The sequence below is a fragment of the Rosa rugosa genome, chromosome 7 (assembly GCF_958449725.1).
Source record: "Rosa rugosa chromosome 7, drRosRugo1.1, whole genome shotgun sequence".
NCBI classification, from domain to species: Eukaryota; Viridiplantae; Streptophyta; class Magnoliopsida; order Rosales; family Rosaceae; genus Rosa; species Rosa rugosa.
In genome coordinates this window covers 13,836,730-13,906,443 of record NC_084826.1, presented here as the reverse complement: position 1 = coordinate 13,906,443, position 69,714 = coordinate 13,836,730, and the positions used below count along the sequence as shown (strand labels likewise).

The 69,714-nt window shown below is 38.2% G+C and overlaps 7 protein-coding genes, 2 long non-coding RNA genes and 1 pseudogene across 13 annotated transcripts in view; 5 read left to right on the top strand and 5 right to left on the bottom strand.

The window, feature by feature from the left end:
- Positions 1–15,808: 15,808 nt before the first annotated feature.
- Positions 15,809–18,981, top strand: LOC133721659 (uncharacterized). 2 transcript variants are annotated; one of them, XM_062148339.1, is made up of 5 exons: positions 15,810–15,991; positions 16,841–17,027; positions 17,613–17,700; positions 18,469–18,535; positions 18,612–18,981. In XM_062148339.1, the coding sequence occupies exons 2-5, from the start codon at positions 16,919–16,921 to the stop codon at positions 18,663–18,665; spliced, it is 318 nt and encodes a 105-aa protein (XP_062004323.1). In that variant the 5' UTR covers positions 15,810–15,991; positions 16,841–16,918; the 3' UTR covers positions 18,666–18,981. The 2 variants fall into 2 exon arrangements, 1 of the variants encoding a protein (XP_062004323.1); XR_009852291.1 differs by lacking the exon at positions 16,841–17,027 and having other exon boundaries at positions 15,809–15,991.
- Positions 18,982–28,691: 9,710 nt separating this feature from the next.
- On the bottom strand, positions 28,692–29,401 carry LOC133720489 (uncharacterized). The gene is made up of 3 exons (XR_009851894.1): positions 29,187–29,401; positions 29,038–29,113; positions 28,692–28,921 (listed from the first exon to the last, which is right to left on the bottom strand). It is a non-coding gene; the product is annotated as an uncharacterized LOC133720489 (long non-coding RNA).
- Positions 29,402–33,995: 4,594 nt separating this feature from the next.
- On the top strand, positions 33,996–35,465 carry LOC133719898 (uncharacterized). Its single transcript, XR_009851533.1, has 3 exons — positions 33,996–34,137; positions 34,281–34,417; positions 35,107–35,465. It is a non-coding gene; the product is annotated as an uncharacterized LOC133719898 (long non-coding RNA).
- A 1,099-nt stretch (positions 35,466–36,564) lies between these two features.
- Positions 36,565–43,417, top strand: LOC133721608 (uncharacterized). 2 transcript variants are annotated; one of them, XM_062148268.1, is made up of 17 exons: positions 36,565–36,778; positions 36,982–37,088; positions 38,506–38,551; positions 38,634–38,791; positions 38,947–39,064; positions 39,172–39,254; positions 39,933–39,992; positions 40,189–40,446; positions 40,713–40,809; positions 40,999–41,049; positions 41,161–41,241; positions 41,455–41,526; positions 41,729–41,791; positions 41,989–42,141; positions 42,664–42,721; positions 42,809–42,861; positions 42,953–43,417. In XM_062148268.1, the coding sequence occupies exons 2-17, from the start codon at positions 36,988–36,990 to the stop codon at positions 43,034–43,036; spliced, it is 1,536 nt and encodes a 511-aa protein (XP_062004252.1). In that variant the 5' UTR covers positions 36,565–36,778; positions 36,982–36,987; the 3' UTR covers positions 43,037–43,417. The 2 variants fall into 2 exon arrangements, with proteins under 2 accessions (XP_062004252.1, XP_062004254.1); XM_062148270.1 differs by having other exon boundaries at positions 36,565–36,859.
- Positions 43,418–44,891: 1,474 nt separating this feature from the next.
- On the top strand, positions 44,892–45,737 carry LOC133721864 (thioredoxin-like 3-3). Its single transcript, XM_062148608.1, has 3 exons — positions 44,892–45,124; positions 45,242–45,267; positions 45,400–45,737. Exons 1-3 carry the CDS (start codon positions 44,960–44,962, stop codon positions 45,617–45,619), a joined length of 411 nt encoding a protein of 136 aa, XP_062004592.1. The 5' UTR covers positions 44,892–44,959; the 3' UTR covers positions 45,620–45,737.
- Positions 45,738–45,786: 49 nt separating this feature from the next.
- On the bottom strand, positions 45,787–48,193 carry LOC133721863 (S-adenosylmethionine synthase 1). Its single transcript, XM_062148607.1, has 2 exons — positions 48,046–48,193; positions 45,787–47,353 (listed from the first exon to the last, which is right to left on the bottom strand). Exon 2 carries the CDS (start codon positions 47,349–47,351, stop codon positions 46,179–46,181), a length of 1,173 nt encoding a protein of 390 aa, XP_062004591.1. The 5' UTR covers positions 47,352–47,353; positions 48,046–48,193; the 3' UTR covers positions 45,787–46,178.
- Positions 48,194–50,300: 2,107 nt separating this feature from the next.
- LOC133723851 (probable L-cysteine desulfhydrase, chloroplastic) lies at positions 50,301–51,344 on the bottom strand (annotated as a pseudogene).
- Positions 51,345–53,514: 2,170 nt separating this feature from the next.
- On the top strand, positions 53,515–55,428 carry LOC133722882 (protein FAR1-RELATED SEQUENCE 5-like). Its single transcript, XM_062149740.1, has 3 exons — positions 53,515–53,752; positions 53,866–54,318; positions 54,470–55,428. The coding sequence occupies exons 1-3, from the start codon at positions 53,515–53,517 to the stop codon at positions 55,426–55,428; spliced, it is 1,650 nt and encodes a 549-aa protein (XP_062005724.1).
- Positions 55,429–62,458: 7,030 nt separating this feature from the next.
- LOC133721898 (uncharacterized) lies at positions 62,459–64,737 on the bottom strand. Its single transcript, XM_062148667.1, has 6 exons — positions 64,235–64,737; positions 63,462–63,559; positions 63,305–63,376; positions 63,099–63,223; positions 62,920–62,992; positions 62,459–62,822 (listed from the first exon to the last, which is right to left on the bottom strand). Exons 1-6 carry the CDS (start codon positions 64,539–64,541, stop codon positions 62,718–62,720), a joined length of 780 nt encoding a protein of 259 aa, XP_062004651.1. The 5' UTR covers positions 64,542–64,737; the 3' UTR covers positions 62,459–62,717.
- A 270-nt stretch (positions 64,738–65,007) lies between these two features.
- Positions 65,008–69,714, bottom strand: part of LOC133722347 (protein PTST homolog 3, chloroplastic) — a 5,470-nt gene continuing 763 nt past the window's right edge. The window contains exons 3-13 of one of the 3 annotated variants that reach the window (XR_009852634.1): positions 69,619–69,714; positions 68,816–69,526; positions 68,279–68,462; positions 67,689–67,749; positions 67,543–67,593; positions 67,378–67,431; positions 66,867–66,986; positions 66,398–66,522; positions 65,935–65,986; positions 65,602–65,827; positions 65,008–65,481 (exon numbers count right to left, since the gene is read on the bottom strand). The exon at positions 69,619–69,714 is cut by the window's right edge and continues 56 nt beyond it. Coding sequence is in view for 2 of the 3 variants with exons in the window: in XM_062149236.1 (XP_062005220.1) it covers positions 65,729–65,827; positions 65,935–65,986; positions 66,398–66,522; positions 66,867–66,986; positions 67,378–67,431; positions 67,543–67,593; positions 67,689–67,749; positions 68,279–68,462; positions 68,816–69,526; positions 69,619–69,714 (1,553 nt within the window). In the remaining variant the exon portion in view is untranslated. The remainder of the gene's footprint in view (positions 65,482–65,601; positions 65,828–65,934; positions 65,987–66,397; positions 66,523–66,866; positions 66,987–67,377; positions 67,432–67,542; positions 67,594–67,688; positions 67,750–68,278; positions 68,463–68,815; positions 69,527–69,618) is intronic. The other 2 variants (XM_062149236.1, XM_062149235.1) reach the window with 2 other exon arrangements.

Genomic DNA, 69,714 nt, shown 5'->3' with positions numbered 1-69,714 from the left:
TATTTCCAATCTCATGGGATCGTTCACCAAACCACTTGTCCTCAAACACCAGAACAAAATGGGGTTTCTGAGAGAAAAAATCGTCATCTTTTGGATATGGGTCGTGCCCTTCTTCTTAGTGCCAATATGCCTAAATATCTCTGGGGGGAGGCGGTGCTATGTGCTTCCCATCTTATTAACCGTCTCCCATCTTCCTCTCTTCAAGGTCGTATTCCATTTGAGGTTTTGTCTAGTCATGTCTCCATTCCATCTCTCAATACCCTTCCTGCCCGTGTCTTTGGTTGTGTAGCTTATGTCCATCTTTATAAGAACCAACGTTCCAAGTTAGATGCTCGGGCCCTTAAGTGTGTCTTTGTCGGGTATGGGTCTCATCAGAAAGGGTACAAGTGTTATCATCCTCCCTCCCAACGGTTTTATGTCACCATGGATGTTACTTTCAGTGAGGACACATGTTATTTCTCGCCTATTGCGGCTCCTAGTCAGGGAGAGAAGAGTGTTTTCTTTGAAGAGCAGTACAAGGAAGTGACTAACACAAGCCTTGAAATCGCAAATTCGTCCGAGGGCCATTCCGTTGAACCACTGCAGCAGTCAATTCCAGAATCTCTTGATGCAGCTCTCGACCAATAGAGAGATTTATCTCAGCTCGTCGACCCTTCGCGTCCAACACCTCCAGTTTCTCCAGAAGCTTTGTTTGATCCGTCAACTGGGTCTGTTCGACATGTCGGAAAAGACTTCGATCCGTCGAAGGGGGAGCATCGACCCGTTGACAATACACTGCCTGAAGACATTAGTTTAAAGAATGTGCATGCTACTTCAGCTACTCCAGTCTCTCCCTCTCCATCAGCGGTCTCTCCTATTCAGTCTTCGCCTGAGGTATGTAGTGGTTCCCCTTTGTCCAATAGTCCTCCTTTGTCTAGCAGTTTGTCTAATAATCTTCCTTTGTCTAGCAGTTTGTCTAATAATCTTCCTTTGTCTAGTAGTTTGTCTAATAATCCTCCTTTGTCTAGTAGTGTTGTTCCTGTAGATGGAACTACACAGGTTCAAATTAAAGTCTTGCCAGATCGATCAACCCGTGGTCAGCCCCCAAAGAAGTATGAACTGAGTTTGAGTGCTAAGGTTAAGTATCCTGTAGCCAATTATGTGTTGACCCATAGGTTGTCTAAACCATATGTAGCCTTTGTGAATCAATTATCTTTTGTGTCTCTTCCTAGTAAAGTGCAGGATGCAATGAAGGATGAGAAGTGGGTAAAGGCGATGGCCGTGGAGATGGATGCACTTGAGAAGAACTGTACGTGGGAGTTAGTACCATTGCCTCCAGGAAAACAGACTGTCGGGTGCAGATGGGTGTATACTGTGAAGCACAATTCAGATGGGTCGGTGGACAGATATAAGGCAAGGTTAGTGGCAAAAGGTTATACTCAGAAGTATGGAGTGGACTATGATGATTGATGAGACTTTCGCGCCAGTGGCAAAGATCAATACAATCCGGGTACTTCTGTCTCTAGCAGCTAATCTTGATTGGCCTTTACAGCAGTTTGATGTGAAGAATGCTTTCTTACATGGAGATTTGAATGAAGAAGTATACATGGACTTGGCTCCGGGATATGGTACTTCCATAGGAGAGAAGATGGTGTGTAGACTAAAGAAGTCGCTATATGGTTTGAAGCAGTCTCCAAGAGCTTGGTTTGGTCGGTTCACAACATTTATGAGGAGAATTGGATATAGGCAGAGTAACTCGGATCACACCTTATTCCTTAAGCATCAGAAGGGTAAGGTTACAGCTTTGATTATTTATGTTGATGACATGGTAGTGACAGGTAATGATTCAGAGGAGATTAAGAAGTTGCAGAGTCAGTTGTCCACAGAATTTGAGATGAAAGACTTGGGAAATTTGAAGTATTTCTTGGGAATTGAAGTTGCTCGAGGGAAGGATTGTATTATGTTGAGTCAGAGAAAGTATGTCCTCGATTTGTTAGTAGAGACTGGCATGCTTGATTGTAAGCCAGCTGATACTCCTATTGAGCAGAATCATCAGTTAGCAGAATATCTGGATCAGGTACCCACAAATAAGGCAAGGTATCAAAGGTTAGTTGAGAGATTGATTTATCTGTCACACACTAGACCAGATTTGGCTTATGCAGTTAGTGTTGTGAGTCAATTTATGCATAATCCTAGTGAAGCTCATATAAATACTGTAATTCGAATCTTGAGCTACTTAAAGTCTGCTCCAGGTAGAGGGTTGGTGTTCTCCAAGCATAGACACTTGGATGTTTGTGGGTATACAGATGTAGACTGGGCAGGTTGTATTACTGATCGAAGGTCTACTTTAGGCTACTTTACGTTTGTGGGTGGTAATTTGGTTACTTGGAAAAGCAATAAGAAGCAAAAGGTGGTAGCCCATTCCAGTGCTGAAGCAGAGTATAAAGGAATGGCTCGTGGAGTTTGTGAGATGTTGTGGTTGAGGAACTTATTGAGAGATTTGGGGCTCAAACAGAAGAAGGCGATGCCTCTATATTGTGATAATAAAGCTGCAGTTGAAATTGCTCATAATCCGATTCAGCATGACAGAATGAAACATGTGGAGGTTGATAGACATTTCATTAAGGAAAAGTTGGATGGTCAAATTATTTCATTTCCTTTTGTACCTACTGAGGAGCAGTTGGCAGACATTCTTACAAAGGCAATATCTAGCAAGGCGTTTTATGACTCACTTGACAAGTTGGGCATCCATGATCTGTATGCTCCAACTTGAGGGGGAGTGTTAGCATGAGTCATGGGATTGGTATCCCATTTATCGTGGTAACTGTGGATTGATTAAGATTGTGTAATTAAGAAGAGAATATTTATGTAATTAGGGAGAGAATATCACGTTGTAATTATTGTAATTAGTTTCCTAGTAGAACTCTGTAACTTCTGTATATATACTCCAATTCGGGAGATGAGAAATATATGAGTATCAGAAAATTCCCAATCTCTTTGTTCTGTTTGACTTTTGGTTGCTCTTCGACCAGCTCAAAGATCCGCGGATCCGCCAGAAATATGCAGCTGTGAAATCATGAGGTGACCGATCAAGATCATCAAGGGTTACAGAGAACAGAAGAACATGGTCCGTAATATATAGATCTACAACCAAACACGCCTCAAAGTCTCAAACTGGCACAAAGACATGTTAAATGAACCAACAGTACTTGGAAGCAACAGTGCATACTGAGGCCATTTGAATGGTTTTGTTTACCATTTGATTACTGTGCCCATTTTACAAAGATTCGCTATAGGTCGGTTCTAATGGTACGTTATAGAACGGACTTTAATGGCGGATCTAGGATTAGAAAATAGGGAGGGCTATATATTTATGTGTCCCTTTGGGTGAAGCCTAAATTTTTTTTTTTAGTACAATTATGCACAGGTGTGCAAATGCAAGAGTGGGGAGATGAGAACCTGAGAGTTCAAGTGTTCAAAGATTGAATTTAGTTCATAATTTAGGCCTTTTTGTGAAGAAGAACAACAAGAAGAATGAGAATTTGTGATGGACAGAGAGAATGGGAGAGCCAGAGAGGAGTTTGACTTCGATAATTTGAGAGTTCAGGTGGGCTTCGTTAAACAAACATATATATAAACAAAAAAATATACATCATATATATAGTTTTTTTTTTTTCAACCCAAAAGTTTGTTCTGAATATAAAGCCATGGATAGGACGAAATAACTAGCAAATAAACCCAAGCCCAATATGCAAAGTTAACTCTATAAACTTGAACTGATTACTCGACATTCGAATGAGGCCAAGCTCTTGGCCGAGATACTAAGATAGCACAACAATTGATAAAATGATAAGTATTGAAATCAATTAAACCCACAACAATTGCACAACAGAAAGAAGACCCACTGATCGACCTTAATAAGTTTTGAAATCAATTAAAGTATACATCTATTTTTTTTTTTAAGCCTAAAAATCTCGGACGGGCTTCAGCCCGCCCAAACCACTACCTAGATCCGCCCATCCAAAAACCTAATATTTATGACGAGTTGAATATCTTATTGTCTAGGCAGTGATGATTAAGCTTGAAGGGAAAGTGAAGCAATATTAGAGATGCCACCGAGGGTATGGTAAAAGACTGCTTTCATTTATGTTTCCTAGACAGAAATGTTGGGAGCTTTTATTGCTGGGTTTTGTCCAATATCAGCTCATGAGCTCAGATCTATTCGATCACCATTAAAGACTCCCAAGAGGTATCGATCCATAGTCGATCTGTACGCACTATTTCCTTGAAGATGCTGACCACCTCCAATATTTTTCTTGTCTTATACAATACATAGGACCTTATACAAGTTTCCCTAAGATTCATACCAAAAGTTTTGATTCCGTGGACCATCTCCAGTATGCATCCACACAAATATTACTGCCTCATCAAAATGTTGTACCAAGTACTAATTAAAACAGCTGGCCTAGTCAATAACTGAACTATCAAGCCACTCCATTAATTAGAAACTTGATCGAAGACCTACATGCATGCATGAACGAAACTTATACTTTCTAAAACTAACGTTTTAATATCGTGTTAGATAATCACTAATTTTTACGATGCACTTTCAACTAATGCACTGAAAACCTATTCAAATTTTGCGATCGGGCGTGTGAACTATTACTGAACATATATCAAGTATCATTTGATATGAACCGTAGTTTTTCAGTTGTGTCAAAACCCTAACAATAGAATCCACCAAACGCGTTTCCCAGATCTTGGTTCTGTGAGACCAACAACAGAAGTCTTTGCCGTACTATGAATTGATGGATGGCCGGCCACTTTTTTCGACCACTAAAAACGGAGAAAGTCCCAGATTTGATATCGTAGATTCTCACTGTTTTGTCGGCGAGAGAAAATGGGGTGGGGCCCAGGGAGCTAGCTTTGGGATTGGGGCTCACTTTGCCGACAGATCGAGAAAACCCTAGTTAGCTCATGAAAGTCGTGCCTACGTATTCATACCATGACGTTCGTTCCTTAAATTACTATGGCTTTAATAATTTTCTACGTACTAAACCTCAATCCACCGGATTCTCGAGGACTCTGATTCTATATCCATGCTGGATCATGTGTTACAATCTCACAATTTTGATGATCGACGGATGAGTATTAACAACTAGAGGCACCAACTATTGTGATTGGTTCTAAGTACTTGATGTCCAAAGTGGACTTATATGTGAGATTTAAAGTATTAACATATCAGTTAAGAAAAATCGGGATAATAGTTGATGACTTGATGCCCTCAGTTGTACAACTCAACTAACCTGAGTTATAATCAACATTGATCGAATTTTTCTTGATTATGTCGATGTTCTAAGTCGTGTATAAGATATTTTTTTTTATCAAATAAATAACTCATAAACAACAACTAGTCTATTGTGAGTCGAACTCACGACATTTCACTTATAAAAGGGAGACTAAGTGTCGTCGGATCTATTTTCCGGTGGTAACATAGGAGGAAAGCTATGCTTGTGGTAATTATGCCACGTTGTAATCTGGATACATATCGAGTTATATTTCTGTTATGTCACCGCAATGTTAAAGTAAATTATGGCGTAGCCAGTAGAGCACTCATTGCTAGTTAGTGCTTGTTATAATACATGTATTCTGTAGAGATTTCTGATACTATTTAGGGAAATACTCTAGATGCTTATTGTAATCAGGGGTTTAGACTCAATGTCTCCCCTATATATGTATTTGACAGTTTCATTAATCAAGGCTTGAGGGTAGCCGCGCCAGCTCTTTATTTCAAAAAAAAAAAAAAACTTATACTACTAAACCAAATAGTACTTATTAGCATAATTATAAGATAATTATTTTTTAGTCTCTACGTTAATATATACATATATTCCATCCTTAAGATATACCTTATATCGCACCCAAATATTATTACCAAATGAAGTTAGAGCCAATATAAGATACTCATGTTCAAGTAAATCAAGAATATGTGTCTGACCCAAACTCTAGGTTACTTGACCTAGTTGTAATAGGGTTAGGAATTAGAGATATTCTTGGAGATATTCATAGATATCCGATTAATTGTACGATTAACTTTCCTTGTACAACTCTGATTCTATGTCTTGTAATCCTCTATATAAAGAGGTCCCTATTATCAACGAAAGGACGATTCAATTCTCTCCCAATTCAGTTATCCTTAAACACGTTATCAACACGAAGCCCTAACCCTGAAACAAATAGCCAAACCCTAATTCAAGAAGCAATAACCCTGAAATCCCAAAAACCAAAACCCAAAAACCCTAGCCACCGTCGACGCCTCTGTTGCCCGTTGCCCGTGCTAGCCTCACCACCACTCGTGCACCCTTGCTGCCCATACGCATCAAGGACTCCTCCTCGGCCCCTCAACCCTTGACAGCAGCTCCGCAAGCAATCTGCTTCTCCATCTGCAGCAACCAAGATTGAAGTAGCTTTTGCAATCCCGTAACCAGGATTGAAGTTCGACTGCACGTAACCAGGCGAAGTTCGACTGTACGTAACCAGGAAGGATTGAAAGCTAGTCTGCAATCCTACAATAAGGATCAAAGGCACACTGCAACCCTAAGAGGTATGTTTTACTAAAAGTTCCCGTTTTTGAGTTTTTTCAATTCCTCTTCTTTTCTCGGGGACTTGCAAACTCCATTCTTCTACCCCCATTTCTTCATCATAGGGGAGACCTAATTAAGCCGAACTGTGGGGGTTCATGCTCACTCCAAGCTTGGAGCTTGTTGAGATCTCCAAACTTAGAGTTTGTAGAGAATTTATGATCGACCACTTACGTCGTTGTTTCGATCTAATCCAATACCTCATGGAATTGAATTTCTTGGAAGCGATTACGCTCAGAAATTCCTAATTTCTTGGAAGCGATTACGCTCAGGAATTTTATATGTTTTCGTGGTAGCTTTTTTGCTCCGAAAGTAACCCTAATTTCTTGTTCTCTTTCAGGATGAGTAACTTGAACAAATTGGACTTTGCTCCATTGGGAACAACTGGCTCTGAATATCACAGGTGGGTTCGTGATGTCCGCCAACATCTCAAGGCCGATGGAATCCTGGATACGATTCTCGAGCCTAGCCAGGACGTGCTAACTGTTGAGCAAGCTCAAGCTTTAGAAGCAAATAGAGCAGCCTTAGAGGCAAATAAAGCAAAAGCCATCATCCTAATGACTCGTCATATAGATGATTCGCTCCAGTACGAGTGTATAAATGAAGAAGACCCCAGAAGGCTGTGGGTCTCACTCGAAGAAAGATTTGGCAACGTCCGTGACTCCCTACTTTCTGACCTAGAAGTGAGATGGCATAGCCTCCGCTTATGTGATTTCAAGTCATTTTTTGACTACAACTCGGAAGCACTTCGCGTTAAATCCTTAATGGAATTCTGTGGTAAAGAGATCACAGATGCGATGTTGATTGAGAAGACTCTCTCTACCTTCCCCGTCTCTGCATTGATGGTTTCTAAGAACTATCAAATCGATGTTACTGCAGGACGGATCACAAGGTTTCATGAGCTTATTGGAGCCATGAATGTCGCTGAAAAACATGACAACATCCTTATGAAGAACTATAATTTGAGATTCGTAGAAACAAAGCTTATTCCGGAATCCAATTATAGTCGCGCCCCTAAGAGAGGGCGCCAAGAGCGAAACCCTAATCTTATGGATACTTCTGGACGTTCTGGTCCATATAATCGCTCTACTTGGGAAGGTAACCGCCAAAATAGGCGAACACAGAACCGAAGAGGTCAACGTGGAAATAGAGAGGGAGGCAACGCCTTTGGCCATGTTAGTGGCTCCACCAACACTAGGAGCCATCTAAATGACGCTTTCAAAGCACCTCAATCAATGGAGTCTGAGCGAAGAGATGTATGTTCTCGATGTGGAGTATCCGGTCATTGGACACACATTTGCAGAGCTCGTGAAGAAATTGTCACCGCCTACAAAGCATATTGTGAAGCAAGAGAAGCTCACTATGTGGAACAAGAAGATCAAGAAGATGATCTAGAGTGAAGGGTTGAAGACTACAAATCTGGCTGGGATCAATAGATCGCCAATTCTGTTTAAGTCTTTATTTTTCCCAGAGATGTAATAGGTAATTACCATATACTTTGTAGTAAATGCCATTGGTTTAGTTTTTCTTCACATAGCCTCATCCAAAATGAGTATGATGTCTAGGAAGGTTTTGAGATAAGTGGTACTTAAGCGAGCTTTGCTCCACAGACATCTCTCTACTCACCTGGTCATATTTATTTTGGAGTTACCGAAAGAACTCAAACGACTACCTTTGTTTTGCATTAGCTAGCATTTGGATTAGATTCTCTTAATAGTTAAGAAACAATGATGTACTCCATTGGCTTATGAATAAAATTTTGAGTTCTTTTCATGACTCCATTTTGATTCTAAGCATATTACTTTGTGACTACGATGGCTGGGCCATCAGTATTAATTCATGGACATGGAATAGCTCAAGTTCCCCTTGCCAAATGGCACCTTCGTTACTGTCACAGAAACTCTCTACGCTCCTAGAGAAAATCACACCTATGAATAGCCAATGGATTCCATGTGAAAACACATGTAGAGAACGGAAATGAGTTCCTTTGCAATACCTCTAACGATTGCGAAAAAAAGCGCATCTTAGAGAAGTTTATGTGTACCTCTAGTGGACTCTATGTCATTATTCGAGCAATTAAATCCAATAAAGTTATGAGAGAAGATCTCTTGGATTTAGACACATATTGGCTTTGTCACGACATGATAGGTCAACCTGATCATGATATGATGATCCGTCTACTAAAGACTTCACACGGATATCCATTCTCTCGAGCGAAATGAGGCATGAATCAAAAGTTGATTTCTGGACTAAGTGTGACCGCCGCCGCTGCCTCTGGCGCAGCCTAAACCACTAGCCTAGAGCTGGCACAATACTTATCCATGACACCATGGATGGCGTCCATCATGGTGATGGCGCCCTAGGTGAGGCTGCAATCACCAACTTTGCTTCAAATAGTGTTTCAAACGCTCATGCCCAACCAAAATCCTCATTGGTTGCTTCTAAAGCCTCTTGCTCATTTTACAAAGCCTGTTCCTTAGGGAAATTAGGACTGAGGCCGTCCTATGCAAAAGATATGAAAATACTCATTCTGTTCTTACATAGAATCCATGGGGATTCTGTGGACTGATTCAACCAGTACTTGCGGACGTTTAAATATTTCATGATGTTGGTTGACACGCAAACACGCTAGTCACGTGTTGTGCCATTGTCCACTTGTAATGCTGCTTATGCTACTCCTAGCACATATCATATGACAACGGGCTCACTCCTTGGATCATCCTATTCAGTCAATTAGATTTGACAATGCTAGAGAGTTCACATCGAAGACTTTCGATGGATATTGCAATGGGATTGATGTTGGACATCATATTCCCATGAACACGCCCAAATGGTCTCGCGGAAACGACTACGATGGTAGTCAGGATATTGGTAATGCGCACCAACCTCCATATATCCGCCTCGGGTGATGCAATATCGCATGCAGCTATGCTAATTCGTCTACGACCTACCGCCACTCAATGTATCTCTGCGTTACAGCTAGTGACTGGGTACAAGTATTTTGTACTTACGCACATTTGAGTGAGCCATTTATGTGCCAATTGCGCCGCCACAGCGCACTATGATAGGTCCTTACAGACGAATGGAAAACTACGTTGGATTTGAGATTCCAACAATCGTCCGCCACTTAATACCCTTGCTACGCGATCTCCTTACCGCTAGATTTGCGGATTGTCACTTTGATGAGACAGTCTTCCCGTCGTTAGGGGGAGATAAGAACACGGATGTTCAACAGGAATGACATGAATTGTCATGGTCTGTCTCTACTATGTCTTATCTCGATCCCTATTAAAGTGACGAGATCACACAAATATGCTGCAAACATGTCTGCAAGGATGGACGTCCCTATGAGAGGATGTAGCGCCACCCTACACGAAGATAGGCATGGCGCCAACGCCAAAGAGAGTGGCACTCTGGCGTTATAGGCCATGACCCCAGCTAGGATGCGTGGGAGGCCCGTGGGTCCGAATGATACTTTGGCACATTCCAATCCTTTGATCATCAAGACTCAAAATCCGTCTCATGAGAATCTTCCTGATTATGGTTATCGTTAGGGGACACATCAACATCAGAACCTATTCCTGAGAATATAGAGCTCTATGAAAATTACACTAGTGTACACTAGACGTGGGATTGAAACTATCATAATTGATGATGTAGTTGCGCATTTCTTTGTGCATGAGTTTATTGAGTCCGATGATATCGAACCACGCTCTGTTGATGAATGAATGCCAACGTAGAGAAATTTGGCCTAAATGGAAAGATGCGATCCAGGTTAAGTTGGATTCTCTAACGAAGAGGAAGGTTTCCGAGCCAGTGATGCCAACACCTCCTAACATAAAACTTATTGACTAATGGGTCTTCGTTAGAAAGCGTGATGAGAAAAAGATATGGCAATCTCGCCTTATGGCTCAAGGCTTCTCACAAAATGCCCTGGAATCGACTACGATGAGACATATTCTCTCGTAATGGATGTCAGTGCACTCCACTACCCTGTCGGTTTGGTAGTTTCTGAATAACTGAACATGCAGCTTACAACTGTTGTCACTACGTATCTCTATGGGGATCTGGATACGGAATATATATGAAGGTTCATGGTGAACTTTATTTACCCAAGTCAAGTGGCTCTAGACCATGGAGCGCGTTTACAATGAGGTTGAAACGCTCACTAAAGTGACTACTTGATTGGGAAGAGATATGCCCACGCGTTTCTATAACAAGTTTCGGATTCTATCGCGGTTCATGTTCGACATGATCTTCATTGGAAGCCCTTAAAGAGTTAAGGAAAACCGCTGAACACTTGAAATTCGAGTTTGAGACGAAGGATTTTGGGAGAACACGATTATGTCTCGGTTTGGAACTTGAGCATCGTGTTGATAGATGCTTAGGCATTTTGACAAAGTCAAGCCTTCAAGCACCCCCATGATCGTCTGTATTCTTGATCCTGAAAAGGATCCTCTTCGTCCGAAGGATGATGACGAAGATGTGCTAGGGGCAGAAATGTCCTACTTAAGTACAATAGGCGCATTATTGTACTTAGCTCAATGCACAAGATTAGACATCTCATTTGCAGTAAACTTGTTAGCTAAGATATAGCTCTGCGCCAACGTGACGCCATTGGATTGGTGTAAAAGATATTTTTCGGTACTTGAGATGTACGATTGATATGGGCTTGTTCTATTCCTACAGAGAGATGATGGATTCGGACCCATCACACACCAGGAACGCCGCCAACACTGGCCTGCGTCTACTATCCCCATCCCAAAACAGTATGTGTTTTGGAAGGTTTTGCTGATATTTGGTATCTCTCTGACTAATACAAAGGTCCTTCACAAACTGGTTAAGTGTTCACCATGGGTAAAGACCGTGATATCTTGAAGGTCTACAGAATAGCTAGTTGCTATATCTTCGAACAATGCAGAGATTATTGCTCTTCAAGATGTGGTTCGTGAATGTATATGGATTGGATCCATAATTACGCATGTTTGAACAATTGTGGTTTGAAGTCTACCACAGATGAGCCTACGAGCATTTAGGATAATGCTGCTTGTTTTGAACAAATGAAGCAAGGCTACATCAAAAGCGACAACACCAAGGATAATCAGCAACAACATACTTTCCTCAAGATCAAAGTGAACTAGGCTCGATCTGAGGACAGTGTGACAGACTTGCTCACTAAGTCATTGCCTAAATTCCACTTTCGAGAAACATGTTGGTAGCATCATTTGCGGAAGTTATCCGAACTCCCATGACCGTAGTCATCAGGGGGAGATGGGGGAGATGTCTACATGTATGGTCTCGAAACGTGAAGGGTGTGTTGTGCTCTTTTTCCCCTTCGACCGAGGTTATTTTTTTCCCATAGGGTTTTTGTTACTCGACAAGGTTTTTAATGAGGCAACGAGAGGAGCACCACGTTTGGGCGACACAAGGGGGAGTGTTCAAGTAAATCCAGAATATGTGTCTGGCCCAAACTGTAGGTTACTTGACCTAATTTTAATATGGTTAGGAATTAGAGATATTCTCGGAGATATTCATAGATATCCGATTAATTGTACGATTAACTTTCCTTGTACAATTCTGATTCTATGTCTTATAATCCTCTATATAACAAGGTCCCTATTATCAATGAAAGGACGATTCAATTCTCTCCCAATTCAGTTTTCCTTAAACAACTCAATATTTATCAACAGTCAACCCCACCCTCCATAATTAATAATGAGAAGCATGCTTTATTATTGTTGTTGGTGTAAAGTCGTTAGCGATCAATGTATCCTATATTGGACCAAACATTTCTTCACCAAGAATCGATCACTATAAGAAAAGAGTGGTCTATTCTTCTAAGCTGACGCTGGATAAGTAGATGATGAAGCTCAAAGTCTCAAACCAAGAACAAATTGTGTGGCACTGAAATTGAAACGTTATTAATTAAGTAAAAATGATGGAACACTCAATAAATTAATTATTGATTAGGACACACTTTTGATCGATGCCAAAGTTTGAATATAATACGTCACTAGATGCTCAATACATTATGTAAACGACAAAGGATGGAGTGAAAGAACCTTTGCTAAAAGCCTAAAGCTTTGGAATAACCACCGCCCTCTCCCCCCCCCCGGGACGAACATGAATTGCTTACCCTACCGACACTTCGATGGGTCTTCAGACCTGCCAAAAATATATAAGGAGAAGACATATAATTGGGTCTACCAGACTACCATGTCCAAAATGATCGATCGAATCTATTTTTTGCATACTTCGACCACTTTCAATAATTGTTCATTTCTTTAGAGGGAACATTTTAAAAGTGTTTGAGAAATTCATAATCGAGTAATACTTTATAATTTTGTCTTTTTTTTTTCTTTTTCAAATAAATACTTCTCATAGGATAAAGTCTAACAATACAACAAAAACGACAACAAATCTGTAAATGTGTCAAACTCAATAAGACAGTAAAAATAGTAATCATGATAGAGGAAAACTAAGGCGCATAAACTTTGCTCTAACAATAATCTACATCCAAAGCAATAACATCCATATAAACAGCTATTTCCAATTAAGAGGATGCCCATCCCCACTCCCATATACCTGAATCCCTAGCTGTCATAGATGCATTACAATTATCCTCATAGAGGACAACTTGTATAAAGCCAAGAGTCTCATTTAAAGACTGATCAATAGAATGATCTAAATAAGCAAAGTGAGCTAACTTATGAGTTTATTTGTTTCACGAAAAATATGTTGAATTCTAACAAAGTCAAAAGTTTGCAAATACTCCTTACAATCATCAAGAATCCGACTAACATCAGATAGAGTTGTTCTCAACCTGTTGATTCAACACAACTTCCAAGATAGAGGAGTCACTCTCAATCTCTTTCCAACCTTGATGAATGGCCAAGAGCAACCCAACTCTACATGTTTCAGCCTCACTATGTAGCGCCGAGCCATCCAAAGAAGAAAGTGAACAAAGCCTTCATTTAGCCATCTAAAGAAGATCGATCTATTTCATTCTTTCTAGATTTAAGGAGTAAGGACTAACCACTGTACTAAGCTCCTACAAAATCGAGTCTTTGTACATTATATTATGTTAGTTTCAATTCATTTATATTTATTTCGATTCATCAGTTTGAATTAGCAAATATGAACTTCTCCACATTGACCTATCCCTTACAAGAATTCGAATCCGTGTCTTAGACATGAAATAAAGACAAATAGAAAGCAAAAGAGAAAGGGAAATGGTGGAGATAAAGCCATAAAGGTTAGAGATTAAGAGATTCAAGGAACAGGCTTGGAAGAACAAAAGCCTAACATGGAGTTAAAGCGAACAAATCGGGCAATGGCTTGATGCGAATCTCGCGATCGATTTTTATTTTTTCATCTCCAACTCCCCCTAAAAAAAAAAATTCATCTTTGATGTGAGTGAGATTTGAATCCATAATCTCCATAATGTTAATTAGCACCCATCTAATTAACAGACCACGACTCACCGACAACTTCGCTATTAATTCTTAAAATCGCAAATCTAATATCGACAGAGTAAACCTCGATCTGATTTGAGAGAAGAGCGAGAATGAAGGTTTGTTTCATTCTTTTGGTCTTCTCTCTAGGAATGATACACCGATACATTTTATAATTTTTTTTATGAAAATAGCAGAGGCACCAATCTAGCTATGTGCCTCGTTCATATTATTAATAGGGAAAGAGTACAACAGGGGGGGGGGGACATATTGCCTGAATCCCTAGAACCATTACACATATCCTCATAGAGAACGTCCCGAATAATAACAGACGTCTCTTCTACCCAAAATTCATCAATACTATTCCAACTAGCAAGGTGTGCTAACCTATTGGCCACCCCATTTGCTTCACGAAAGACATGCCGAAATTGAAAGGACTTAAAAGAACTAGCGTATCTTTTACAATCCTCTACAATCCGGCCTATCTCTGACAAGTCCTCCTCCTCCCCATCAAGGGCATTTACTAGCATAGCACAATCTGACTCTACCTCAATCTCATCCCAACCTTGATGTATAGCTACCAGTAAGCAGGCGCGGAGTGACTCCACCTCAGCATGCAACGGAGACTGTATATAAAGCAACGCAGACTGTATATAAAGGAGAGTACAGTCTCCGTTGCATGCCGATACATTTTATAATTAAGTGTAAAGAGTACATTTTTGATGCAAATAGATTATTCGACAAAAATCCTAAATAAAAACAATTCCATATGAATAATAGCCAAGTCAATCTTTTCACCATAACATTTGAATGAAATCCGGTCTCGACTCTACAAGTTTTCTTCTTCCTTTTTGTTCTTTTGGGTCAAATCTCTCAAAATAGTAACGCATGGTAGTCATCTCAAACATGTACACGCAACGCATGTGGATCTTGGGCCAAACTTATCTTCTACGCGCGCCTTTATTTTTGTGTGTATCAGGTTTCAACTTCAGGTGTTTAGACTTTAGACCAGCTTATCCAAGCCCAACGTTGAGAGAAGCATCGATGTTTACTTAAATGTGCATAAAAAAGAAAAGGTGCTGCTTGAATCAATCAGTTTCTCATTTACGAGCACAAGGGAAATTCGAATGCCGTTAATTGGATATCACATAAAAATAAGTGAACTTTCCTTCTCCATCATGGCTTTACGATAATCATATCATCATACTTTAAAGTATATGCGGTGCATTCGTTCCTCATTTAAGGTTAGTAAGCATGATGTATATTCTTCACTTAATGGACGACAACATTTGAGCAAAAATACAACAATCATGTGTCATTCATCACCTAGTAGTCGAACATTGTCGACCACCCTATCGATACCATATAACTTATGACTCAAGCTAATTTGATATACACTATATTATCAATAGTAGTGACTCACAAAATAAATACGATTAAGTTTCATCAATATTCTACAAAAGTAAGTAGATTCCGATAAAATTCATTGGAAAAGAAAAGATAATACCTAGCTATCACGAATTTGGGAAAAAGCAAACGTATTTTTCCCTGGATTAGAGATAGGGACCCAGAGAGTGGGAGGCTACCAAATCAGTTTGAACCACGTGTGCAAAATAAAGCGGGCTTTCGGTTACGGATTTGGATCATGAAATGGATGGTCCAACTCCAATTCCAAGTCCAAAGTCCAAAGTCCAAATCCACCAACTTACTTCCTTATCCAAACAAAATCCAAGAAAGAAAGAAAATGAAAAAGTTTGACACTCCAACTCCCAAGTCTCCACCTTGATTTTATCGTTGGGAAAACAAAGTTGAAGTCTTTTTTATCCAACTAACCAAATTCTTTGAATCTTCATAAACCCTCTGCTTTGTTTCTACACCCCCCACGAAACCGGTTCCCTCTGCACTCAAGAAACCCAGGTATTCTTTTTCTTTTCCACCCACCTTATTATTTTTTTTTTTTTCATATTACTTTGGTTGTTATCAAAGTTTCTTTCTTGAAATCTTAAAGAGAGCATTTGAATCAATGGAAGAGTAATGATGGGTGTCTTTGCTTGAACTTGGTTTGGTGAAATTTCTAGTTTATGTCTTGTTGGAATATGAATTAACAAACTGATAATGTATACTGTGCTTTGTTGAGTTGATTGGAGTTCTTTCTAAGAATTGAATGCAATCTTAGATAATGGGGTTACTGTGGATTATGCTAAAAGTCCAATGTTTTGATATTGTAAATGGAATGGGGGTTGTTAGGATGAGATAACAGTAGTGGAAGGTGCAATCTGGAATCTTGTGGGTAGTGCACTAATTATAGGATTTTAGATATTGGATTAGCTGTGGAGTTAAAGATGCAAGAAGAGAGTCACCTTCTTGGTTCATCAATTACTGCCATGACCAGCAAAGAACTGAAATTGCTGTAATTAGAACCCGTATGCAGAACCCAGTTATTGGTGTGATTCCGAAGTAAGGAAAATTTCTTTTCTTTAACCAAAAATGAAGCATAGTCAGCAAACACATTTGAGGGAAATAAGGGTTTGATGTCTTGTGTCGGTGCCTGCATGTATCCAGACTCGAAGAATTCATGTAGTGGCTCTGAATTCTGGATGTTTTGTTGTGTTAGCAAATGTTTGCATTTAATTATTTGGGGAAAAGTTATTTTGATTTCAGGGGTTGCTTTCTTTTTTTTCTCTTACCTTTGGTTTTTCTTTCTTCTCACTGATACATAAGATTTATTTCTTGTAAAGCTGATGATGTTTCTTGCATGGAGATCAGTTCTCCATCGTTGCTATTTTTTTTTTTTTTTTTTTTAAGCAGTGGTTTAGAAGGGGATGATTGTTCGGTCTGGGGAGAATGGAAACTAATGGTAGCATTTCTAATTCCCATGAAAGTCAACCTTCAGATGCTTCAGATAGTACTAATAAAGAGAAGCCTACTGAGAAAGTAGTCTTTATCAACCATGGTATGTCTCTTCCCAGATTCAGTCCTACCCAAGAAAAACGAAAAGAAAGAAAATGAGCTGTCTTTTTGTTACAAACCCCTTGTTTTCCTTCCTGTCACAACAATGAGTCTACTGTTTTCTCCAACACTTGTACTCATTCATTCACAAATCACAAGTCTCTGAGTTGTGTTGTGAACTGTGGTGGTTGTTGGAAAATTGGTGTTGGTAGTGTGGTACATGGTTTGATACATGTTAGAAGCATACTAGATGAGGACTTTCCTCCAACACTTGAAGAAGTCAATTATCTTGATGAGTTAAAGCTTTCTTCATTAAATTATTAATCTCACTTTTATACATTGTTGGAAAATTGGTGTTGGTAGTGTGGTACATGGTTTGATACATTTTAGAAGCATACTATATGAGGACTTTCCTCCAACACTTGAAGAAGTCAATTATCTTGATGAGTTAAAGCTTTCTTCATTAAATTATTAATCTCACTTTCATACATTGTCTGCTGCTGAAATCTATCTAACACAATGTTAAGTAATTTTTTGACTTTTATTTCAATCTTATTCTTTCAATAACATGAATGGCTTTACAATGCAGCTGAGATAGCTTGGCAGGAGAGAAGAAGAGAATGGGTTGGTGATCAGTCTCAAAAACCACGAAGAGCACCAAGAGAACCAATAATGAGGTAAATGCTTCTATTAAAGTTTTTTTTTTCCCGAACTTATTACATTAATGATTTACATACTAATAGATTGCATCAGTTCTTTGGTCACGCCTGATATTCTCTATAGATTTCTTGTCTACCAAAAAAGTACTCATTATTTATTTAGAGTTTTCCTTGGCGGAGTAACAGACCTTAATTTGCCAATGATCTAGAAGGAAAAAGTGAAGGATTCATCAATATTTGTGTCATTGTTTGTTGAACTTGGAACCTTTATTACTATTATTTTTTTGTCTGAGGGTATCCGTTGTTTAAAGAAAACTTGACACTAGCATGATTTTAAAGTGTCTAACATACCATTTGAACCATATGGTCTCTTCTGAAGCCTTTATTGTCCTACCCTCCACCTTTCAGGGAATTACTTCATGTTAGAGCTTCTTGAAATTTTTTATGTAAAGGGTGATGCTTGAGGAAAAGAAACTGGCCTCTCTTTTGAAAATATTCTTGCTTGTGAAAAAGAAAAAAGATTAAGGCAAAAAAAAAAAAAAAAAAAAATTTCACCTTATCTGCAAAGTGATGAATGACAACCTAAGTGAAAGAATCATATGCTCCCAAAGTTGCAGTTGATGAATGATGCTACTATGATTTTTTTGGCTACGCGTGTCATATACTTGTTCAATGGATGCACAGCCTTTTTAGTTACCTCTTCAGCACGAAAGTACTCTCTCTTTTTTTTTTTCTTTTTTTTCTTGTCTTAAAGATGAAAGTACTTAAGGAATCTTCTTTTTTCAGCTGGACCACAACGTATGAGGATCTTCTTTTAACTACTGAACCTTTCCAGGAGCCCATACCTTTAGCTGTAAGTTTCTGTTTGCTTTCCTTTCTTTCCTACTCTGGGTGATGTTGATATGGATCTCAATATTGGTGTTCTGCAGGAAATGGTGGATTTTTTAGTTGATATATGGCTCGAAGAAGGCCTATATGACTAGATGATTGGAGCACAGTAAGAATTTCACCCAGTTTTTTGTGTGGATACTGATGCTGAAGCAAACCTATACCTGACATTATTAACTGATGTTAGATTTGGAATTTTGTTCATGATTACTTAAACTGGAGTGATTGCATTGGAAAATTCATTACATGTAAAGATCCATTCATCTTAGCATATTGCTTCAGGATAGCTAAGCATTTGTGTAATCAACTAATCAGATTCTCTAGTTTGCCTACGATATTGGCCTTTTAATTTTGTACTTTTTGACAACTCAACATTTTGCGATAATAACCGAAGAGGTTCATGTTTCTTGATTTGCTGTCAACTTGTCTATCAACTACTGTACTTGCATTTTACTCTGGTTATAATCCAGAGAATTCTGAATCTTTGAGCAAGGTTTATTTCGTGTTAATGTTATCATAGGAGAAGTTTAGTGCTTATGCGTTCATGGTTGATGGAATAGGTACCTGATTCCAGTTTACAAGGTGTACAGTAGCTCGCATTTTCAATGTGGGATATGTGAGACATCAAATCTGCCTCAGAGAGGGAACTTGAACTTGAAGTTCGTAGATTTTTTTTTTTGGTCTGAAAAATAGTAGAGTTTGGGAAATGGATATACAGCTAGTTACTCTAAACCTGGGTGGTACATTCGAGCATTGTGTAAAAGTACAATTTGGTGCAGTCCGGTCTAGTCTACAGTGGCCAAATATAAAGGAAAACTCTACTATGTTCCGGAGTAGGGTGTTTCAGCTGTTGTATTTACAGTTGAAAAGACCTGAATCATGCTCCCGAGCATGTAAACGAGATAACTTAGGATCAGCATGACTGTCCGACTAATTTGCAAGCCATTGTGTCGGTTGAGTCCAGATTTTCTTTTGCTGAGGTTGGATAACATCAAGCTTATGTGGACACCTTTGGCTATTGCCTTTGCCACCTCTGAACCCCTTAACTGTCTCAAAGAATAACGTGTGGTGATAGCAACTCATGGATGATAAGGGGGGTTATGACCGTATTTTCTGCTTCTCATTTGGTGCTCCACCAAGTCTTGTTCAAGTCAGGAGATCTTGAATGGCAGTCAGTCAAGTTAACACCTTTTGGTTAACACTAATGTACCACTGATATAGTGGAGCTGATTGGGAGGGACCCATCAAGAGTTCAAGACAAGTATCCAAATATTCATATTGAATTGATTCTTCCCTAGTTGCTCAATTCAGCAATTTCAACCGTTTCTCCGTATTTTGAATTTTCTATATTTTAGGGAAAAATGAGCCTCTTTTGCTCCAACAGATTTCTTATAACTATTCATATTTTAGGGATAGTGAGGAAAGAGAATAAAATTCTCTAAATTACAGCATTCTCTAAATTTTTTTAAAAAAATTATGGAGATTGTTGTAAAATAGGAAATCTGTTAGAGTTGGAGAAGAAAAATTGCTTAAAGCTTTGATTTTTGCTTCCCTATAAAACAAAAGGGTCTTTCTAAATGTACCCAGCAAAATATTTTTTTTTTAATTACCTTTAATTTATGTTAAATTTAACCAACTGATTTCCCAAAATGCCCTAGAATACAATGTACCCAGCAAAACAAAACATTCTACCCAGATCTTTATGCTCGTTCATCCCCATTATACCCCACCCAGCTGAGATTAGGAGATTTATTTGTTTTGTGCTTCTGAGCACTATGAAAACCATGATCGGACAATGCTTGCAGCAACAAAACTTACATATATATAGAACAATAAGAGATCTCATTCATTACTATCAAACTAGTTCATACATTAATAATTGATTAATTAAAAGGAAAAAAAAAAGAACGGATTTTTGCATTGATATAATAACAACACCATATAATTAAGAGCACGTATTGAGCCTTAGAATTAAAAAAAAATATCAATTATCGATCAGGTAAGCCTACGGTAGGTTCTTCGATGTGGATATGAAGTTGGATTTTGAAAGATCTCATAGTGTTGGAGTGTGGGACAATTATTGGAGTATAGAATCTGACAAAGATGAGAAATATAGCAAATAATGATCAAATATCTTCTGATTGATGTGGAGGGACTTCAAGTTGGGCACACAAGCAGTTCTTGGGAATGCACGTATTAATTCGGTTATAATTTTGGCATAAACAAGTGTTTTGCAATTGAATAAAGATTCAAAATGTAGTGGCCTATTCCTTTTTACTACATGAATTGTTGTTCACCGTTGAGCCTGTGCAGAAATCTGGGTAGGGCATGATGGGGATGAAAAGCATAAAGATGGGTAGAGACGTGTAGAGTCATAGAGTATGTTTGGTTTTGCTGGGTACATTGTTTTTCAGGGCATTTTAGGCAAATCAGTTGATTAAATTTAACATAAATTAAAGGTAATAAAAAGAAAATATTTTACTGGGTATACTTAGAACTTTGCTGGGTACATTTAGAAATACCCAAAACAAAATGAGGAATGCTAGCAACCTTCCCCATCTACCTTCCCCATCTACCTTTCCCACTCATTAATTGACACCTATTCTCTTATTTCACTCAAAACTATAAGCTGACTTTTGTATTTTCCGAATGTACCCCTAATTATTGCACAATTAATTCTTATTTTCAATTTTTTTTTTTTGAAAGGAAATTGCATATTATCAAGCAACTTAGATACATGCATAAGCAATTTGTACATCGGAGAGCCATTGTGGCCCATCCTCTACCCAAACACGAAATGCAGGAAACAAAAGCGCTTTTCTGGCTAATATATGCGGCTGCCTGATTACATTTCCTAGGGCAATATGTACAAACAACTGAATTGAAAATGTGAAACAAAGTCTTCACCTCTTCCACTAAACAACTTTCAACAGACAAATCAAACTCATCATTGTTAAGATCATTAATCACAGACAGTGCATCTGATTCAAGGATAATGTTAGAAGATTGAAATCTTGCTTGAGAGATGACTTGGAGTCCCAATGCTGCCGCATACAACTCAGTAGCTTTTACACTAAAACGACCCACCATTCCCATAGAGATTACCAACAAAAGTTCACCATTTTCATCTCTTATAAGAGCACCTAATCCTCTCTTTCCAGCAGCAACATGTACACTTCTATCCACATTCAATTTAAGAAAATAAAAATGTGGTTTTGACCAACTATCACGTCTAGGCACTGAAGGAACTAAACATGGTTGACCAACAGTAACAGAGATGAAATCAACAAGGAAAGAAAGAACCTGGGATAGCAGAGTGTGAGCAGATACAAACTTATGTTGGAAAATCTCTTCATTTCTTGCCTGCCAAATGCGTCGACATAAACACACCATAAGGGCTAGTTCTGATGTTGTTAAAGCAGAAACCGGATAATGAACTAGGTCCTTGAAGGTGCCCTGCTTCCAACTGCCAACTAAATTCCTAAAAGGGGAGAGCTTCCAAACCTCCTTAGCCTTCGAATAAGACCATAAAGCATGAGTTGTTGTCTATGGAAATAAGAAGCAGCGAGAGCAGATTGGGGTTGAAAGCAGATGTCGCTTGTGTAGGTTGACTGCACAAGGCAAAATTTCATTTACAGCTCGCCAAAAGAAAATTCTAGCTGCAGCTGGGGTTTTAAGTCTCCAAATACATCCCCAAATGTTATACTGTGAGATAGAATTGCCCTCACCATCACTCTGCCAATCTCTCTTCTTCAAGATTAGTTTGTAGCCACTCTTTACCGTATACAAGCCATTCTTGGTATAATGCCAACATAGCACATCTGAAGCCGGGGAAAAAGGTAAAGGAATGGATAATATTGCTTCAGCCTTCGACGCCCAAAAGGTATGTATGATCATATCTTAATTCCAACAACCATTAGCACCAAAGAGACTAGAAACAGAAGAATTGAATAAAATACCAGATAGAGATTGTATACGAAAAGAGTGAGGTATCGGTATCCAAGCATCTCTGTAGATTGAGATTGATCTTCCATCCCTAACTTTCCATCTTAGACCAGAAACAAGAAGTTCCCTTCCCCATAAAATGGACCTCCAAATGAAAGACGGTGATCTGCCAACTTGGGCTTTGAGGAAAGAAGTGTGTGGGTAGTAGCGGCTTTTGTAAATCCGAGCCACTAGGGAATCTGGGTATGAAAGTAATCTCCATGTTTAGCCAGAAGAGCTTGATTAAAATCGACAAATTCTCTAAAATCCAGGCCTCCTTGCAACTTGTTCCTACAAAGTCTACTCCATGCTAACCAGTGAATACCCTTCATGCCCTTTCTTCTGCCCCACCAAAACCTGGTTGAAAGTCCAGACAAATTATGACAAAAGTACAAAGGCATCCGAAAAACACTCATTGAGTAAGAGGGGATAGCCTGAACAACAGACTTCAGAAGAATCTCCTTTCCTGCCTGAGATAATAATTTTTCCTTCCAACCAAACACTTTATGCCAAACTCTATCCCGCACAAACTTAAACAGAGATCTTTTATTTCTCCCCGCCATGGTTGGCAATCCTAAGTATTTTTCATGGCAATCAACCATTGGGATTCCCAAAAAGGAACTGATAAAGTCAATATAATCATGTGCAATATTAGGACTGAAAGAGAGAGCAGACTTTTGAAAATTGATTTTCTGGCCAGACACTTCTTCATAAAAGGTGAAAACATTGCGAAGAACCTGGGGGGGGTATCTTGATCAACCACAAGGAACAAGAGGCTATCATCAGTATGAAAGAGATGAGAAATTGGAGGAGCAGACTCGGAGAGCCTTACACCAAATCTGAAACTTCAGCAAATCTAAGCAAACTTGAGAAGCCCTCAGCTACAAATAGGAAAAGATAGGGAGATAAAGGGCAGTCCTGCCGAATTCCTCTAGTAGGGACAAAGTGACTGAGAGGTTTTCCATTCTAGAAGACTTAAAATGAGACTGTTGTGACACAATCCATAATCCGACGAACCCATTCTGGATGAAAACCCAGTTTTAGCATCATTGCTTCCAAGAAACACCACTCAACTCTGTCATAAGCCTTTGCCATAGGGCTGGGAAAAAAAACCGATAAACCGAAGAACCGGGCCGAACCGACCCGATTTTAGCCTGTTCAGTTCGGTTTTGTCTCTTAATTCATTATTTATTTTCGGTTCGGTTCTAATATAGTATATTTCGGTTCGGTTTCGGTTCCTCAATTTTATTTGTTGTTTTACCCGAACCGAGAGAGTGTAGGATATATTTACACTTTTCTCTACTTTTTATACTATTTTTTCTCTAATAAAATACATACCCTACTGACCTACTCCCATTTCTCTCTCTCTGTCGGCCCACTACCTCCCTTTCTCTATTCTCTTTTTGACTTTTTCTCTATTCCCTCTCTCTATTATGTTACTTACCTATCAGCACGTGATGTTCACTGACTTCACTCCAATTCCCTAGGTTTCTCCAATAGAAAATGGCCAAGAAAATAAAAAAGTCTCATTAATCTACTCCCCACTAATTTTTTTTTTCTTATTAGTCATACCTACCCCATCTCTTCCCTCTCATAGCCGCAGCAGCCATATTCTTCTTCTTCTCCTCCTCTTCTCCTCCTCCTCCAGTTCTGGTGTGTTCTCTAATGGAGAAACTGAGAAAATTGCAGAACAAAATGTGGCTGGGAAGCTGAGAAACTGGATAGGTTTACATGTGTACAGGAACCGGTTACAAGCCGTAACCGAACCGTTCCAAGTCGGTTCCGGTTTCAAGTCGGTTCCGGCAAAAAAACGCAGCAACACCGAACCGGAAAAACATCATCGGTTCCGGTTCCGGTTCCGGCAAAAAAATCGAAAAACAGAACCGATCCCAGCCCTACTTTGCCATATCCAACTTTAAAACAATAGCTCCCAAGTCATCATCTCTTAATCTCTTGACAAAGTGTGTTGCTTCGAAACCAACCATAACATTATCCAGAATGTTTTGCTTTAGAAGAAAAGCAGTTTGTGAAGGATAAATAACCGATGCCAATATCTTTTTTTGTTGGAGAGGAAAGATCCCACATTGGAAAAGTGACAAATAAAATATAACTTATAAGTGGGTGGATCTCACCCAATTGTACCGAGACCTTTTGTAATTAAAACCCAACACCTAACAGGTGGTTAAGTTGGGACAATATCGGTACAATGGTGGACCATGGGCCACGCTTGTCGCTGTTTAACATGGTATCAAAGCGGGTCTCTCTCCAATTGCGTCTCCAATTGTCATGGGCCCGAATTTGGGTTCCATATATTGCCATCAAAATATTCTGATTGGATTGTTACCAAGTGTCTGATGTGGGTCTTGGATTGTTATATTGGCCAAGTCTCCGATATGAGATTTGTGTCCCAATTTCCAATGTGGGAATTGGATTGTTAATTAATTTCACGTGCAGATCTAGAGCTAGGTTGCACGTGAGGGGGCGTGTTGGAGAGGAAAGATCCCACATTGAAAAAGTGACAAATAAAATATAACTTATGGGTGGATCTCACCCAATTGTACCGAGGCCTTTTGTAATTAAAACCCAACACCTAACAGGTGGTTAAGTTGGGACAATATTGGTACAATGGTGGACCATGGGCCACGCTTGTCGCTGTTTAACATTTTTAACCGATTTGCAAAAGTTTTAGCAATCAGCTTGTATACTACATTGCACAGGCTGATTGGTCTAAAGTTTGCCACTGTCAATGGTGTTGCTACTTTTGGGATCAAAGTAAGAAGAGTATGATTGAAATCTTGAGTACTAGCAACTCCTTTCAGTACCTGAAAACACAACGTGCTGATTTCATCCCCAACAATGTGCCAGTGCCGCTGGTAAAATATTGCTAACATACCATCAATCCCTGATGATTTTGAAGGTGCCATTTTAAACAGAGTGGACTCCAATTGAGCTCTCTCAAATGGCTGTAACAACATATTTTCATTTAAATCTCTCTCTCTCTCTCTCTGCGAACATGTCATCCTTCTAACCTTCTCCTCTTAGTCTTCCTCTTCCTGTTCATATTCCTATTCCTCCTCCTCTTCCTTTTTCTTTGTATCATTCATCTTTGTTCAATACCAATTCTTACTTCAATACTCATCTTCTGGGAACAATTGTATAGCCCAGATTAGAAAAATTCTTCATCTTCCTCCTCCTTTTACTTTTTCTTTGGTTCAATACCAATTCTTCTTTGGTTCAATTACTAATTTTTCTTTGGTTCAATACCCACCTTCTGAAACAATTGCATAACCAGATCAATTAAAACTTTCTACACCCAAAAAAAAAAAAGTTTCCCACATTCAGATAAAAAAAAATTCTGCGCACAATACCAAAGACCAACTTTGTGGGTTCAATTCTGTAGCATAGATCAAAAGAAAAATTCCCCTGCCCACAACATAGGAAAAAAATTGAAATAATGATCGAAACTACCCATAAACTTTCATTGTTGTCTCATCATTCTTTGTACTCAAATCATGTAGTTTGTATTAGATTCTAGGTTTTAAACAAAATTGAATTAGAGATGAATAATAGGTCATTAATCTCCTTCAATCATAGTGATTTATTAGTAGATATGATCGTCTGAATTTAGAGTAGGGATGGCAATGGGGAGGGTAGGGTAAGGGGATTAAATTACCATCCCCATACCCGACTTCATTCCTCATCCCCTTACCCGCCCCAATCCCCGTAATAAAATACTGGGGATTCCCCGTCCCCGTCCCCGTCCCCATTGGGGATTAGGTCTCTGTACCCGCCCCAATCCCCGTTAACAATATTACTAATTTACTATATAAAAATTCATAGAAATAATTTTGGATTGTAAAATATGAAGTTAAAATCAAATATCAAAATAAAATAAATTTTTTATTTCAATCAAGGAAAATTGACATGTTGATAAAAATATTTTATTAAAAGAATCTTCCTTTTTTTTAACATATTTATTAACAGAATTTAAATATTGACAAAAATATGAAGTTTACATAACTATTTACTAGCCCCTGAACATGTGCTCCGTACATGTCAATTGGCTTTTATTTATTTATTTATTTTTTAAATTAAAAAAGTTACTGCAATTTCTCTCCTAATTTTGGGGAACCTTGTCATTTTTTTATGGGAGGTATTGCAATTTCTTCAAATATGATATAGTTTATTGATTATCTTATCCTCATATAGAAATAATTTATTTATTAATATTTATAGTATGTGAGGGCATATATGGTACTTTAAAAATTTAACTATTCCCTTAAGAATTGGTTTAATTATATAAGATTTATAAATAATATCAAAACTATATATAATAAATAATATATATATATATATATATATTTCAGATAATTCTTATTGGGTGGGTATGGGGATGGGGATTAAAATACCATCCCCACCCCGTACCCGATTTCAAAATTCGAATACTGGGGATTCCCATCCTCGTTACCCGATTTCCCCCGAATTTCTACCCGTTAGGGTCGAATACCCAATGGATACCCTACCCGATGGGGATTTTTGTCATCCCTAATTTAGAGTTTGTATTGAACGATGAGAATGGGTAAGAATTTATTGCCGGAGAGAAAGAGAGAGGAGAAAAGAATTTAAATAGAATGAAAGATCACAAAATAATAAATTTATTGATATGCAATAATAAGGGGTATATTCGGAAAATATAAAAGTCAGTTTGATAAATAAAAATATTATAGTTTTGAGTGAAATAAGAGGACAAGTGTCAATTAATGAATGAGAAATGTAGAAAGGGAAGATAAATGAGGACAGTTTGAATTCTGTACTATTCATTGATCTGACAGCTTCCGTCTCCAACCCAAATGACTAAATTATAGCCCTAAAATATATTTTAACATTTTGGATATGTTATATATATATATATATATATATATATATATATATGTTCTTATTTTTTAAAGTCAATTGAGTTAGAGTAATTTCAATAATTTTTTATCATAAAATTAATTTTTTTTGCTGTATTTTTTTTTTTAAAGAAATTAAAAAATATCTTTAGCTAATTTTGAAATGGAATAAAACTGGAATCATATTTGTAATATTTATTTTATTCATGACAAAAGCATTTAAAAAGGAACACAACAAAGTAAGAAAATGCAAACACTTGTCAACGGCTCAAGGTTTTAAATATCGGTATCTTCATATCTATCGGTATTTTGAAAAAGGGAGATATTGGAAATATTGGGGATACAGCGTACGAAAATATCGTTTTTGAAAAAAGTCAATTTATTAGAAATTTAGAACTACATATAAATACATATGAATGTCAACTTCATCTACATCCAAAAAGAGACTCTAGGAGGTTGAAAAGCCGCTCGCTGGTCTACGAAAATGTAATAATCATACCAAGACATATGACCCATATAGTGCGAATTGTAGTGATGAACATGATAGTTATAGATCTCTTTAGAGCTGCCGACTGTTTCCCCTATAAGGGGATAATAAGGATGAACCCAACTGGATGACTGATCATACACTTCTCCATATTGATTATATCCATAAGCATCATAACCAAATTGATTGTTGCCTTCATGAGATTCATTTGAGATCCCACTGCGCTCTGTGCCTAAACTGATAGAGTCAAAACTTAAGGCAATTGAAGAAACATCAGATGGGGTACTTTGATCATCAGTTGCACCTCTAGTCCTCCTCCCATATCGGGTCTTCTCTTGAGCACCATGACCAGCTGTTCTCACTCCGTGGTCTTCATCTTGGGTGGCATGATCAAAATTACCTTCACAGGTAAATTGGAATCCTCCATCCACAGAAGATTGTCCATATTCATATCTTTCACCTCCACCACCTGTTCCGCTTCCACCCTCTCCACCATCATCAGAACTATCTGGAGTTGCTGTACCACCCCACGCATCATCACTATCTGAATTATCTTCTGGGTTTTTAACAACTTCTTCAGATAAGGCTCTCTCTACGTTGATTCTAGCATTAGTTGCAGTTTCTACAACTTGTGGAAGATGTCTTCCAGCTTCATCATCTAGGTGTGCAGGCATAATCGAATCATGAAGTGGATCAATGCCATTATCAAGCGGCTCACTTGCAACATGAAGTAGATCTATATAGTTGTTTTCATTGACCACATTATTCTTTGCCTGTTTATCTCGCAGCCGCAGCTTCATGTTGTAGTAGTAGTATACAAGCTTTTCCAACTTCTGATATGCCAAACGGTTCCTTTGCTTGGTATGAATAATAGCAAATGTACTCCAATTTCTCTCACACGCAGAAGAAGAAGCTGTTTGTGCAAAAATACGCATTGCAATTTTCTGCATGTTTGGTGCAGAATACCCACATTGTGTCCACCAATCAGCTGTAAAGCTACTACAATGAGTTACTGCTATAATAGATCAACATTTTCTATTAAAGAAATTATATGTGTGTGTATGTGTGTGTTTTAATGTATACATATACGAATATACCACAAACCTGTATTTCTGGTTTCTCTTGTTTTTCTTGCTATGGTTGACCCAAATGATTCCTTTGCATCTCTAAAGCATACAATCTGCATTAACAATTTGAAAATTAGTCATTTCTAATCCCAAAATTTTTTAAGGTTGTCAACAATAAGAAGTTACCTCATCCACAAATGTATCCGCAATTTCTCCATTTATGTTAAATTGTTCGACAACTGTTGCCAGAGAGTTTGTGAAACGTGGGCTATAACCAACATCATGTCGATAATGAAAATTTGGGTTTAAGAAATGTGCTACAAACAAGAAACCAAAAAGTTATATAATATAGATCTAACTAAGTAATTATCAAGATACAAACGTATTTCGAGATAGAGAAATAATACCTGCGGCATGCAATGGTTGACTTAATGTCTTATCCCATCGATCATTGATGATTTTAAGCACCCATTTCTTTCCTCTCATCTGTGATATTTGTTGTTTCACTCTTTCAAACATATCATATAGGATTAAATTATGTTTAGTCCTTGTACTATGACTTTTTTTTCGTTTCAGTCCCTGACATTCTCAATTAATCTGAAAAGTCCCTAACGTCAAAATTTCCGTCTGATTGATCCCTCCCGCGTCAAATTAGGAGTTGGTCTTAGGTGAAATGTCCAATATACCCCTCTGTTATTTCTTTTTCCTTTTTAATTTCTTTTTCTCCTTTTTTTTCCATTTTAATTTCTTTTTTTCTTTTTCCTTTTTAATTTCTTTTTTGCCTTTTCTTTTTTTTTTTTTGTTCCTTTTAAATTTTTTTTCCTTTTTAATTGCTTTTTTGTATTTTTCTTGTTCCTTTTTAATTTCTTTTTTTCATTTTTTTTCTTTTCGTTTTGCCTACTTTCTCCTTCTTCAACCTACCAATCTCATTCCGATCAAACTCCACAACCCATCTGTTTCTCTCCCCAAATTGAAACCAAACCCAGCAAAGACCTAGCTTGGCGGTGCAGAGATGGACATCGAGCAAAAGCAAGAGGCTAGGAGCTGATCGATCACTTCTTCACCTTCTCTGAAGCCATCTCCCTCTGTTGGGATCCGCCCTCGCCTCCATCGTCGCCGACGCCATCTCCCAAACACAAGCAGATCCCAATCAGCTCAGAAATTCGCCTCTAAACCACTCATCTCTTGTTTTCACAGCCTACTTCTCTCTCTCCCACTTAAATCTCACTTTCTCTCTCCACATCAAGCCACAATTTGGAAACTTTTCATTGAAAACTACCATTTTTTCAGACCCTAAGGTTTTTGGGTCTTGCTCAAAATGGTGATTTGGATTTTGGGTCTGGTTGAAATGATGGTTTTTGATGGCCAAGTTTACCAAAACCAGAAGTGAAGAAGAAGAACAGTGATGGAAAAGAAAAATGGCCGCCGGCGTGGAGAACAATAATTGGGGTTTCGGGTCGATCTGGATTGGTTCGCTGACGTGGCGCTACCGATGCAGCAGGATATGATGGTCATTAAAAAGGAAAAAGAAAAAAGAAAAAAGAAAAGAAAAAGAAAAAAAAAGAAATTAAAAAGGAAAAAAGAAAAAAAAAGGAAAAGGAAAAAAGAAATTAAAAAGGAAAAAAAAAAGGGTCGCCGGCGTGGAGAACAAGAATTGGGGTTTCGGGTCGATCTGGATTGGTTCGCCGACGTGGCGCTATCGATGCAGCACGATACGATGGTCATTAAAAAGGGAAAAAAAAAAAGAAATTAAAAAGGAAAAATAAAAAATAAAAAAGCAAAAAAAAAATTAAAAAGGAAAAATAAAAAAGAACAAAAGAAATTAAAAAGGAAAAAAAAGAAATTAAAAAGGAATAAAAAAAAAAGAGAAAAAGAAATTAAAAAGGAAAAAGAAATAACAGAGGGGTATATTGGACATTTCACCTAAAGCCAATTCCTAATTTGACGCAGGAGGGACCAATAAAACGGAAATTTTGACGTTAGAGACTTTTCAGATTAATTGAGAATGTCAGGGACTGAAACGAAAAAAAGGTCATAGTACAGGGACTAAACATAATTTAATCCTATCATATAATATGGGCATGGTTGGCTGAATTTCTGTGTCAACAATTCGAAGAATCTCATACAATGGCTTATAAATTTTATGGACTGCTTCCATGCCATCCCAAAATGTCCCATTGAGGACTCTTTTTTCTATCCTTTTGCCATCTCTGGTCCTGCTCGCTGCATTCTCATTCCATGCGCTACTTGTAAACAATTTTCTCAAATCAGATTTCTTCTTCAAAATACTGTCGATGGCAATGTGATTTGTCGCAAATCGAGTTTTACCCGGTCGAATCAAATCTCCCTTCGTGATGCTCCTCATTTCAGCCAGTACCCAACCATGATTGTAGATGTAGTTAGTTACACTTTAAGCCCATTTGACGACAGTGGAAACAGTCTCTTGCTTCCCGATATCTTCAAATATTAAATCGATGCAGTGGGCAGCACACGGGATCCAGAATAGCGGATATTTTTTCTGTAGTTCCCTTCCGGCCTTTTTAAATGCTGATGCATTGTCAGTGACAATCTAGACAACATTTTCTGGTCCAACATCTTGGATAATCTCATCTAACAATAGTTCTATGTACTGAGCATTTTTTTTTTCATATGTGAAGCATCTACAGACTTCAAAAACACAGTTGAACCTTTTGAATACACCATGAAATTTAGAATAGACATTTTGGTTGGGCCAGTCCATCCATCACACATGATAGTGCATCCATATATTTTCCAGGTTTCTCTGTGAGTATCCACATACCTTTTCATTTCTGTGTACTCATTCTCTAAGTAACGAGTCTGAATTTCATAGGAGGTAGGAAGCTTTACACCAGGACCTAAACAAGAAAATGATTTATTTTATAGGAATGTTCATTATATAAATTCTACTTAACATAATTGTCCATGAAGAAATATGTAAACACAATATAATTTACCTAGATTTCCAGCTGTAGTCAACATGTTTTGGAAATGTGGAGAATCAGCTTTGTTAAAAGGGACAGCATCATATATGTGGTATTTGGACACCATTGTTGCCAATAGTTCTCTACCACCTTTTAGTAATGATTTAATTGTGCTTTGTTTTGATCGACTATCTTTTGATGGCATTGCTACTGGAGGCTCAGGAAATGAGTACCGATAGGTTTTTGATCGATCAACTTGTTGCGGTTGTTGACTGCTACTACCGCCTCTCGATTGTTTTGGAATTGTCGGTTGCAGTTTGTTATATATATATTATATGTTTGATTTTTTTTTAGAAGTACTATAACGTAGTCTATATATATAATAATTTTTTTTTCTCAAGATGTTGAGGTGTGCTGCAGCCCCCTCTCCGTTCGTGCCTGAGTAGCCTGCTCTGAGTCTCTTTATGCATGTTATTCACCTATTCCATTTGATAGTTACTTTAGCATTTGAACTTTTAGCTTCTTTATACTATTCAACTACAGACTATACACTCACAGTTTGAGTAATAATAATGCCTCTCAGGTGGAGGAACTCGCCAACTAACAATAGAGGACAAACTAAGCATCATCACCAACCAAGAAAGAGTAACTTGACGACCAAATTATTATTCAAGTCTCCCACCAATAATTTCTATGAGAAATTGGTAGGAAATTTCCTTCCCTAATCAATTTGGGGCCCTTTGTATAGTTTTATAAACATTGCACTTAATAAAATAAAATCAATAAAAACGATGAATTACATTTAACTATTTAACCGTCTGTAGTTTGCTTAATATCATATATCACTTTCTATTTTTAATTATGTTGATCCACTAAAACAAGAGACAACTTCCAAAAAAAAATTTCAGGTTTAAGACACAGACTACACAGTAGCTTCTTTATTCCTCACTTTTTCAAGATGCATAGCCAAAATTTAATACTCCGTACTCTGCACTCTCTTCTCATCATGTCATCCATATATGGTTCCTTGACTTCCTTCTGCAATGTCATTTGGCCTCATTTGAATAATTGAACCTTTATGGCTTTATCTTCTTTCTATTATTCAACTACAGAGTTACAAACTACATACAGAGTTACAGAAATAGTCACAGACTACACAGTACCAAATCTCTCCTCACACAGATTTGCATTTAGACTTTTAGAGAATTACTTCTCACCCAAAATCGCCTTGAGGGTATTTATCCAATTCTCCTCACCTAGATTCGCCTTGAGGGGATTTTCTACTCACCTAGATTCACCTTGAGGGGATTTCTCCTCACTCAAATTTGCCTTTAGAAAATCTCTCTTCACACAGATTTTCATTTAGAGAATTACTGAGTTTTTTTTTTATTTTTACCTCAAATTTTACAGATATTTCTTCACTTTATCGGGATATATCGCAAATATCTAATATATCGGGGATATTTGACGATGTCGGAGAAATTTCGCAGAAACGGTGAAAGATAAGATATTTACCCCCTAGATATATCGGTCCGTCGAAAAAAGGAGATATCAGGGGATATATCGGAAATATCGCAGAGATTTAGAACCTTGCAACGGCTACATATAATAATAACCAATGGCTACTTATAATAAAAATAAAAAATAAAAACCAACGGCTACTTATAATAAAAATAAAAATAAAATAAAAAAAACCCAACGGCTAGCTGACGTTAGCAACGGCTGACGTCATGCTCCCGTCAGCATCCACTACAGCCCGTGGGCCACCATCAATCTGATCCATTTTTTTAAAGGGACAAAGTGCTACTCAAAGTGCTATATTTGGCCCTTTAAGACCATCTCCAACAGATGGGTCTTTTGCCAGATGGACAGCTAACGTTTATTTTTGACCAACCAAATTATGTTCCATCCCATCTGTCTATTACACGTGTATTTGACATAAGAGCATCCTCTGTCAAATTTGACAGATTCTCCCCTTTCGGTCTTTTATTTTTTTATTGTTTCTTTCTCTCGCTCTCGCTCTCGCTCTCTCTCGATCTCTTTCCCTCGTCTTTCTTCCTCATGGATGAGCGCATAGGGTGAAAAAGGTAAGAGAGACAGTGCGCATTATTAGCCAAGCCCAAGTAAGTCCCCAACCCACCATAGTCGGAGAAGGGAGCTTTGCTAGGTCTGTGTGTGAGAACCGCTCATTCAAGGTAAATAGAAGCAAATTTTGGCCACCCAAATTCTCTCTTTCCTTGATCTGGTATTTCCCGCTGTTTGATTTTTCCTGCAATCTCATTCTTCTATATTCCAGTTTTGATATGGCTTTTTTCGCCTTTGATTTGGTTATGTGCAGAGAGAAAGGTTCGATTTTGAGTTTACAAACGTGTTAGTCTCCATTGATTAGGTGAAACCCAGAAATGGCTGCTCCACCAGCAAGGGCTAGAGCCGATTACGATTACCTCATAAAGCTTCTTTTGATCGGTGACAGCGGTGTGTGATTCTGCTCGCTTTTGTTTTGTTTCTGAATTTTTGTTTCAGATCAGTGGAATGCTTGGAGAGTTGGATCATTTTGGGATTGAAAATACGAGTTTGGTGATTTAGGGTTCGTAAATTTGTGGGGAAAAATGAGATTTTGGGTGTTGTTTAGGTTGGATCTGGCTTGATTGGTTGCTTTTGAGCCTGATTTGTTGAAATGGCTGTTTGAGATTTTGAATCAGATATTGTTGGTTGAAGAAAATTGGCCATTTTGCTTGGTTTAGTTGTGTATAGGGTTGCTTTCATTGCCTGTCTATTGGGTCCGTAGGCATTTTCAAAAATGAGCAATTTGGATGGTTGGTTTATTTGTCTAAGGTTGCTAAACATAATGCTGTCTTGATAAATTGAATGCTCAAGTTGAGTGTTATGTGCCGATAAATTAGGAAGACTAGCCCATTCATGTATAATAATGGTAGTGAAGACACTAGAATATATTGCATATATGTGCATATATTGCAGAACTGATATATGTGCATATATTGCAAGACACTAGAATGAAGAAATGCTATGTTGACTGTTGAGAGCCAGTTTTTGTGACTGTTTGAAGTATTGAACAACTGAATATGATTTTGGGGACTGAATCTTATTAGAAAGATTGCAACTTTATAGCCTTATGCTTGTGTTTTTTGTTTTTGTTTTTACAGGCCTGTAACAGCCATACCATTACATATGTTCCACATTGTAACAGCCATGCCATTCTATGGATACATCTACTATGAATCCTGAGCAGAGGGCATATTATTCCAAACTTCAGATGAAAATTCTCCAAGGTGATATGAAGTGTGAGGTTGTTGGTTTCCATTTTAGTTTGTATCAGTTTGAGGTTTTGTCCAGTGATCGTGTATTTGACTGCTTGCAAACCCTTTAAGAATGACTATGTTTCCTGCTATTTGACTGCTAGAACTGTGCAGTTTCTGTTTCTGTTTTCAATCCATTTCAGTTTGTATCAGTTTGTTGGTTTCCAGTGATGTTGTATTTGACTGCTATCAAATTCAAGCTGATTCTGTTTCCTGCTATCTTGACTGCTAGTTTTCAAGCAGTTTCTGTTTCTGTTTCAGGTGAGCAAATTCTCATAATCTCAATTGCATCTCTTTAAATGGAACCATTCATTGTATGATCTTTGATTACAAGAAAAAAAAAAAAGAAGGAAAAACAACATAAATAGAATTTTATATATTAAAGTAATATTCAAATTTGACATCTTCATTGGAGCTAAAAATAGTCAAAATGTTGCTACATCAAATTTGCCATGTCATATGTCAAATTCAAATTTGACCAAAGCCAAATAACAAACCCATTGGAGATGCTCTAATCCCACATTTGGCCCTCCAATTTGGCCTTTTGGCCCTTAGGAAGAGGGGTTGGAGTCCAAAAGGGCTTTATTTTGGCCCTTTAGCACTTTAGGAAGAGGGGTTGGAGAAGGCCTAACATTCCTCATACAAAAAATACAGATAAGCCAACTGAGTTGCTCTAGTGAAACCATGTTGCAGAATCAAAGAGAGATATAAAAATGTGCCCGAGAGATTTGAATAAGAAATTTTATTACTTTCCATTGAAAATACAAAATAATTGAATTATTATTATGTAACCCTAATTTTTGGCAACAGTTACAATAAATGGTCAACTAGTTAATCAGTTATCGAAAAGGAAAAACAAATTCATATTGGAGATTGTAGACAAGTGAATAATGATCTTGACTTGTTGACTTTTCTTGAGTCATCTCAAGCAGGCTACTATTCTTCCCGTTCATTTCGGAACCAAAACTAATGCATATATGAAAACTACGATTATGGAATTTCCATTTCTAAAGAATTCCTTCCTTTCTTTGAATACCTCCATTTTAAGTCACTCCATCCAATCCACAGTTGCACTTTCCAAAATAACATTTTCAACCACTTTCACAAAAAAAAATAAAAAATAAAAAAATTTCACCATGAAAATTCCATTTTAGAATTTCTAGTGTAAATACCAAAAGAGGGAATAATGCAAAGAATACTATTTATTACAGTAGCGTCCCGACCCGGTTCACCAATTTCGGTTTTGCAACTTTTCAACAGCCCCTCATTTGGCTTTGCGCGTAGAGTTTATATTATAAAAGTTGCAATATAATTCAGACCAAAACGGCCAAAACCCACTTTCATATTTTGCGAGATAAACAATCTGTGGCATCCATCACACACGTAAATACTCCCAAAACCCAGAATTGTTTGGATTCAAAATTCAATACAATAGTGTGTGTCATGGAGTTTGAGCGTTATAACTAGCTCAACCTCACCCTCCAAGATTTCCCATTTCTTTCCAGACTACTATTCTCAGGTACAATTCCTTGATTGCTAAGCAAAAAAGGAGCCAAATTTGCTGGATTTCCTAAAACCCTTTTGCTAAATTTAGCTAAAGGTGCTGTCTTTTTGTTATTTATGAATACCCATTAGCTTGCAGAATGGAACCAAGTTTGTTGAATCTGTGAAATCCCATTTGGGGTTTTTTGTGAAGAGTTTGATTGGTTTTTTGGGTTTCAGGGGAAGATGGAGATTGACAAAGCAATCAGGGAGTGTGATGATCGAAGGCTTAAGACCAAGTACAACAACGCTATCTATGTTATCCAGAGAGCTCTTGCGCTCTACTCGTAAGTGCTTCTTGTATTTGTTGTCAACTATGTGCTGTTTTACATAAGCCATGGCTTTAATTCTCGTTTGGTTATTATGATATTGTTGGGATTAGAGGAAGGGTCTATGGAGTTGTGAAATTGTAACCAGTTGAGGGTTGGTTTTGTTTACTCAAGATTTATTGTTTGTACTACATTTGCTCAGAAGTGAAATGGATAGGATAAAACCGCTGTTGAAAATCCCATGTGGCAAATTATATCTGCTCCTCTTCATGAGTTGTGACAGCTGTAGTCGGTTTACTTCCTCCTAGGTAGCTTGGATAAGGAGTTGCCTTGGTGGTGTGTATGATGTTTTGGACAGGTTTAGTCTTGTATCACGTAGTGTTCTTGCTGTGAGGTGCTTTAAACCGTTTAAATATGAATTTGGAACTATCTTGTCGAATACTAATGCAAATCTAAGTCACGGATTTGAATATTAGGAAATGTGCTGTGCTTTTGCTTGTCAGAACTTGTTAAGATTGTCGCTATCCTTTGAAATTCTTTAAATGTATACACCACGTGTTACTGGCGATTTGGCCAATGTGATTTAGAGTAAACTACAAAACTTGTGTGGATTCTAAAAATCTGACAACTTTTCGGGAATGGAAGAGCTGATCATGCCAAATGGACAATCATTCAAGGCGTTATTAGGAGGTTAATGGGTGGCAAAAACAAGTCACTAATAACGTACCATGCATTTAAACCCTCTTTTATCACCCTCATCTTGAACATTTAGTGTTGTGATTGCCACTTCGCGATGTTCATGGAGATGACAAAAACAAGTTTGTTATTGATATCTGGTATTAATTTTAGAACTCCCTATCGTCATGCTAGTCTGGAATATAGAGTGGTGATATCAAACTTTTAGTTCATATTGTATACTCTGGAGATGAGTATTGGGGCAAAGAAGGATGATGAGGGCACTTGAGGACTTGGGAGCGGCTTTATTAATAATCTTATCAATTGAGATTTGATGATGCGAGTTCACACTGCTCCAGTATGTGCCTTTTTTCCTTAGTAGGGGGCTTGCTTTTGCCGAATTGTGATTACATAAAGGCTTTTGATTCTTTGAGCGCAAGAACAGTTTGGATCTGGGGAGTTGCATCATTTTAGTCATTAATGGCACAATGGGGGAGACTAAACTAAAATTTGTTAACTTATACAACCTTGAAATTGTTTGTGCCAAAAACTGTCCACACAAAATGGCGACCATTCAATTTAAAGCTCATAGTATGTTTGCTGATGCTTTATATGATAATGTAACCAGTATTGGAAAATAATAATCGCTTGAGGTGCTCCTGACACCTTTAAGTTAGAGTTCAACAGTTTAGCTTCAGTTTTAGAAAATATGAGGATCAGCCATGATTTATACGCAATTACTAAATGTTTTTCTCAACAGAATTGAAGAGGTCGCGTTCAGCTTCAATGGGGGAAAGGATTCAACTGTAAGTTTTCAAGGGAATTTGCTTGCTTGATCTATCCATTGTCTTATGTCTCATTGATAGTAGTAGTAAATTGTTTGTGTAGGTTTTGCTGCATCTACTTAGGGCTGGCTACTTTTTGCATAAAGGGGAACAGAGCTGTATAAATGGGGGTGTAAAAGATTTTCCAATGCGAACAATATATTTCGAGTGCCCATCTGCTTTCCCTGAAATCAACTCGTTTACTTATGATGCAGCCAATACGTGAGAGATCCTCTTTTCTCTTTTTTTCTTTCTTTTTGTTTGTCTTTGCTTCCCTGAATTGTTAGCAAGATTATAAAATGTCATTTTACATTTATATGTTAATTCTATTAACAAGTGAAGAATCTATCCTTCAATTGATATAATCTTTTAAGCAGGTATGGTTTGCAACTGGATATCATACGCTCAGATTTCAAGTCTGGTTTGGAGGCTTTACTAAAGGCCAAACCAATCAGAGCAATTTTTCTCGGTGTCCGAATGGGTGATCCTACTGCGGTACTTTGATTTTCTATATTAGCAAAGGCACAACCATATTGTAGACTTGTCTCTGCTGTCAGATTATGTTCAAAATTTTCTGATAAAAATATCTTTCAATCTTGCAGGTAGGGCAAGAACAGTTCTCTCCTAGTTCACCTGGATGGCCACCTTTCATGAGGGTAAACCCTATCTTGGATTGGTCATACAGGTGTGTTGATGTGCCATATGCTCTCTGTTCGAATTAATTTCTTTTTGGTATTTGGAAAGAGCTGTTACAGAGCAAAGTTGTCTTTACTTCTAGGAAGAAAGCAAATTAGAAGTTCTTATACATGTTTCTTTAAATACAATTTCTCTTATTGTGCAACAATAAGCACTGGAAAATTGTTCTAGGACTTGGTAATGGCTAACTACTGTTTTGATTCTATTGGAGGGTATTCAAACTGATATGAAGGCTTGAGGCAAAAGAAAAGGCCTCTACCACATTTTGACACTGGTACCCGGTTTTATTTAGATTTATGAAATGTGCTGAAATCATGGAATCCAGGAATGGTGAATCTGTCTAAGGCCAACTTTGTTTCTTCTCTAAATGGCATTTACATTTTAAATGTGGCTAGAGGAATCATCATCTCATTGTGGCAATCATAGTGGGGTTTCACAAAATGTTTATAGTGTTCCCCTTTTTCAATTCAGTATTTTCAATCTCTAGTTACGTTTAATACTATAATTTTGCTCTTATGCTGTGCTATGATTGATGCTCAACTTTGGCTTTAGAGTTTAGACTAATGTGCTTATTATATGTATCTCTGTGAATGGTAATGGTGAATCTAACAAATAGGACATGTTTTTTATTTTATTTATGGTTTAACTTCCATCTGTTTCATTGCAGAGATGTGTGGGCCTTTCTCTTAACTTCCAAGGTTCAGTACTGCAGTCTTTATGACCAAGGGTAATACTTTCTCTATGTTGCTTGAAATTTTGCTTTTAATGCTTTGCTTTTCTCAGTGCGGAGTGTACTTTTGAGTTTCCAAGTTTGTTCTTCATGTAGATATTATAATATGTCATTTGATTCAGTTCTACTATTACACTCATCTACTAACATTTGGCTAATTGGTTATACTTTTGGTATTTTTGTCATTTCACAGTTATACTTCAATTGGAAGCATATACGACACAGTTCCAAATTCATTATTGAGCATGAACAATTCCTCCAGCAGCAAAGAAGTATTTAGACCCGCTTATTTGCTCTCTGATGGAAGGTTAGAGAGAGCGGGGAGAGTTAAAAAACTTCCTCCTTCAGTTGGTGTAAAGAAGCCTGTTGTTGCCAATGGCCTTAACAGCATGGACTTACCCAAGAGTAGCTTACTCATGGCGTCAGCCATAGCTGCAGGGGATGAGATTCTGTAAGTCATTTGTTGGTAATGTTTATGATCAATTCTTTTTTTCTTTAATCAACACTATACAAAAAAAAAAAAAAAAAGGAAACAGTTTGTAGTGTTGGAGGACAAGCACAGTTTCAAGTAACTTAAAAACAATACACAAACCATGATGTAATGAAAAAAAGAAAAAAAGAAAAAAAAAAGATGCTTCAAATTTGGTGCAACTCTATTCTCAGCCCAATCTTTCACTGAAGTTTCTTTTTCTTCTTTATATCTGTTTGATAGCTCAGGCTTGGCACTGCTGAGGATCAATTAGGGCATTCACTGTGTAGAAAGCTCCATTCCATTGGTTGGTCAGTATCACAAACAACCGTTGTACGAAATGATGTAAGTTACTAGTCGCGTAGTATATTTTAATAAATTTTAGTTTGGCCCACTTACTATTTTTTTCATTGTCCATCTGTATCATTGTATGTCACTACAATGATCAGTGTTCAGTTACATATGAAACTCGAAACAGGCATTTATACGCATTACCTTATATGTTCATCTTCTATTCATTCTTTTTTATAACAGATAGATTCTGTGGCTGAAGAAGTTGAGCGACGACAATCAACTAATGATATGGTAAAGCATTACAATTTCTCTGGCAATTCTTTAGGTTGCTTCTTAATGATGAATAAATGAAGGTTTTGCCTTGTTGGTTCTGATTCTGCATACAATTATTCCTTTACGTAGGTATTTATATATGGAGGGGTAGGCCCACTCCATTCAGATGTTACTTTGGCAGGTGTTGCAAAGGCTTTTGGGGTTCGTCTGGTACGTTGTGTGTTCTGAGAACTTTAGAAAACACCCACTGATATTTCATCGAATTTATTTCTTTTTCATTCTTGGGAAAATTAACCTCTTAAACCCTGCAAACCTTGTGGACTAGTAAAATGGTAGTTAATATCATTGAGGCTTTCTTACTTTGTGGAAGTTTTGTAATTGCCAACTAACCATGCTTAGGTTGGTCAATTTTCATTTATTTAGGCTCCTGATGAAGAATTTGAAGAATATCTGAGGCATCTTATAGGTGATCAATGCACTGGTGACCGGAATGAGGTACTTTGCTGTCAACCATGCCTTATTCTTGAATTATGCAATTTATGATAGAATGATTTTTTTTTTCCTTTTCCTTTTTCTTTTCTAATCTTCTGGTGGTTAGCTTTTGTGCACTATTTACCAACAGTAATTATTTTCAATGTACGCAGCGGTGGAATCTTCAAAGTTTGAATTAATCTTATCCTTGTTTTTTCATTCTCAGATGGCTCTGTTGCCCGAGGGTATTACTGAATTGTTGCATCATGAAAAGTTGATTGTCCCTTTGGTATGTGCTTGGAAGGTCACTTATAAAGTTATAATATTGTTGTTTTTGGTCTTATGGTCAGCTTGAGTTTAGGACATTGTATTAAGATTCCACTAGCAAAAAGATTGCCTTCTCTTGACTGAGTGGTGTGTGTGTGTATATGTTTTGGTTGATTAAGTACTAATTATATTATATTATCAACTCATTGTCTCTTGTAGATCAAGTGTAAAAATGTAATAATTCTTACAGCAACAAACGTCCTGGAGCTAGACGATGAGTGGAACTGTCTAATTGAACTAATGAGGTCCAGTGGCGAGTTAGTAATGACACAACCATTTGTATCCAAGTGCTTGACAACAACTCTTGCAGATGTACGTATTTGATGTTCTATGATGTTTCAATAATTTAACGTCTTGGGTTTTGGTGCATATAGATTTTACATGTGTTCACACCTAAAATTTTATGTCCTGGTACTGCCACTAAAGTATAAGCATCTCAATTATAATCATAACCCTCTTAGGGTGAACAACTTTTATGTGGGTGAGTTCGGATAATGTCCTCTGTGCCTATTTGACCATATTATTACACCTATGAACTATTCATTTGTACCAAAAGAATTTGGATTGAATATGGTCTCTGTAGTAGGAAATATAGTTAGATGACATAATTATAACCTACAGGAGGGAGAGCTAGTGTGTCTTTGCTTTTTGGACTATTGTATACAACTTTTTGAATGTTATATGGAAGTCCTGAGTTGGGAAATTTGAGAAGGCCAAATGTTCCTCTAAATTTTGGAATATTTTAGTCTTGAACATGATAGTGGTATTAGCATGTGTGTTTATGAACAGATTTATTATTGTTTGTATAACCTCCTTTTTGGTTAAAAATGGCAGTTAGAAGTTGCTCAACCTGTTTCAAAACTTTGCCTTGAATTTCCTGACATCTACATTGGTAAGAGCCTTTTAAGAACTGTAGATTTTTATGATAATATAATATCATGCATCTGATTCTAATCGTGATCTTCCATGACATGTTAAGGATGCTATCGAAAATCAAGACGCGAGCCTCTTAGAATTTACTTGGAGGGCAAGGTACAAGATTTCCCAAGGTTTCAAGTATGAAGTTTAATTTTTCTTTTTTATAAATTTTATAATAAAATAACTCTTATTAATTTGTTTGCAGGACCAAGATCGAATTGAATCAGCCAAAGAAGCATTGTGCAAGAAGTTCCATCCAGGGGCATTCTCTGAAATCAATTTGAGTTGATGGTGGTGATTCTTCAAGTATTGTCGTCTGATGCTTCTGAATGCCCGAGTTACTGGCCTGTTTATATGCCGATGATTGACGGAACAAGAAGAATCCTCTCCGTGTATTTGGGTGGAACAAGGAGATCATTGCAATTGGAAGGGAAGAGAAAGATCAAGAGAAAAACACAGTACAAGACTATGGACGCTGATAACTGGGCAAAAGCCCCTATAAATTGAGGAAAATGTTGACAATCTTGTTATTGTGAACAAAATAGTCCTTTAGAAACTGACTTTCTATTAGTCGAAATCTCGGTGTTCTCTGAAACTACAATGCTACTGAAGGTGAACAACTGGATGCTTTTTTCTACTCTTGATAAATTTGTCATCTCTATCTATTCAATATTTTTTGGGAAAAACTTTAGGCAGGGAATACATAGATTGAGAGTTGACGTGAATCCAATACTTACCTAAAAATGACTTTTATCCATCACTGTGACATGCAAAACTAAGGATTTTGGATTGATTTTTAGAAAATGAAATTTATACTTTTTTTTTCTCTCTCTCTTTTAGGTTGAACTTGTAAAAAGACAAAATCTAAGTCATTAAAGATAAAATTCAAATTACCAATGCAAAAAAGAAAATATAGATTTCGGATTGTAAAATAAAGAGTGTGAATTTCATTTTCCCTTCTTTTTTAGTTTTCCTACAAAGAATCAATCTAGTGGTAAGTGCATTCCATTTTACAACTCTATTTTTTGTTTTGAGAAGATATAAAATCCATTAATAACTGAAAAGATTACAACCCATTGGAATGACCGGTTGTGGTGCTACACCACGACACACATTCCTACAAAGATCCGTTGTTACGGGTAGCAACATCCATGAGCCAAAAGAGCCCAATTCCTAATCAAATTTTACGCCCGAAACCACGAGCTACAATGAAAGATACCAAATCCCGAGAGTAACGATACAACCCCTCCACCAACATTAAACAGAGCCAATTTACCCTCTTCAACACCGTGTCCAAGTACCGCCAGACCACGTGTAAAGGCAATCCACCCTCATGTTGACAACCAGAAAGCACCAAAATTAAGACCCATAATTTCCAGGAGTAACGCCACAATAATGGCACACCAACCAGAACTCCCAAACCCTAACTCGAAGGAGTAGGGACTTATTGAACCTAACCAAAAAACCTACCAAGATAAAGAAAAACCTAAAACTAACCAAAATGGTGTTGCCAGATTCTACATACTTGTCCCAAACAGCTGCCACGGGATAGTCGATAACCATCATTGGCGAACATAAAACGGCACCATCTTCCCCTCCAAAAGATCTGGACCACCAATGGGACACCAAGCAAACCTACATACTTCACCGCCATAGCGACCCATCCCCAAGCATGTTTCCTTGCCCATCTGCAAATCCAATCCCAGGTATGCCGTGAGATTCCATCTCCGATGAATCAAACCCTTCGCTGTCTTAACTCAACGTGAGTTAATTTTTAAAATTGGATAAGTAGGGTGACATAGTCTCAATTATTGTAACATATGATAAACCAACAGTTGTTTATTTATGTATTTTTATCAAATAAACAACTCATATACAACAACTAGTGTATTGTGAATAAAACTCACTACCTCTCACTTATAAGACTCATGTCACTACACCAAATTGTACCGGGCAAACAACTCTTGTTTTAGGCTTTTAGCCATATAAAATAAATAAATATTTTTTTTTTTATCAAAAAAAATAAATAAAATGTTGAGAAATATGCATTCTCAAAAAAAAAAAAAAAAGGTGTTGAGAAAATAATGCGTAGGCAAGTTACTGATTATGAAATTTATGTGGGTCTTTGGAGTAATAAGGAGATTTTTTGTTTGAAATATAATAAGGAGATTTATCTAGGAGCAAATTTTGGACTCGAGTCTGGTAAAAGGAAATGGAGGGAGGAACTGGGTCGACCGGCGACGACGCCAACACCAACAACGGCTTCGACGGCACAACCTTCATTTTGCCGGCGAATCGCCATGGGAACCTAAAGACTGCCTCTAGTGATCAAAGCCTCAGCGACATTCTTCTCCAAATCAAGTCCTCCAAAACCCCTGTAAGCAAACCAAAACCCACCTCATATTTCCTCTGCAATCCCCTTAATTGCTTAATGGGTCGTCTTATTTTGCGTCTAATCGTTCTGGGTTTGATTTCTCTTTTGAAATCCTCGCAGGCAGTTATCAATTACGGCGCAACCTGGTAATTCAACGGCTTGATTGGCTTAAACTATATGCACATGCATTGTGCACGCCAGGTGTTCGATGCATTGCCTGAATGAAAAATAGTAACTCAATTGCGTTATGATGAAGTTGGTTTGTTCTCTATTTTCAGGTGTCGAGTGTGCAGCCAGATTCTTCCTGCATTCTGCAAGCTGAGTAATAGTTTCCCAAAGCTGTCGTTCGTCTATGCAGATATTGATGAATGCCCTGAAACAACTCAGCACATTCGGTATACGCCGACGTTCCATTTCTACAGAGATGGTGAGAGGGTGGATGAGATGTTTGGTGCCGGCGAAGAGCGGCTTCATGATCGCTTGTGGTTGCACTCTTGAGGATGATGACTGTTTGAAACAACCATTTTTATGTCTAGGTATTGTGCTCTGTATTCGCTGTGGCTGTACACAATTATTATTGAGGTTATGATATCCATTTCTATTGTGTGTTTTAGACTGTTTGCAGCTATGAAATTTGAATTTCGTATCAAAAAAAAAAAAAACTATGAAATTTGAATTGTTTACAGTTTACAAATCATACAAATATTAGGAATTGATAATGTCGTAATAATTTTCAACCACGAGAAAAAAAAAAATCGGATAAATTTGAAAATTGATCTATCAATCACATTCCAGAATCCTCAACAATCAAGAGGCTGAGTAATGCGAAAGAATGCAAGTACAAAAATTGACAAAGCGAAAAAACACGATGGAACAAATAATACAGGGTTCCTAGTTTGCTATTACCTCAACTTTGGAGCACACATCTCGTAGGTCCAACTCTAACTTGAGCGATGATATGTAGATCAGATGTATGCTATGAAGCTTCTTTATTCTTCTCTAACAAAACTTAATAATGGCTACGATAATAACCGGCTGCCAAAAGTAGCTCCCTGTTTTAAGCATTTGGCTTGAGGTGCTTTACGGTTTCCCAAGTGAAATCTGGGTCATCGCGGCCAAAGTGTCCATAAGCAGCAGTCTTCAGATACCTGAAGTTGCCTCCCCTTTTCATATCAAGGTTGAGTGCAATCATTCCTGGCCTGAAGTCAAAATTCTCCTTAATAAGAGCCAGTATGTCCTTGTCTGGGATTTTGCCTGTTTTGTAGGTATCCACAAACACTGATAGTGGATCAGGGACACCGATTGCGTAAGAAACCTGAACAATGCATCGGCGAGCAAGGCCAGACGCCACCACACTCTTTGCTGCCTGCCTTACAATGTATGCTCCACTTCGGTCCACCTTGGTAGGATCCTTACCCGAGAAAGCACCACCACCATGTGCACCCCAACCACCATAGGTATCTATAATGATCTTTCGACCAGTAAGGCCAGCATCTCCATGGGGTCCTCCGATGACAAAACGTCCCGAAGGGTTGAGGTGATAAATGGTTTTGTCATCAATGTACTGGGCTGGGACAACAGGTTTGATCACATGTTCCTTCAAATCAGCAGCAATCTGCTCATTTGTGACAGTCTCATCATGTTGGGTTGAGATAAGGATAGTGTGCACCCGAAGAGGGACCATGGCTCCGTTATCATTTCTGTACTCAACAGTCACTTGGGTCTTACCATCAGGCCTCAACCACGGGACGGTTTTGTTCTTCCTGACCTCAGTGAGCTTGGCACCAAGCTTAGTAGAAAGGACATGAGTTAAAGGCATGAGCTCAGGTGTTTCATCTGTGGCATAACCAAACATGTGGCCTTGGTCACCAGCTCCGATTTCCTCAGGCTTCTTGGTGAAATGGCCATGAACCCCTTGCGCAATTTCGGGGCTTTGTTCCTCAATGTTGACAAGGACCTTGCACTTGTCAGCATCAAGGCCTACATCAGCTGATACAAACCCAATTCCTCTGCATGTGTCTCGAACAATCTTCTCGTAGTCTACCTTAGCCTTGGTTGTGATTTCACCAAACACCATGACCATATTGGTTTTCGTACAGGTCTCACATGCCACTTTGCTCTCTGGGTCCTGTTCCAAGCAGGCATCGAGAATAGCATCCGAGACTTGATCGCAGAGCTTGTCGGGGTGACCCTCATTGACAGATTCGGATGTAAAGAGGAAGGTCTCCATTTCTAGACGGGGAAAAACAACATATACATCAAATTTCCATTTAAAAAGACTACATGAACCATACAAATCTAAATGGTAATGCCAAAAGATACATCGGTGGAGCTCATGTGCCTACTGAGATTTTAATTCAAAAAAAGTCGGATCAGCAACACCATAATGATCCTGCTAGCTGACCAATCTCATCCTCATCCCTTCTGGAAATCAAATCTACATCTTATGACTTACCACTCGTTCTTATCCTCGGAACAATTATTCATCCACGATTCTCTTAATGTCGTTCTTGCAGATCAGAACTAATAAACAAACAAACATAGCACTAGATTTTTTTTTTCGAAATTATGGAAATGTGACATTAGAGCATACATGCATTACCTCATCGATAAGATGAAAACCCGAAATCTAGAGAATGTTAAATTATCACTACTCACAGCTATTGACAAGATCAACCATAACATCAAAACCACAAATCTAGATCATATCAAGCGCCGCAATTCTTGATGAGATTCAACAATCATATACAGATATTCGGCATGAACAATCCAATCGACGTAACGAAACAGCTTAATCTCCAATAGTACATGAAAAATTCAGATCAGACGTGCATCACACTCATCAGATTGAGATCTATTACAACACATTGAAAATAAAAAAAAAACAAGCTAGAACAAGAAAAGGAGAAGAATGAGGAACTAACCTTGTTGATGTGTTTGAGGGAGGAATGATGAGAGGGTTGAAGGAAATGAAAGAAGAGGGGAGCGCGAGTTGCGTGTGTTTATATAAAGATGTTGAGAATAGACGGAGCGAGAAGCGGGAGTTGCGTCTGACTCTCTGTGCGTCTGACATCTGGCGCTGCTGCCTTTGGATTGGCTAATAATTACCCGCCGGGTTGGTGGTGCTCGACTGCTGCTGCTTCCGAACGTTGCTATTTTTGCGAATAGTTTGGCATTGGATTTTTAGCTACACATGTTCAATCTCACCAACTTGGGATGTAGGTTGTGACCTATCGCATGTATTAGAGATGACATTATTGAACTAGTTAAGTCTCGGTTTAATGTTTTTTCGATTGAACATATTTTCATTCTTTTTACATACTTGTTTGCAAAGGGTAGACAATGATGTAGGGCAAATAGTTTCGTTATTAAATGATTAAGCACCATAACTCTAACGTCTTTGCTTCTATTTCTCTTTTTCAAACAACGCTATTTTCACATCAATCTCACTCTCACAAATGTACTTTTGCACTTGGTTGCTGTTGCAACGCCACTTCCCTTTTTGTCTAGCATATATTTGACACTACGGTTCCTACGTAGATAAATCTTATTGTAAATTTACAATTACAAACAAATCTGCTTTCTAGTAGGTTAATTTGGTTTCGATTTCGGTAACTGGTGGATGAAATGACATAGTTTGACATAATTTTGGATTGGATACAAAACCAATCCAACCCAAAATGGCACTCTCATACATACATACATACATACATACATATATATATATATATATATATAGGAAGGATCTAAAACGGACGTCCACACTTCGCTAAAGTGCGGACGTTGATGCAGCAGCCCTGCTCAGGCCGCGACGGCAGCGCAAATTGGGCAGGACGGAGGCCGGAGACATCCGCACTTTAGCGAAAGTGCGGAGCGGGGCTGTAGCGTCGACGTCCGCACTTTAGCGAAAGTGCGGACGTTCTATTTGGAACGGCTTCGTATATATATACACACACGGAGGCGTTCTAAAGAGGACGTCCGCACTGTCGCTAAAGTACGGACGTCCAGGATTTCTCCTCGTTCAAGCGCCGACGGCGTTGCGCCTCTTACCAGATGGAGGCCAGGGGCATCCCGGACCAGTCTGCAGTCGGGTGGAGTCGCTGGCTACCAGTTTGTAGTCGCTGCCTAGAACCTTCGACCTCGATCGCTGCCCAGAAGCGATCTGGGATGCCTCTGGCCTCCGTTCAGCATGATTAGCGCCGTCGCCGCCTCTTGATTGCTGCAGAAGCATCGACGTTCGTACTTTAGCGACAGTGCGGTCCACCCCAGAACGGGCCTGTATATATAGTTTCAGCCAAATTGATGATCTTTAAGGTATCTAACTCACTTAAACCAATGGACGAACTGAATATGTCCACCCTGAACCGTACTAGCTTTAAGGCAGTTATCAATGCCTTAACGACCATCAATTTGGCTGAAACTTTGCAGAGATGATCTATACATTAGTACCTAAAAACTGAATAGTTGAGATGTGGATATGAGACCGAAAAGTGACCATAAACTCCAACCTCACACGTTAATTTCAGAGTGAGGCCTCACTCTGGATTAGAGGTGGCAAACGGCCAGCTAAGCATGAGCACGGCACGGGCCCGACACGCTTAAAAGAGGCTCGGCATGGCCCAAACCCGTTAGTGACCCGGCACGACCCGAGCACGTTAGAATAACTGGTTGAGTTGGGCCTAGGAATATTGACCCATTGGCCCGACCAGGCCCGACACGGCCCGAGCACGACTTATTGTGGGCCGGCCCATTACAAACACAAAATTTCATTTTGTTTTTAAAAATATTAAAAAACCACAATGATGAGATTTGAATATTAGACCTCTTTATTTAAAATCTCATGACAATTCCACCAATGCTATTTCTTTTATGTTGTCAAAATAGTCAAATAAAACATTGGATTAAATACTTGTTACTCCCTATACTTTTCACTGAAAAACAGTTCAGTCCCTCACCTTTTAAATTAAACAATTTAGTCTTTATTCTCTCTAATTCTCACATAACAGGTCCCAAAATGACCATTATACCCCTCACTTTCTTTTTTTATATTATTTATTTATTTTTCTCTCTTTTTTATTTTTATTTTTTCTGCTTCTCTCTCTCTCTCTCTCTCCAAATTCGTCTCTGACCTCGAGTTCATCCACATTGACAATTCGACGACTCCAAGCTCGGAGTCAAAGGCCTCGTCGACTCAAGTCTCTCCTCCATCCCCCGATCTTTATCCACCCACCCATAATATCACACCAATTCCAACCCACGACCCAACCCGATGCCGAATCAATCCCCACCATCAACCTCTCCGACCTCCACTCTGATCATCGCTCCGCCAACATCTACCCCATCTCAACAACAGTCTCATGATTTCTCTTCTTGATCCCCTCAATTCCGCCTTCAAACCTATTGACAAAGTCCAAAACCGCCGGAACAACCAACTGAGGGCTGTAATCCCTAGTCCCAATCCAAGCACTTTCAATAGCCAATCCATTCCCATAGCTAACCCTCCTACCATTAGCCTTCCCCTTCTCCAAAGCTTTCTTAAACTCGGTTACAATCTCATCGTTGGAATTCAAAGGAAACGGCAAGGGTACCTTAATGACGTGCCCGCCGGCGCGAGTGACGTAGGCCTCAATCGACTTCTTGACGGCGCCGTAGGCGTAATGGAGCATGACGACGGCGTCGCCCTGATCGAATTTGCTCTCAGAGAAGCCTCAGGCGGCCTGCTGGAGGACGATGGCGGCGGCGGTGGTGGCGTTGTCGACGATGGAGACCTCGTCGACGTGGTTGGTGTTGATGAGGTCCTTGATGAGGGTGCGGGAGTGGAGGATGCCGGTTTGGAGGTGGTTGGAGTAGAAGTGATCGGGCTGGGAGAGGTACTTGAGCTGCCAGCGGCGCTGGGCCTGGAGGACGGAGTCGGGGTAGGACCCGAAGCTGCCGTTTTTGATTCGGGCGACGGTGGGGTCGTGGTGGGAGAATTCGGCGGCGATTTCGGAGGGGGTGATGAATGAGAGTTTGGGCTTTTTGGAGGCGTGGGTGTTGGAATCGCCGTTCAGGGTGTGGTTGTGGTTGTGGTCGGGGGAGGAGGCCATTGCTGGGGGAGGAGAAGATTTTAGGGTTAGGGTTTGAAAGGGGGTGATGAGATTGAAGAAGAAGAAGAAGAGAGCATCAAATTGAGAGAGGAGAGTGTTCAGTGTGATTGGGTTCGGGGGTTTGGAGAGAGAGAGAGAGAGAGAGAGAGAGAGAGAGAGAGAGAGAGAGAGAGAGAGAGAGAGAGAGAGAGAGAGAGAGAGAGAGAGAGAGAGAGAGAGAGAGAGAGAGAGAAGCAGGAAAAATAAAAATAAAAAAGAGAGAAAAATAAATAAAAAACATAAAAAAAGAAAGTGAGGGGTATAATGGTCATTTTGGGACCTGTTGTGTGAGAATTAGAGAGAATAATGACTAAATTGTTTAATTTAAAAGGTGAGGGACTGAACTGTTTTTCGGTGAAAAGTACAGGGAGTAACAAGTATTTAATCCTAAAACATTATATCCATGTTTTGACATAAAGTATTTTTTCTAAATATTAAATATATGTTTATTAATAAAGACTAGTCTCATAATAATACAACTATAGAATGAAGGAAAGAATAATATGATACTAAATCTTCATTATATTAATAAAGATTAATCTCACAATAATATACTAAAAGCAATATATTTTGAGTTATTTTTTTCTTTCTTTCTTTCTTGTAGTGGAATATAAAAAATTATTTGAAAACTAATCTTAAAATGCTAAGATTAAGAAAAAATTGTAGAACTTAATTTATTTTAATTTTCTAAATAGTTAAATAAAAATAAATTTTATTTATTCAAATTAAGATTTTAAAATCGTGCTTTATAATGGGTAAGCACGAGCACGGCCCGGCACGATATGGGCTCGGGCCATGGGCAGGATCGGGCTTAATGTTTAAGTAAATGGGCCGGCACAAGCCCGACACGATAATAAATGGGTCGGCCCAAGCACGGCACGAAGCACGACTAGGCCCGCTTAAAATGGGTCGGGCCGGCCCGTTTGCCACCTCTACTCTGGATAGGATCTGTATATATATATATATATATATATATATATATATATATATATATATATATATATACTATCCAGAGTGAGGCCTCTCTCTGAAAGTAAAGTGTGCTTTTAGAGTTTATGGTCAATTTTCGATCGCATATCCACATCTCGACCTTTCAGTTTTTAGGTACTAATGTATAGATCATCTTCGCAAAATTTCAGCCAAATTGATGGTCGTTAAGGCATTGATAACTGCCTTAAAGCTAGTACGGTTCAGGTTGGACAGATTTAGTTCGTCCATTAGTTTAAGCGAGTTAGATACCTTAAAGATCATCAATTTGGCTGAAATTTTGCGAAGATGATCTATACATTATTACCTAAAAACTGAACGGTCGAGATGTTGATATGCGACCGAAAAGTGACCCTAAACTCTAAAAACGCACTTTACTTTCAGAGCGAGACCTCACTCTGGATAGGATCTAATATATATATATATATATATACAGCCCCCTTCCAATGAGGGATACCTATTTTTGGCCAACTTGAGGGATAGGCTACCAGCCCTTGCATCAGGTTTAATGAGCTTAGACGGCTGAGATCGTAAACAGTGATAAACAGTTATTTAACCCTTATCTAACCCCAATTCCTGAACTCGGGCGCGAAAAGGGATCTTCAATTCTTTAGATTTGGCTCTCAGAGAAGATCGGGAAGCGGAGTGAGAGAACGATCAAACAGTCCGCTCAAGAGAGAGATAGAGAGCGTCGAAGAAACAAAGGCTTGTGGTATCCTGATGTTTACTTTCTAAGACAAATCTGGTATGGCTCTTCTTCTGCTATGGTATTTCTTTTGAATTATGTACAAGGACCTCTGTTCTGATGCTTGTTTGATGCTCAATTTTATGGGTTTATCCACATTTGTTATTTTGTTGTTCTAATTTTTGTCATCAATTCACTCTTTATCTTTGATTGTCTATTTGAAAAGAATTAAACTTTTTGAGTTTATATGGGAATTTGATTTGATTAATATGGAGGACCTGAAACTCTTTGGCTTTTGTATGTTTTAATCGCTGAAGTTCTGTGGTATGAGCTTATGCTCGAAACAAGTTATGTGCTAGAAATTTTTAGTCCTGCTGCATGTGTTTAGTTTCATGACTTTCTATGAAAAAAAAAAGTTTCATGACTTTGCATTCATCAATTTGAAAACGGCTTTGCATTCATTTGAAAATGGCTTTGCATTCATTCATTTAAAATTGGCTTTGCATTCATTAGTTTAACGAAAACTTTTAGTTTTGCTATATGTGTTGTGGCATTCTGTAATTGATAGAAGAGCTGAAGATATGACAGATAATAAGATGGTTGTACCTGCAGAAATGAAGACTAATGGGATTATTGTACCTGCGGAAATGGAAACTGAACCTATTCAAGATATCCCTCCGTCAGAAGAAAATGTCTCTACTTCAGCTTTCTATCCTCAAGTAAGGAATGAGCTTAAACCCTTCAAGGGTCAGCAATTTAAAACATGGGAAGAGGCACATGTTTTTTATACCAAATATGCATTTGCAGCTGGGTTTATTGTACGAATTGGTTCCAGTAAAAGGAGCAGAGCAACTAATGAGTTTATAAAGAAAGAGTTTTTTTTTGCAATAGACAAGGAAATAGTCCAATTGAATTGACTGGTGATGAGAAAAGGATTCGTGGTGTAGTAAGGGAGGACTGTAAGGCGAGAATGATAGTTGTGAGAGACAAGTCTGGTGGATTTGTAGTCAATATATTTGATGAAGCTCACACTCATCCTATGACAAGTCCAAAAAGACTCCACTTGCTGAAGTCCAATCGTCGACTTACTAAAGCTCAGAGATCATTATGGGAACAACTATCCATGGTAAACATACCCACACACCAGCAATTTGACATTCTTGGAGTGCAAGCAGGAGGATTTCAGTACATTGGTTGTACACAACAAGATTTGTACAATCTTGAAAGGGATAAGCGTAAAGAGACAAAAGGGCATGATGGAGAAATGTTGCATGACTACTTTCTGCTAGAGCAAGAAAAAAATTCTGGGTTCTTTTTCACAATAAAGGCAGATGTTGAAAATAGGATTACTCATTGTTTTTGGGCTGATGCAATTTCGAGACAGTCGTATAAGTTTTATGGTGATGTGATTATCTTTGACACAACATACCAAACCATTGATGGGGATAAATAACCATGGTCAGACAATTGTGTTTGGAGCTGCATTCTTAAGTGACGAGACTACAGCTTCGTTTGTGTGGTTGTTGAAAGAATTTTTGAATGCTATGCCAGGGGGTCCTCCTAAAATGATCATTACTGATCAAGATCCAGCCATGGAAAAAGCTATTTTTGAAGTCCTCCTAGACACATTTCACAGATATTGTAGCTGGCATATCTTGAGAAAGTTTTCTGAGAAGCTTGATGCAATCAAATTCAGAGATCACTATGATGAATTCAAAAATTGCATTTACTCATCTGAGAATGCAGAGGAGTTTGACTTCAAATGGAAATCAGTTCTTGCAAAAAGTGGATTAAGTGGACATAAGTGGCTGCAATCAATTTATGAAATTCGGTTTAGATGGGTGTCGGCTTATATGAACCACATTTTCTCAGCTGGCATGTCAAGTAGTCAACGAGCAGAAAGTACGCATTCTTTTTTTAAGGATTATGTTTCTCATAAAAATTCTCTAGTGGACTTCATGGTTCAGTTTAGTCGGGGTCTTTTACACAAACGGCATGAGGAGTTGATTTCAGATCACATTGACATCAATGAGAAGCCAAGATTTAAGTGCCCCAGTAAGATGGAAAAGCAAATGGTTGTTATTTATACACGGAAGTACTATTACATATTTCAAGATCAGTTGTGGGAGAGCTACAGTTACAATCTTGAGGTCACAAAGGAGGATGAAACTAATTGTATACTTAAGGTTATGCGTCAGGATCGTGAGGATGGAAGAGCCCGAGTCATTAGGTATGACAAATCAAAAGATTTTGCCTCATGTAGCTGCAAATTGTTTGAGAGTGCAGGAGTCCCATGTAGACATGTTCTAGCACACTTACACAAGTTACATCAAGTTCATAAATTGCCATATCAATACATTTTGAAGAGATGGACAAAATCTGCAAGATCTGAGGTTGTGATGGACAAGATTGACATGGAGATAACTGTTAGGAAGTCCTTACTTGAAAAACATGGTCTACTGTTCCAACAATATTCACATGTAATTGATAGCGTTGTCTTAAGTGAATAAGCAAGTCAATTGTTTTGTGAAACAATGGATTCTTTGATTGAGAAGATTAGGCCACTACTTGCCAATAATAGCAGTGAAGGTTTGGAGCCTTGTGCAAAAACAAGTTCAACTCATCAGTTTGATTTTCGAGAACCAGATGAAGTTAAGACAAAAGGAAGGGCTAAAAGAATTAAGAGAGGAAAAGAGAAGGAAAATGGAAAACGCAACAGTTCCGGTAGACATTGTCATGGATGTGGCAGAGATGGGCAGACCCATGACAAACGCAATTGTCCACTGCTCAATCAGTAAGAATACATATTTTACATATTTCATGTTTTGTTGTTAATGTTTGGTGACTGTTGTCACTAAATATATACCTTCGTTTGCCCTTTTAGATCTGCTGATGTTGATACAAATGAAAATTTTAGTGAAGATGACATTGATACTGATAGTTATTCATCACAGGTAATATTAATACCTCTCTATACAATCTGAAATTTTTTTCTGAAAGAATTAATACCTTCCTTTTTCCCACGTACATGGTGTGGTCAGGATGATTAGCTGTTGCTGTGCTTGATGAAGAAGTGTTTTATTTTCAGTAGTAATTTTGGAGAGACAGAGGAGACATGCTGTGCTTGCTTAGCTGCTGCTAACGTTTGCTTTTTGGTTCTTGATACGCCCAAAATAGGCGCGCAATTTAACCCTGCAAGATGTAGTCGTTAGCAATATAGAGTAAGCAGGGATCGTTCAAGCCAGGGATTGAGGGTAACTTTATAATTCACACAAAAGAAAACTAAACTAAACTAAACTAACACATAAAAAAAAGAATAACAAAAATCTGAACTAAACTAAAGAAAACGTCAAACACTAGAAAAGAAGAAAAAAAGATGGAGGGTCAGAAGGGGATAGAAAGGGGCTCTGCAATCCTAAGCAAGAACAATATTTTGGGGTTTTTGGTTTTTAACGAAAATAAAAGAGAAAACAAAAGGAAAACGAATTTGATTTTTGATTTTGAGAAAATAAGATGGAGAACATGTTAGAGACTTGGAAATCCACCACCAATTACTTTCGAACAATGTTAAGTTAACCTAGTTTCAATTACTAAGGTGTGAAACAGAAACCAACCAAGAAACAAGTCGGAGCAGATCATGTCCCTTATTAATGTTTCCCTAATTACTTAGTCTACGTGAACGCACAATAGCTAAGCCTATCAAACATGCAATCAAGGTATAGAACGCTATCCTATCAACAACACATATAGTGTCAACACATTTGAAGCATTAAGATCTCATGGAAACGATTGATTATAGAGTTGCAGTCTAGTGTGGAACGCCTACCTAGCATGCTCTTCTAGTTGTTTAAAACATCAGCTTTTGTTCAAAGCCTTGCATACTTGTGGATTAGAAAACAAGACGATTAGGTGAATTATTTTCTAAACCTAGCTCCAATTACATGCATAAATCCTATGTTGGCCACCATAAAACAAACACATGCAAAAGTCTTCAATCAATCAGAGATAAACAACAAGACCACACCAAAGATCATGAAACTAAATTTAAACAAACATATGTTCTACATAATTGGGGCTTCAAACCTCGCCCCTAACAAAAAGTAACTAGCCACACATCGTCTTAAATTCAACAAATAAAATCATGAGTATTAGATTACAAGATGATAAAAAACGTAAAAGGGAGAGTATGAGAGCCACGAATTCACTTTTAGGCAGCCTTGGACGCAGGCACTTCTTCAAGATAGGTCACGGCAGAAGCTTGATGGAAGGTGGAAGATGGATTGCACGGTTTTTCTTCTTGAAGACTTGGGAATTTTAGACTTTGTGTGCTAGGGTTTGGGAGCAGAAGATGGTGCTGTAGGGTGGTGCTTTTCAACGTGTTAAGAGCCTCTATATATGTGGAATACACAGCCCAAGTTTCCTTTTCCAATTCTGCTTTGAAAGTCTCCCCTAGTTGCTTGAGGATTACTCTGATTGGTGCACAATTAAATAATTTTCAAGGCTTAATAATCTTCCCAAATTCTTGATGAATCATTCTAGGACTCTCCTTGTAATTTTCAGCATCAATAAACTTCCAAAAATGCACCCAAAATTCGTCCATAGAAGATTTCTGCCAAACAGTCCTGTTTTGACTAGGATTCGATTTCTGACTTTGAAGCTTCCTTCTTGGACAAGAAACGACTTAGTCTTGACAGGTTTCTGGATGGTTCTTGACTCCCACGTGTTCTATGACATCATATATTCTATATTGATCAACAACCTTCTGGAAAAACTCTATGTAAATCGCCGGAAAAGATCTCCCAAAAAGCTTCTTGAAAAGCTGACAGTTTCTGCCTTATCGGGAAGCCTACTTTGCATTTGATTTTCTGCTGCCTCGTTGATGCTTCTGACCAGTTCTTTGGCTCTTATTGAATTATAACATCATGGCTTCAAGGTTCGTTGGCCCTTTCTGCAAAGGTGCATCTGGAAGAATGCAATAATTACTCCTCAAAACCGTTCCCAGAAAGCTGATTCTGAAACTGCAGTTTTCTGCTTTGCAGCAACTGTTTTGCACAACGATTTCTGTGGACTTCCCTTGTAATTTATAGCCAAATGGTTGATCAAACTTAGTCCTCTGTATCAGTACTTCATGTTCCATGGCTTCGTTGCTCCCTTTAAGTTCTTATTTCTCTTGAATCACTCCACGAACTACCTAAAAAGAAAACAAAGTTAAAACTGACTTTTTAAAGGAAATAGCTAAGAAAAGTGTAAAGGATCACACATTATATTTGTCGCATTCATGCTCCTATCAGTTCTCAGCATCAATGTTGAAGCTAGGTCTGGAATAGTAGAATAACACCTGTTTTTGGTTCTATCATGTTTGTCTATTGTGTAATTGCATTTCTCACTGATGCAAGGTCACAAGTCTAGCATTGATGATGAGTTTTGTATAGATAAGCTAGTAGATGTTTGTTGACTAGTTGTACATTACAGTATGTTGTAGTCAGTACTATTACTTTTGATGCATTTTTTTTCCAATGCCAAAATGAGACAATTGTAACACCTGTTATATATCCCTTCATATGCTATATATGCTTGCCTGCTTGCAAATGTTTGTAAATACATTCTCATAAGTTTCAGAAATGCAATACAATTGACAGATAGAAACAATCACATATACATTTCTCATAAGTTTTTAAAAATACATACACTAGTTCAGAACATTACAGAGTATCATTTGATAATCAGCATTAATAGCCATCTTGAGAGCAACAAGAGACTAGAATTGCATAATAAAGAAACATGAATTGTATTGATACAACAAATAGGAAAACTGCTAGTGACAGCATCAATGGTAAGGGGTGTTTGGCTGGCTTCTTCATCCTCTTCAGCACACATCCAACATGGCTTCTTCATCCTCAAGAGCTATAGCTAGGCTGCAATTTGCAATAGCATCAGTAATCTGACCCAGCACTTTGTATGCAGCAGCACGATTGCAAAAAAAAAAAACAGCTGTGAAAGGACGAGATTCTGCATTACATGACACAGCAGTAGTATAATGTTCAACAGCTTCAGTATGCCTCCCGGCCTGAAATGCTTCGTTCCCTGCAACCTGTAATGCAAAATTTATTATGGACTATTTCGGTTCTGGACTCCAAAACATGAAGATGACATTGCTAGATCACAGTTCAAGAAGATGCAGAAGTTCATTAACGATTATGTGCAATCTTCTTCAACCTAGAATTTTGTTTACAAAATAACCCAATGTAACATTCATTTAGATAGGAGCAATTTATAGATAGATTACATCTTATACCACCCAAAAAATGGACGTCTGCCTTTTATTTCTTAGTTACTGCCAAAATGAAGTAAAGGGATATCCATTGAAATATGTTTCAATTCAAGAACTAGAAGCCATACCTTATCTCTATTTCAATTCATATAATTCTTTCACATGAGCACTTCATTCTTCAATCTAATAGAACCCCTAAACTAACCAATTCTGAATGTACATGAGCACATAACAAACGAATAGAAATGCCAAAAACGTGAATCACCTTGGTTCTAGCTAGGCAATGTTGTCAACCTGTGTTTGGCTGTATTGCACAAGCTCCGAAAACAAGAACGCAAATGCACTCAAACTGACCTGAAACAACCATCAATCACCCAAAAATTCAATAAAAGCAAAAAAACCCAGGTCCTCATCACTCAAATTAAGGTTAATTGAGTACAAAGTTTCGATCTTTCCCCTTAAATCGAGTACCCAACACACAGAGATCCATCAAAATCACACCCATTAAGTTCAGGGATTAGTAATTTGATGCATAACGAAACAAAAGTGAATGAGCTAGAGAGAGAGAGAGAGAGAGAAGACCTCTTGTTTTCCTTTGCTGAGAGGCCTGTCGAGGACGTTAGGCAGTAGCTTCATCTAACCGTCTTCTTCTTTAAAACAAATTATAGTGAGGTAAACTAACCGTCTTTTTCGAGATCGCTACCGTCGTTGTTGGGGTCGAGCTCGGCGGCCTCAGCCTGATCGGGAGGGGCCTGGAGAGAGTCGCTTTCGACGATGTGAGAGCGGACGTTGAGCACGTTAGGGTTGGAGAGGACGCTGAACGACTTGTAGTTTTGGATGACGCTGCCCGACAACATCTCTTCCAATCAATGGCGGTGGGATTGCTCTGGATTAATGGACTATTTCCTTGTAAATTTCTGCAATTGAATTGAAATCTAAGGCAAGAGTGGACTATTTCCCTCAACAAATCAAATATTCACTACAAATACAAAACCCACCTGATTTCTAGAGAAGTTCATGCTCGATTTACAAATTCTCTGAGCGAGAGAGAGAGAGAGACGAAGAGAAGAAATTGGGAGGCTTGAGAACGGACCCGAGTTCAAGAATTGGGTTAGATAAGGGTTAAATCACTGTTTTCGATCTCAGCCGTCCAAGCTCATTAAACCTCATCCAAGGGCTGGTAGCCTATCCCTCAAGTTGGCCAAAAATAGGTATCCCTCATTGGAAGGGGGCTATATATATATATATATATATATATATATATATATATATGGCCTTTCTAGTGAGGGATCCCTTTTTTTTGGTCTTTTCTAGGGATAGGGCATTAGACCAACTTTTCGATCACATTTTGACATCTCAACCGTTCAGTTTTTAGATCCTAATGTGTATATCATTTCTGCAAATTTTCAGCCAAATCAGTGATCGTTAAGGCATTCAAAACGGTGATTTAAAATTATAAATTTGAACGGTTCAAGTTTGATATATTTAGTTTGTCCAACAATCTTCTCTAAGCAACTAAAGAAGCAATTTCAAAATGCAGAAAAATTTAGGGCCCTTAAAAAGTCTCCCGGGTCCCAGATACGAACCCTAACAATAACGGGCTCATACACCATTTGCAACACCTCAAGTAGGTAGGCCCAACCGCAAACCCTACCTGAGCAATCCAAAAGAGCAGAGGCCCAGTCCCAACTTTGGGCACCCAAAACCTCTCTTGGCATCCAAACCATCACCGACCTCATGCTTGGCAGCTGCTCCACTGCCCCTCGTCGGAGAAGGATCATCTTTGTTCCATCGTCTCGCCAGCAGAGATCCAGCCCAACCCCATCAGCTTAACGCCAAGAGCCATCACCTACACCGACCTGACATCTCACGGTCCCAAGCCAGAGACTATCACAGACCTCGCCATCACTTGTTGGGAAAGTTCCTCCAACACAAAGCTAGACTGATCGACCCCCTCTTTGAGCCACGCCAGCCGTGGCCGCTCTGATCAGCCATTGCTCTCCGCCTTAAAGTCGAACTGTCAGCCCACACATTGTCCAATTTGTCGCAGCAAGCTGCACACAGTCGGACGCTGTACCCTTCAAATTGAGCCTTAGGCGTTCAGCCAAGGTTCTGATATGACCGATCTCAGACTGCTCCTTCAATCCTTGGCCAAAACTCGATTGCAATCCACAGATCCCGATCTCTTGATTACCTAACAGCCCCTGTTGCGTGGCACCTCTAGACAACGAGGACAATTCATCCGATCCCAGTGATGGTATTGAAAACGAGTTCCATCGAGGATGGGGGACAATTCTTGAGAAGCCAGACCAAAGGCGGCAAACTCCTAACCCTAGCAGAGCGGCTCTACTAGGTTTTCCCATTTAACTTTCTTATTCCTATTGGCTCCATTGTCGCAACTTACAACGATTTTGTGTTGGAATCTAATATGACTTGGTTATTGAGTTAACCTAATAAGATATGCAATTACAATAGGAATTTAGACTTAATTTTTTTCCTATATGGGAGGTTACAGAATATCCAATTTTTGTGTAAAGCTTAAGGTCCCTTCACTCTCTCATACTCTCTCGATAATACAGATTCTTGCCCCATACAAAGAATACCAAAATGAGATGCAATGCGCACAGAAGACCTAAACTTGGATTGAGTGGTCATTCAGTTTAAAGGTTCATGATCCATTCTTAAATTTATTTCTTGTTCTTAATCTTGTACAATTGTGTCTATATTATTTGTGAAGTGATCCAATGGCTTCTCAGTTTACGATTACACACTAACACACACTTTGTCTTCCACTCGGAGCCAGTGTCTTCCACTCAGAGCCGGTTACAAATAATTGTGTTGTTAGAGCAAGTTCACCCGTTGGGTCACCGGGTCACCTACTATTCACTACTTTTTAGTGTATATTTTCATTCTCTGGGTCATGAAATACACTGTGCCCGTGACCCAGGGCACGAAATACACTATGCAGGTCACCATGGTGACTCAGAAAGTGATCCAGGGTGACCCAGGGCACGAAATACACTGTACTCGTGACCCAGAGGATGAAAATAACACTAAAAAGCAGTGAATAATGGGTGACCCAACGGGTGAACTTGCTCTTACCCGGTTACCAAGTACGAGTGACGAAGAGATATATACACACACATTGCATTTATATATTCTGTATTCCACTATATACGGAGTTGATGAATCCACGACCTATCCAGTTCAGAGAATTCTTTTATTGTTCAAATTCCATATGGATATGATATTCGATGTTCTCCACAAAAGAGTCTTAAATTCACATGAGATGTTGCATCTTTAGATTAAAGTATTAAACTATATAAAACATTCACATGTTGGGGCATAACATCATATCTACTTTATTTGGGGAACAATTTCATGATCATCGATTGTTCTGTATGTTTCTCTGCCGAATTACAAATCCCACTTGTTTTGCTGCTTTTTACTTGATTGGTGTCCAAATATGAAGGCTAATCAGCTAAAAGAATGGAAGAATGTCCAAGAAATCTAGGCATGGAGAGGATATTAGAAGCTTAGACCAAGTTGAAGTCCAAGAGCAGCATGGACAACAAACAATGTCATTATCCCAGTACCCAAGACCCCATGAACACTTCTTAAGTTTGGATTACCCTGTAAAGAAAAAGAGAAAGGAATTAACATAAAAAGGTAAGGTACATCTCAAAGAGGAAATAGGGGGAAAGACAAAGTTTTTGAGAATGAATATTACCTCAAACAAAGAAGGTAAAATTGTCTGAATGGTCAAGAGACCAAGGCCAATAAATCCAGTGACAGCATGAGAGCTGCAAGAATAGATGCTTAGTAACAAAATTGACTGAGGAGAACCCGAAGAAAATAAAACTATATATAAAGGGAAATCGAATAAAGAAGCATGATTTCTGAAAGTACCTCTCAAAAATGGGTTTGTCAGAAGTGAGAAGAGCTGTTACTCCACCAGTAGCTCCAGCAGCAAAGAAGAAAAACATCCCAGCTAGAAGCTTGGGGTGCAAGTCTTTGGCTTTGGCCTTCTCCTCCTGAAATGAATGCAACATGTCACGAACACAACATACATTTCAGTTACAACATAAATGCTGCAGTCGGTGTTATTTTCATACCATATCATCAGAATACCGTATCCGGTATCCAAGATAAGATCCATAGCCACCCATTGCAAAAAGCACAACAGCCTACAAAGAAAATTCCATAAAAAATTATGTCAAGCAATTCTAGATAATATTCATATGGAAGGCATAACATGTATGAGAGGTATACCATGTTGCCTGGATGACCCCAATGCACTAGCCATCCAGGAAGATTGAATGATTTGACAAGCTCAACGAAAGGCTCAAATAGAGATGTCACAGCACCAGCTGAAAGGACTCGTATGAGTATTAAAATCAGTAATATGACCCAGTTTGTTATACATTTCGATGTGATAAAAGGCCAGCTATATATAATTTAGAAACAGAGAACAGATGCAGTAAATCAGAAATACCAATTTCAAAGGTAGAAAACTTCTGTTGAGACTCAAGCAACTAGGAAAAATAAAGGAAAATTGGAAGAATCCCCAAATTATGAAACTAAGCTACAATGTGCTATTCAGAGTATTCCCAAGAAGTTTGATAGGCACAGCCTAATTGTCAGAAGGAGCAGAATGAGAGAAACACATTGAGCCAAACTAAGCTATCCCTATCCTTTCCTTCATTATTGTGTTAATCTCTTAACCCCCATTAACAAGTGAGAGAAACACAATCCTTTCAAAGGTGGATGAAGTGGAACTCTCACTTTCTAAGGACTAACGAACCCACAAAGATTCACATACTACACACCTTCCTTATAAAGTGTATGTCCATTTATCCTAGTTTTATAATTTCCCCCAAGGCTGTGCCAAATATAAGTAGACCAAAAAATAATTATCTTAATAAGAAACTGAGACTTTGATGTGGCAAAGATAGCACCATTTAGCCATGAATCATGAATGGCAGGAGTACTAAAGTTACTAACCCATCAACAATGGAAAAGAGTAGAGAGCGAAATAATGGTACCTCCAGGGAGAGCAGCCAAAAACAGCAGAGGCAGAAGATTGGAGTACAAGAAAGTCTCACTGGGCTTCCCCACTTGTATTTGTAGCCGCTCAGCCTCCTCAACACAATCAACATCTTGGCTAATTTTGCTTTTTATAACTGAAGGAGAGAAGAGAGCTCTTCTTCTAGTGGCAGATAAATCAGGCGTCAACGACGAAGGGAAGAAGCATTTGGAGGAAGCTGTTGGGATAGTGGGAAACGCAGAGGTGCGTAGCAAAGGAGAGGAAAGCTTGAGAGAACAATGAGCAGAGGCAGTGACCATGGCCATCTAAGAAGAGCGTGGTTCTGTGAAGTGGAGTAGACAGTGCTTGATAGAGTGAGAGATAGCAAGAGAACAGACTAAAGGAATTAAGGAGAGTAATGGGAAAGGCGAGGAAGGAGACACGCCTGTGAGTTATCAGTCCTATGTAAGGACTAAGAGGACGAAGGTTATGGACAGTAACTGGTAACGACCTTTCCACGTGGTTTCAACACGCACCAATCTCTTTCCGGTGATCAAGTGGGACAGGTGGTAAGCTGCAACGGGTCTCCAACAGTCTCCCACCCCAAAAGAAAAAGGACAAAAAAAAAAAACAAAAAAAAAAAACTTAAACTCAGGCCATCTTGGATGATCTAAATCGACAGTCGAGTAATATAACAATACCGAGTACTCACGGACCTAAACAGTGAATCCTAGAACCATTCTGAAAATACGTGACACCAAATAATACTAGGATCTAAATACAGTCGAGTAATGCATGAATCATAGGTTTCGATTTCAAATACTGACATTCAATATTTGATAGCATGTGCATAACTGCATCTGGATCTGTTACGAGGATGTTCAAGTTATGCTAATACTCGACAATTTAATTCTTTTTGTATTCAGCAGAATTCCACCAGAACAAGATTACTGCAACCATGTATGCGGACCTCAAGCAACTAAAATTAATAGGAAAATGAAGCTCTGGTGACTGGCAGATATATACATTTGCACAAAACAGATTTCATAGCCTCCTACTTTGTACAGTGAACATGGCGATGGTATGAAGTATGATCATGATTCTGGGTGCCTCCTCTCCTCTCCTCTCCTCTCCGTCTGTGTGTGGTCTTCCACTTGATTTATCGTTCTGATGGCATAGGCTAAAGACTGCTTCAACTTCAATTTTGCTTCTGCCCTCAACGATAGGCCAAACATCTAGCAAGTGATAATTTAGCTGCTTCCTTGTCTGCAACACATTAGACATGAAGAACTCAATAAGGAGGCACCAGGAAGATCGAAAAACACATCTTAGGTTTCTGCTTTCATTTGATAGGTCTGACTTTCAAGTGTTAGGTTGTTTTATCACCTTCATATGAGTGATAAGCCCGCTATGCCTGATACAGTATTTGAACCAAACATATAGAACTAATGAGATGCATGTAACTAACTTTACCACTGTGGTAGATAGATAAATGCCCTTCCTGCCAAGCCATTTAACCGTCAACTCTGAGAATGTTATTACATATTGTACCCCTAGTAACTGTTTCTCTTTGAGGATCAATACTCCAATGGCCGTCAACGAGGAATTTTATCTGCAGTTAACAAAAAGGCACATTTAGACAATTATTCAAAGTTTGTATTCTTTCTTCTATCCATAGAATAATAAGGTTCATATTCTTAAGCTGCTAAGTGTGCATACCTCATATACTCCTGGGTAAAGCCATAGCATCGTTGACCACAGCCTGGATTTCCTGGATGAACATGTACACATAGCAATTAGTAACTATTCCACCATTAAATGTGAGCATCAAGTACATAAAATTACTTTTTTACAAAACAAATGTCAGCATCAAGACCATCAAAATGCTAACGTTCTACGAGAACAAAATGAAATAGGCCCAAGGGAAGCGGAACCTTGAGACCATAGGATCTATGTGGGATCCGCAAAAAGGTAAAACTCACAAATTTTTAAATGAAAGAATAGCGGGGAAAAAAGAAGGAAAAGACAATAATAACCTACAATATAACAATAATATGCCAAATTCGCTATGATAATTCTTCAGGAAGTATAGGTGTTCAGCAACAGCAAAAAGTAAATAAATCAAATAAAAGTGTGATGCCAAACTATACAGACAATTTTGGAAACAAAGAGAATGTAAGACCTTGATCCAGCATGGTCTATGATACTGGATGGTGGCTGTGGATCCAATTTAATCTGATGATGCCAACCATTGAAGCTACCGGTCACCTCCACAATTTCACCATCACCATGATACTGGATCTCAACCTGACAAAATTAGGAAACCTAATCTCATCAGCATGTCATTAATTTCAACCAGTCATTACATGAAATCATTTAAAGAGAATACAAACAATGAAGAGAGACAACAGCAGTGATAAAACTCGGAGAGGAACTGTGATCTTATCTTTTTCACAGACAATAATAGTAAGCTCAAAGTCCTAATTACTTTATCATGCAGAACTTGGGACTTATGTATGTAAATATGTTGATGTATGAAATATTAGAGAAGATTCCTAGGCCTTTGATTTCAAAGAGAACATCCTACTACACTTCAAGCTCTAAGAGAACAATAATAGGAAAGATATCCCGCAAAATAGCAGATGCAATACCTCCACTAGTCCTGAAAGGTTTTCTTCAGCAGCAAGCAACTCTGCATCTTTTTCGCAGATAAGCTTTTGTGCTTCGCTGATTGCTGTTTCTGCGTTTGCTTGCAAGACCGACAAGGCATGCTAAAGGAAGAAGTAAAATCCATAATAATAAGATTCAGTTTCTGTATTTCCCATAGAAGTATGATTCTTAAGAAAAATTTATATGCAAAAATAATAAATTAAAATAATAATAATAATAATAATAATAATAATAATAATAATAATAATAATAATAATAATAATAATAATAATAATAATAATAATAATAAAAACATGCATATTTCATATTTCCTAAATGAAACTCTGTTAACTAGCTAGCTCTTGCAATGCCCTATTGCCTTAAGATTTGTGTTAAGTGCAATGCATAATCTGAAGATCTGCTAATGTATGTCATATTTGATCAAGTATAATCCAATTTTGCTTTTTCTAATATACTGCAAGCAACATACTGTGACTAAAGTAACTAATGTACCTGTTCCTTCTCAATCTGTTCTTTCAACCGAGACAATTCTAACTCCTTCTGATGCTGAGTACGTAACAGAATACAATCAGAATCATGAACAATAGTTCGCATTTAAAGCTCCAAATACAAGCAGAACATCAAGAAAATAGGGACACAGAAGGATAAATATAGTACCAGAATGGACTTGAGACGACTAATATCATGTTGATCCTCCCTTTCACTTGTCTGTAAACAGAATCACAATAATCAATGTATACTGTCATCAAAACAAACCACTTAATCAAAATTGATATTTTGAGTAATACAGTATAAGTAATGACCTTAACATCCAAATTCTTGTCAGATAGAGAACTCCGCGAATCAGCTAATGAAGTAGCATCACTAAGTGTATGAACAAGAACGAAGTTAATGTAAGAATACATTAAACACTGAGGTGCCAAGAAAAGCATTGCAGCGAATTATCTATAGAGGTTGAAAACTATGCAGAAGATAACTAAATGGTTCCAGTTTTGTAAGATCATATCAACATATTGCGATTGTAACCGTTTTGATACTACAGATCACAGCTTGACTATCCTCTCTTGTCTAACTTCTCACTAATTAAATTTAATATAAAATACAAATAAAATGGTATTAGAATGCAGCTCTGTGTTCCCTCCCTCCCTAAAAAAAAAAAAAATAGAAAGAGGGAGCATGCTCAGAATGTTGATGTTCCCTGGTAGCATAGGGTACAACTAGGGTCATGGTTCTATCATGAAATTGATTATTAGAAATTAAAAAGTGTAAGAACTTACTGCTATGAAAGAGATTCTACCATGTTGAATTGAATTAAATAGTAACAACATACAGCAATGGAAGATTAAGAAAAGTTGAGAAATATGGCACTTTGAACAGATGTTAAAATTACTACCCAAGAGGGGGGTCAACTGCTGTTGAAGACAAAATTTGCTCAGATGTTGCGTCACTTCCATCAAACATATGTTTTGAGTACTCTGAAGTAGGAGTTCTTAGTTGAACTTCTTCAGCATTCCCGAACTTATTGCTACTCTTGATTTCTTCAGCATCACTCTCAATTGATACACCATAGATGTTATCTGAGCATCAAGCAACTCAAAGTACTTTATTAAATCTCAAAGAAGCAATTAAACAAAGTCCAAAAAAGCATGAAAGGTGAGCATGCTTGAGTGTATTAGTAACAGATAGTATGAAAGGTATGCATATTGGTATAGTAACAAATACTATGAAAAGTAAGCATATTTGAACGTTAACACACAATATGAAAGGAAAGCATAGCATAAATGTTAATGCTAAAGAGCACTTCTTGCAATAGTAACCAAAAAACGAAGCATCAATGACAGTTCACCAGAGCTAATACGAAATGACATATATCACTGAACAACATAAAAAATTGTCAACTTCAAAAATAAGATACCTTAATGAAACTTACCTTCAAGTGCATCCAGGTCTCCATTCTGCATAAATTTTGTCACCTTTTCCTCCAAGGGCAAATTCACTGGATATTTTACTGGTGCATCGCTATCGTCATCAGAATTCTGATTTAGTTCAAGATCTGAACTAGAGTGATGATCTTCCTCTTCCATAACTGAAGCTTTGGTTGACAATGCAACTTCATCAGCCATATTGTCAACCTTCCCATCCCGGTCCCTATGTAAGGCTTTTTTATCTGAGGACCAATGGGTCCCAGATTCTATAGGCACACTAGGTTGTCCATCAGAGTTCAGATCCCAACCAATATTTGGACTATCAGAATCATTTTGTTTGATGGGAATGGTGGTCGGTAAGGATAAATCTTCTAGTACATCCAATGATGAATTGGTGCAAATTTCTACTGGTGTATGGTGGTCGGAGTTGAAGGCTGTACCAATCTTAGAACTATTGACATGACTCTCAATAATAGGAACATTTGACACACGACCATTGCCTTCCATACCATCCACCCGTTCACCATGACCTTCTAAATTACCTGAGGATGTGTCCTGCAAAAGTGAATCCGTCAAAGATTCCACAGGTACATCAACACCATCATCGTGTTTCAGAACTGGATCAGTAACCAAAGCTTCAGAACTACTTTCCAAGATTGAAACTTCACTCAAGGATGAGAATTCCTCAACCACATCATTCACCTCTTGATACTGACCTTTTGAATTATTGAGAGGCTATCAGTAACAGTTGCATACACTGTAAAATAAGGTTTCACACTTAAACTAGAAGAAAGAACCATATATTGACCTGTCACTATATCTTTCTGACCATCATCATTTTCAGCTATAAAGTTATCCGCATTACCATCCACATCCGTCGATTCTGATTCTTTGGAGTCCGCAA

Coding starts and splice junctions, on each gene's coding strand:
- LOC133721659 (XM_062148339.1), top strand. CDS start 16,919: ATGGAAACTAATGGTAGCATTTCTAATTCCCATGAAAGTCAACCTTCA. Junction 17,028..17,612: donor AGTAGTCTTTATCAACCATG/GTATGTCTCTTC, acceptor TTTACAATGCAG/CTGAGATAGCTTGGCAGGAG. Junction 17,701..18,468: donor CCAAGAGAACCAATAATGAG/GTAAATGCTTCT, acceptor TTCTTTTTTCAG/CTGGACCACAACGTATGAGG.
- LOC133721608 (XM_062148268.1), top strand. CDS start 36,988: ATGGAGATTGACAAAGCAATCAGGGAGTGTGATGATCGAAGGCTTAAG. Junction 40,447..40,712: donor GCTGCAGGGGATGAGATTCT/GTAAGTCATTTG, acceptor TTGATAGCTCAG/GCTTGGCACTGCTGAGGATC. Junction 42,862..42,952: donor GAATTTACTTGGAGGGCAAG/GTACAAGATTTC, acceptor ATTTGTTTGCAG/GACCAAGATCGAATTGAATC.
- LOC133721864 (XM_062148608.1), top strand. CDS start 44,960: ATGGAGGGAGGAACTGGGTCGACCGGCGACGACGCCAACACCAACAAC. Junction 45,125..45,241: donor TCAAGTCCTCCAAAACCCCT/GTAAGCAAACCA, acceptor AAATCCTCGCAG/GCAGTTATCAATTACGGCGC. Junction 45,268..45,399: donor ATCAATTACGGCGCAACCTG/GTAATTCAACGG, acceptor CTCTATTTTCAG/GTGTCGAGTGTGCAGCCAGA.
- LOC133721863 (XM_062148607.1), bottom strand. CDS start 47,351: ATGGAGACCTTCCTCTTTACATCCGAATCTGTCAATGAGGGTCACCCC.
- LOC133722882 (XM_062149740.1), top strand. CDS start 53,515: ATGGTTGTACCTGCAGAAATGAAGACTAATGGGATTATTGTACCTGCG. Junction 53,753..53,865: donor TATTGTACGAATTGGTTCCA/GTAAAAGGAGCA, acceptor TTCGTGGTGTAG/TAAGGGAGGACTGTAAGGCG. Junction 54,319..54,469: donor ACAGTCGTATAAGTTTTATG/GTGATGTGATTA, acceptor ATGCTATGCCAG/GGGGTCCTCCTAAAATGATC.
- LOC133721898 (XM_062148667.1), bottom strand. CDS start 64,541: ATGGCCATGGTCACTGCCTCTGCTCATTGTTCTCTCAAGCTTTCCTCT. Junction 63,377..63,461: donor GGGGTCATCCAGGCAACATG/GTATACCTCTCA, acceptor TTTTCTTTGTAG/GCTGTTGTGCTTTTTGCAAT. Junction 63,224..63,304: donor TACGGTATTCTGATGATATG/GTATGAAAATAA, acceptor CATTCATTTCAG/GAGGAGAAGGCCAAAGCCAA.